General features: G+C 28.5%; 1 protein-coding gene across 1 annotated transcript; it reads right to left on the reverse strand.

Annotated features, from left to right (window-relative positions):
* Window positions 1–14,813: 14,813 nt before the first annotated feature.
* LOC111624955 (protein cramped-like) lies at window positions 14,814–49,067 on the reverse strand. The gene is made up of 9 exons (XM_023367951.1): window positions 47,878–49,067; window positions 47,184–47,488; window positions 42,480–42,580; window positions 41,162–41,216; window positions 40,600–40,648; window positions 18,040–18,125; window positions 16,090–16,286; window positions 15,166–16,017; window positions 14,814–15,042 (listed from the first exon to the last, which is right to left on the reverse strand). Exons 1-9 carry the CDS (start codon window positions 47,937–47,939, stop codon window positions 14,941–14,943), a joined length of 1,809 nt encoding a protein of 602 aa, XP_023223719.1. The 5' UTR covers window positions 47,940–49,067; the 3' UTR covers window positions 14,814–14,940.
* Between the last annotated feature and the right edge of the window lie 2,271 nt (window positions 49,068–51,338).

Below are 51,338 nucleotides of genomic sequence, written 5' to 3' on the forward strand. Positions count from 1 at the left end.
GGTAGTATTGTAAACAGTATTACAACAATTTTAGCCAATTATCGTGGATTTTAACACTTAAGCTTTTGTTGATGTTATTGTCTCGAGTTTTCATTATTTCATAACTTTCTTTGAATTTTCGTTTATACCAATTGGTTTCTGATTAAAACAGATTACGTTAACATAGACGTCAAGAGTATACGCTGGAAAATGCTAGATGTCGAACCACGAAACCTTCACTTGTAATAATAAATTAAAATCATAAATATATTTTAAACAGCAATGATATTTTAACGATTTTAACTCTAAATACATAATTTTAAGCAAAAAAATATATATGTAGAAACAAAATTTAAAGAAGATTCCAGATGTAATGGTATGTCACAACTTATTATGATAAAATACTTATAATGTAAGAAATTTATATGTTTTATTGTGTAGCCGACAGATGAGGGACCTTGCCCGAAACTCGTATCGACCAATAGAAGATCAATAAAGATGATGTAAAATGCCTTGTGTCTATTTATGCACCTAGTAGTGAAGAAACAAACAAAATAGCTTAATAGTGTCAATCAACATGAACTTCAAAGAGTAAGATTCAAAGCATGTAATGTTTTATGAATTTAAAAAAAAATAATATTGGAGTTACAACAAACAATATATGTAGTGTGTATCGCAGTGAAGCCTTAAATGTCAAAAAATGTCAGCATGGGAGATTTCCATCCTGAAGATGAGCCACACTCTGAATGACCTTCTGGCTTAGAAAATTCTGCAATTGCTAAAGTAGCAAAGGACTGACCAAAAATTACGTCGGCAAGAAATGGCAGATAAATTTGAGAAAGCCCCAATCAATAGGCATTAGGCAGTTGCACCAACTAGGAAATATAAACAAGCCATGTAGGGTCGACATGACTTTACTAATCAGAATCATCTGGATCAATTATCCACATAGTTTTGCTTTTTAATAAGCAACAGCAAATCTTGTTTCTGGACAGAATAGTAACTGGGGATGAGAAGTGGACACTATATGCTAATGTAATTCATAAAAGACGATGGTTAGATCAAAAGGCTACTCAAGCTCCAGAAACAAAGCATGATCTTAATTCAAGTTATTGCTAGGAAGGAAGTGGGATATGAGGAGAATTTAAATGAAACAGTAAATGCTGCATTATATTATCAGCAATTGAGAAAAACTTTGTGGAAAACTCCAAAAAAACCTTTCCATATTTGTCAGAAAAGAAGGGCATTATTTTGTTATACAATAAATAATGTTCAATTCAATGTTGAATATTTGCAAAAATATCCACATAAGAAAAATAGAGAAGTTTAATTGAAAGGTTCTCTCCAATGCACATAACCCAATCTGGCATCTACAGATTATCACGTCTTTCAATCCCTTCAAAACAGTTTTCATAGGAAAACTTTTCAACTAAGCTATCCAAAAGCATGTAAAAACTTTTTTTAATCAAAATCTAATAATTTTTATAAGACAGGCATCAAAAAACTTTGTAGATCTACAGAAAAATGTCAAATCTAATGACAGACATTGTATATTGGATTAAATATATATCTAGTTTTTTTTTTTGTAAATAAGGTATATTTAAACTTTAAAAAAATGACATTACTTATGACTCAACCCAATAATGAAAACAAATTATGTGAATAAATTGAAATAACACAATGCCAGAATGTTAATGAATATAAATAAATTATTGTAATAATAGTTATGTATTTCAGAGACCGTGTCTTCCTTTTTTTTTTGTTTGTTTCTTCACTACTAGGTGCATAAATAGACACAAGGCATTTTACATCATCTTTATTGATCTTCTATTGTTCGATACGAGTTTCGGGCAAGGACCCTCATCTGTCGGCTACACAATAAAACATATAAATTTTTTACATCATAAGTATTTTATCATAATAAGTTGTGACATACCATTACATCTGGAATCTTCTTTAAATTTNTGTTAATGAATATAAATAAATTATTGTAATTTATACTATAGTTAATTAGTTAAGAAAACTGTTAAACCTTGAAGAAAATCTAATTTCATTAATTAAAGTAACCCAAGTCAATGTCCATTCAATTCTCACTTATTACATAATATTTAAAATGAAAACTTGATAAATGCAAACACAGAGCTCAAAGATTATTTAATACTTTTCATAGATATTAAATAGAGTCTTTTATTCATTAATTTTGAGTTATTTCTTTCTCAACTGCTTAATAATTATTATTATTAACAAATTTTTATGATTAAGTAAATGAAAAAGTTAGTTTTATCCAAAAAAATAAAAGTTTAGGAATATAATACACTTGTTATTGAAATTTCTTGAACTTATATGGTCTTCCAAAAAGAATGCTACCATCTTAATTATTGTCTGAAAATGTTATAACATACTTAAAGCATTGGAAAACTATCCAAGTTTCACATTTGTCCATTACAGTTTCTCAATGTTTGCATATTGTATCACATGGCACAAATCCAACCAATACTGAAATTCTTCCAAAGCTTGCTATGGTATATCCGTTGTCATTCCTCCCACAGCAGCCGCAATTCTTTGGTTCCTGCAGATTGCTCATTATGCACATTGACATTGCAACATTCCGACTTCACAAACCACAGAAAACAAAAAGTCTTCTCTGTTGCAAAGTTGCCATTTTCATTTACAGTGCTTCCTACAGGCAGTAGACAGATGTTTGATTGTGAATGTGAGATTATTGACTGGTGTACATTGCATACTTCTCGGATAATTAACATAATTACAATAGTTTAAAATGGTAGCATTCATTTTGGAAGACCCTGTACATCCAATTCAAACTGCTTCTATTAGCATACAAGCTGTGTCAGAAAAGTGAGGGTTCTTGTAAGGTCAGACCATCGACTAACATGAGTGCTTTGAGTCAGACAAGACATTGCGGACACTTGGATGCTCTACTACTACTGTCACATGGCCATCTCCATCAACCAGATTTTGACAGAAAAAAAATTTTCTGTCGTTTTCCAGGACCCCTATTTGCCCGATCTCAGTCCGTGTAACTTTTTTGTTCCCCAAGATCGAAACCCATTTGAAAGGATGTCATCTTGGTACTGTTGATAATATCTAAAGGAGTGTAACCATGTTGTTGCAGGCGATTCCAGTTGAAGCCTTCCAGCACTGCTACGAAGACTGGCAACAATGTCTCTGCCAATGTATAGCTGCCCAAGGGAACTACTTTGAAGGAGATAACATTAATGTATAAAAATAAAATAAAATTGTTGCAAAAAAAAATTAGTCTCTTTACTTTTCTGCCACATCTTGTATGTTTCTTTTAACAAAGTTTTGGTAGTTTGAGGTCTCATCATCTAAACTTAATAAGAGAATATTAATATAATATCTCCTCTCAAATTTTAATAATCTGTTGTCTTCTATTGACTTCCACTTCTTTTCTAAACTTCTGATGATAGGTTTACAGATGAAAACCCTATAATTTTCTATAAACTTTTTAGACTTTATAGAGATTTCTAACATAAAAAACAATGTAAATTTAACTTAAAAATATAATTACAATAGATACTGTTAAGTCTACTAACTAGAATATATGTCATTATATAAATTCATAGCTTAGTCTAAATATGATTGTCAAAAAACATGTTAATATACAGATTTTCAAAATCACTGCATGTCATAGACTTATCTGAACATCTTTCTAAGAAGATAATTCATTAAGTGATTACTTATGAAAATATTTTAATACCAAGTCATAATGCAAATGAATTGTAAATGAAATTAGAATATAACTATGTTGATAAATCTATTTTTCTCGCTGGTAAGATGACCAAGACATCAGCCTACAACTCTGGGAGATATGGGATCATATCTGTGTGGGTCAAAAATCCCAAAATTTTATCACAGCGGAAGTCCGTCCCAGGTACACCAAAATCTGTCCTTCACTACCCATTATGGGCCTGGCCAAATCTACAATAAGTCTGAAAAAAAGACCCTCTAGTGATATATACTCCCAAGTCAAAATTTGTTGCCAGTGCAATGCTGTAGAATAAAAAAAACTACAAATTCATTTTACAATATTACTTATGATAATTTCATTTGACAATTTTTTAATTGAAAATTACAATGATGTAACTATTAATTTAAAAATTTGTTTTAACAATAACAAAAATTCAGATTACATATTATCAGAAAACATATTATTATTGACATGCAAAAGCCTCATACATGCTAAAAATCAAATTTTACAGCAACAATGAAAGACGATTAATATTGCATATATTAGCAGCTGAATTTCTCATGCGAACGTTCATTAAAGTCATAATCGTGTAATTACTTAGATTTACTATTAACTAAACTCAGCAATGGAAAAAATAGGATTTAGTTGTTTACTAGATTTCTTTGGCTGTGTGGACCATCCAATTATATACAAGCTTATTACAAGTAACAAGCAGCCAATTCTATTGGTCGAATATTTCAGAGATTTCTGCAGGATGTGTACTCCAACGGGTTGTGAAAGTCGTCCAAGTTTACAAAAGTCTTAGTTAGCACGAGTGATTGTTTATTGATGTGGAAATGAGATGATGAATGTAGAATAAGTATTTTGTTATTATCGATTCTATACAGAAGTTTATTAATCATTAATAGATTATACCGTTAAATTTATTATTACAGGAAATGAGCTCAAAAAATTTTAACACATTTCAGTATACAGCAATGTACAGTCTTTGATGACTCACCAACTATAGTAATGCAAGGTATTGCAACGACTTCTACTATCAAAAATACTTGTTAATTATAATTTCGTAATAATTATAGCTGCTCATTAATTATAATTTTTCTGTTATCAAGAAATTTTAAATTACTGTACAATTTTTTGAAAAATTTGACTGAGTTATGCAGTCTGAATTAGCAGGAGTTTACTACAATTAAATCTGTGTTGTTATTTTTTTTTTTTTAGAGTATTCTCTCTGTCTGCTATCAAATTTTGAATTATGTAATTTCAATCTTTCCAAAATGATACTAACAATGAAAGACAGGTTTTACTAAACTGACCAAACTTAAAATTCAACACCGAAACAAGCAACACATTACTAGAAATCAATGTTCTTGATACATTTGTAGATCACCATCAAAGTATACTCAAATTTGAGGTAGGTAAACATAGATTACGATGATCTATAAGCAGACTGAAAATATTGATTTTTACTAAGATGTCACCTGTTTTAGTGTTGAATTTTTTAATGTATAAAGTGATCATTTAAACATAAAACGAATAATTAAAAAGATGAATTTTAATTCATTTTTTAGCGGTATATCCAATTTCACAATAGTCAGATAGATTTTCAAAACATGAAAATACAAACCTGTGTGAATAATTATTTTACATAACAGTAGTACTTCTTACATGGACTTCTACAGAAAATTTGCCAAGAGGGCAAAGCTTGGAAACAAGTACTTACATCAATAAATTTGTATTTAATTACTTAATTTTTTTTTTCTTGATTTTTTCACAAGTAGATTATAAAATACAGCATTGCATCAAAGTGTCAAATGGTCGAGGGTGTAAGGTTATGTCAATCTTTTTTATAATGGATTTCACTAAGGGAGAGCAAGTTCCCTGTTTTCCCCACTATGTGAACACCAATGGTACAGTACATTAATTTACTTGAATAATCTATACACATTCTTCCGGAAATTTGCAAACAGTCAAAGTGTGCAGTTTATTCAAAACAAATTTGGTGATGCAATCCACAAAGTTTGAAGTGCTTCCAGTTACTAAATGTTTTGCTTACTTTGCTAGCGATATATTTTGCTTATCAACTGGATGACTTTGCTTAATATAATGATCATACACAGCCAATAGTTACGAGCAATATTATTCCAAATATCATCAAAGATTTTGATGACATTTGGAATCCAACAGAAATGAAGTTTTCTTTACAAACAGTAAATTGGTTTCTGGAATATAATAGATTTAATACGCCACATTTGGTACCCAGTTTGTATAGGTTATCTTCAATCGCAACAATGACACTTAAAATATTTTTTCCATCACTGCAGGCTCCATCTACATCTGGTACACAATCCTTACTGTGTCACCAACATTAGCTATTGGGTATTTGGAATTTGATGTACCAATCATTTTTTCTGCTTGCTTTTTAAGCAAGAACATATGGGAATAAAAAGCAATGGCATTAGATATGCCATTTCCCATGTTTTAGACACACTTCTTATTTTTTCTTCTATTTTTGAATCATCTGTTTTTTATTCATCACCAACTCTGTAAGTACTAATAACATTCTGGTTTTTGGAAATCAGCACAGTTAATCTTTTTCATGTGAAAGGAACATTCTGTTTTTTCTGTAAATTATGAACATCTCCCTTGCAATATTTTTATATTTTGTACTTCATTCTTTTTCCATGTGGTTTCTGCCACCATTGCCAATAAGAATATGAGCATCGTGCAATGTCTAACATATTTCTTCAGCGTGAATGTAACATTTAATTAGGCACAATTAATTTTCCTATTTCTCTAATAGATACAACATCATATCTACATAAACGCATATTCTTCCAATAAATTTGAAATCATTTTGATTTTTTACACTTTCACTTTTATCTTTGTCAAATATGCTAATTTTGTAAAAGTTTTGTAAGATGTCTAACTTCAATCATTATTTTATGTCTTGGATGTTACTTTTAGTTGTTATTTTCTTTTCAGGGACTCTTTTGTTTTAATTAAGGATAAAACTCCCAAGAAACCCCAAAATATACTTAATTCAATATTAAGACCAACAAATATTTATTTACATAAGTGACTAATCCCATAAGACTTAAATATGTAAATAGAGAAGTGCAGAATTACACTTGTAAGGCAAATAAAAGAAGACACACCCGTTCAACGGTGTGTGTAGCTCCCAAAAGCGAATTCTTTTGATAAAGCAATCAACTTATAAGAGATATATTCTTTACTTTTTATTTTTTATATTGGTGGAGATTTAATTAATTGTACATCCTGAACTGGAAAAATAAATTTCTTTTATTGATTGATTGTTTTTTGTTTGTACATAATTGATCTTGACTTGTTTTGAATATTTAAAATATATATTTATTACCAACTTCTTGTTTATAATCATTGTTGTTTATTTGTATATATTACTGTTCAACCTAATATTATTGTGGATTTTTGCTTATATAAATGTTATTTTAGATCATTGTATTTTGCTTTTCTGTTAAGTCCAGGCCTGGTACTTGATTAGAACCCTAATTATGTGTAATCGCACTTTTTTGTGTTGTGCAGTACATTACAATTTGACTGTTCTCACCTTTTGATACTATATCGTTTAGGCGGTTGTTGAAGCATTTATTCGTATCAGTTAATGATTGTTCCATAATCATTACTTTCTTCAAAGAAGTAAACAGTATTTTAAGAAGCAAAAGTAAAATTAAAATCTTGGACAAGATTTTAATTTTACTTTTGCTTCTTAACTTTTCACATGAATTTTTAAAATTTGATACTAAACACAGTTTGCATGCAGAAATCAGCTGTAAGTGTTGATTGGCTAGTGTCAGTTAAATAATCACTCCTCAAGGTATTATTACACTTTGCCTGACCAAGTGATAGCAGTATTCATAGTGACCGGTAAATCTGATAAATTATGATGAAAAAAACAATTTATGAAATTTATTACATAAATTTATTACAGTGCCCTGAATTTGTTTGTCATTATTCATAACTATTTTTGTTGTTGTTGTTGTTTGTTAAATTACAGAAATGCAACACTTGGATAATCTGCCTAGGAAGATGCCTTCCAGGAGATCTTTTTAAGGATAACTGGCCCCTATTCAGGTGTTACAGATGTGGAGAAAACCCAGAAAACTCCATGTGACCAGCCTGTCCTGGCAAGGCATGAACCCATGACCAAACTACCAGTATTCAGGGAATGGAACCGCTTGGCCACTGGTGGGCCTATTCATAAGTGATTGGGCATTATTCATAATGCCCATATTAATCACTTAGTCCATAGCATACATATTAAGTAAAGTTAATGTACAACTGAAATTAATATGCACAGGTTTAGTTAGTTTGAATAAATTTGCAACATATCGGCAACCAGGGCCAGCCCAAGAGATTTTGCCACCATCTTTTTTTTTACTACTAGACACTATGTGCATATGATAGATCTGGACATATACATAATATTTCTAATTAAAATAACTGATAAATATTTTCCTTTAACTGATGATGGCTATGGTGCCCCTAAATTTTTATGACTGCCTAGTGCACCTATAGCTCAAGATGGCCTGTCACATTCCATTCAACACGACTTGATTGAGCAGAAGAAAAATGAGATAATTCAATCTGTCTGATTTTTCATTCAGAACTGCATCATCAAACCAATTGACAATAAGATCAATGTCACACATGTTCAGTGTTTGAAAAATAATAGCAGATAATAGACATTAAAATTTGAGTCACAGATAATAGCCATTCTTCATAGTTCTAAATCAAATTTCTCAAGTAAACAAAATTTGAACAAAAATTTCAAAATTGTACTTTCTAACTTTGATACTTGCCAAGATATTTAAAGAAATTTCACAGTGAATGCATCAATGCATTATTCTTTCCTAGAAATTTATTGCATGATATCACTGACTCATTTTGAGACAAAACACGATCATGCTTAACTTCACTGCCTCGTCCATTTCCATCTTACCATAATTACTGAGATTACATATTTATAAAGTTAATTCAAAATTATTTACATAGATGTATATATCCAGAGACTTTTGAGGAAAATTGAAGAATAAATCTTAAAAATTCAGTCCTGAAAAACACTAACAAACTAAAAATCCAATGCAGTGCATTCTGATCAAATGTCATTTTACTTCAAAAAAAATTCTAAGGAGAGTTTGGCACACGTAAAAATAGGAATGGGTCATTTATTCAGTATTGCATGCATTTTGCTCAAATAATAGGCTGACTAAATTTCATTGACCAGCTTTCACTGATGTTCACTTTTGTCCATTCATGACAGCAATATTTCTACTGCATTTGAATTTTATGGTTCAGTTCACAACCACCTGCCTCTGGGCAAAAGTTCTTATTCATGTAAAAGACCTAATAAGAATCAGATATGAACTATTTACTCTTGAAAATGATGCCATAATCAAAGCTATCGCCTCTGAAATAGGCACAATTAGTATTGACCAAGTGCAATATCTCATCGCAATGACTATATGGTTTATTACCAGTTCACTATTCAGTAAAACTGCATTCGTCATAAACTATAAAAACAACCACTCATACCTTTAAATGAAGTGCAAATTTTAGTTTTTCTAACGTTTTTGGTCATTTTAAATACTGTTCCTCAGGATAAAAACCAATTGCAATTTAAAAATAAGAATGAAAGCTGCAATATCAGTAATGCAATATCCAGTCTGTGAAAGGCTCTAATAGATGTGAACGTAAAATGTTAAAGTATAAAAGTGTGAAATATATATTTCATACATGTTATCTGCTAAGGTCATGTTTTTTCATCATTCTTGTTTATTTTTTATATATTTACATTTAAATCTGACACATATGTGTTAATTTTTAATGTTCAAATACATCATCTTTGTTTACGTTTCTAATCTATGCAGAAGTCCGACACATGCAGTTAAACAACTGGGATTATAAAGCATTAAAATTTCAAAATGCAAACTGTTCCAGAGGACTTATAAACTGCATAACACCATATTGAATGCTACAAAACAAGAAGGAAGGAAGGTTACTATTGTGTTACAACCATAAATTAGTAAAATTTGTTAAATATGTAATAAATTAAATCAGTTTTCCATCCTTTTAACTAGTATCTTAAAAACTGAAGGTTGTACAGATTATTAAACAGGCATTTATTTTTCCTTACAATTTTTAAAACAGGGACATAATTAACTACTAATACTTTTACATAGATTTTGTGTTTGTACTTTAATTTTGGACACCTGTATATGTTTCAATAGTTGTATCTGTAGTGACAGTTTTTCTTATCATTATTTCCTAAACAACACAGTAACAAATATTTGGATAGCATTTACATTGTATTACGTATTGTAAATAATCTAGAGACAATTTAAAATATGTGAGAAATTGTGTATAAGTTATATACAAATACTAAAGCATTTTATACATGAAAACTGAGTAACATTTATCCACTACAAGCCTTATGCATTTCTCTGATTTATGGTGCATAAAGCCTGTAGTGGATAAATGTTGTTTGTCCACTAGTGCTCTAGAATGAGCACTCAACACCTTAATAAGAAAACTGAGCATCTGCAAATTCACGGGAGTCCCAAAATCAATCTTCAGAGATACTGAGGAATGAAAGTACACATTCAATTAATAATAATTCAGTTTTTAATTAGCAGCACTCCATTTTATTTTTATATTTCGAACAGATATGAAAATTTCAGACTAATACTTATGATCATGATTCGTCCTGAAGTGGAACCAAACCCATGATTGGCTACACATATGCATGTCAAGTGAATGTTGTGGGTACTAGTTTCACTTTGGGCCAGTTCTTCTCTTCCAGAACATTCTCAATTAATTATTATTTATGATAATGCTCACAAGAAATAAAATGCATTTGAACTACAATTTAACATTTTTAATACCAGAACAAATTATACAAAATAATCATATTTGTATTTTTTAGCTTTAACAAATATCTAACGATACAAAACATTAAGGTATGTATTAAGCACGTCAATAACTGGTATATATTATCTAAAAAAACACCAGTACACCAAACCAGATAAACAACATAAATATATAATATAATGAATGTTTTTGTCCTTATCAATTGGACATCTTCAGGTTACTTAAGCTTACTGAAGAGCAGAATACCAAATCAAATATATACAGAATATAAATTTTTAAATGGTCAAGTTTCAGGTGTGTACTATGAAGTAATTTATTACAGTTTGAACCATGATCTCCATGTCATTAACAGATTGTCTGATTGACAATAGTCCAATTTTTCATGGCTTTATAAATTTCTAAAGGTAACAATTATTTTAAACATGATGAATATGCTGTGTAGTGCAGATCTGGCATGTTTAGCATCTGGTATCATCATAAGTGATCAGAATGTCATCATCACTTGTGTGTGGCCAGAGCACAGTACATTGTTGTTGTTTGTTTAACTGGTTTGGTGTAGTGGTGTGTTTTTAGACATTAAGATACATTTTATAAACAAATATAAACATTGAATAACCCAATTCTCAATTAATACAAAACGATCTGCCATATTGTATCAGACTATACTGTAACCATAATACCACATTTAATATCTAGATATAGAATAATTTTACCTAGAGGTAGGCAATTAAATATTAATTTATTTATAATCATTAAATTTATTACAGGATGGCAACTTAATTGCCTATCTCTGGGCAAAACTACTCTAACTCTAATTATTAAATGTAGCCATAATATAGCCTGATACAGTTTAGTTAAAATTTATATCCGTCACAGTTTAGTTAAAATTTTATTTTTGAAATTAGAAATATAAACCAAAGGTAAGAAAAAATATTTTAATTTTTTTATTGTCATTTTAATACTTCAATAAAATTAATTTCATGTTTAGAAAAACAAGAGTTAACAAACAGATTTTAATTTTTGTTTTTATTATAAAAATACCTATTTTCATGTAATTAATAATAAAAGCAAAAAACATTTTTATTTTGTATAAACTTTTAAAAAATATAAGTACTTATTTACATAACATCAATTCTCAATAATTGTTAAATTTAATAAATATATTGATATTAATCAACGCTGTTTAAACAAGAATTTATGGCTTTAACACAGCTATTTTACGACCATTTTTATACACAAAATAATGTAGAAGATTAAACCGCCAAATTCAGAAACTAAATATTTACTTTTTTTTTATTCTGTAAGATTATTGGCCATCTTTCAGCTTATAAAAATGTTATGAACAAATGATACAGAACATACTTTGAAACTAGAACATAAAATTAGAACAAAATTATTTGAAAATTGTTTAATATTTAAAATTTAAATAAGAATACAGTGGCGTTCCATATAATGCAGGGGATATGTTATGTGTTATAGGCAATCGCATTATTGAGACATGCATTATCAGATGATTTTTGCAAGTTTAAACCAGGCTTAAAAGATGAAAAAGAAAAGTATACCTCTGGACAACAAAATTAGAATTTTTTATGAATACTAGTCACAATTTCTTCATTGTATTATACAAATTTGCATTATAAGAGAGTGTGTTATACATCAATACAGGAAGTCACTGTACTGTACTTCTTATGAAAAAAAAACAAAACTTAAGTAACCCAGAAGATATTTTAAGTAACCTTTTTAGTAACTGTCTTAAAACTCTTTGTAGAGTTTTAAGGCATAACCATTGAAATAAAAATAAGTTAACACCTAATTCAATTTTAAATTTTATTCTAATTTTATGTTTTACTGTAACTAGTATAATTCTCATCGACTTTAAGATATGTTTGAATAATTTATTTTAATTTTTTTCCAAACTGAAGATGGCTGAAAATATTACTTAATAATCGTACTGAAAACAGTTAAAATAGTCAGGTTTGTTTGTGATTAACTGTTTTTAGTATGTACAGAGATTTGTTTGTTTATCAATGAAGTCATTAGCATTAGAACCTAAAGTTATTACTTAAAAAAAACATATCTGTTTTTTATTAAGTACAGTAAAATATGTGTAAACCAAAATCATACAGTATTAAATTATTTTTTTCTTTTTTGACAGGTTCCAGTTTTTAACACATTTTAGTACTTGTTTTCTTTTTTCATCTTTACACTACACCAGAGAAATATTACATAATTATATTCATTTCTTGTAGTGAAATCACTTTAGCACACACAAAAAATTATTACTAGGTTTAATCCAAATTAATCCAATGTGATTTCTACTAAAGATTGGAGCATTCAAATGCAAGAATTGAGAACAATTGCAAAAAGTTGTTGTTTCCAAGAACTTGTGCAACATTTCTTGGATGTGATCTGTACAAATAGGAGTTCACATGATGATGGGCAAGCCAATTTGAGTGCCAAAACTAGTGTGTCTTGCTCTGAAGTCAGAAATTATATCAGGTTGTAAGGGTAAAATTTAGACATTTTGAAAAAAAATTTATTGACAATCAACTCAACAGTAATTACAGTTCAGTCTTGTAGGTAATCAGCATCAATATGAATCACATCTTGCTATCTTTGCTGCAACTTTCAATTCTGTCAGCAAAGAATGACTGAGATTTTTCTTTGAAGAAAATCTCATTGAACTATACATTGGCAATATGGTTCTGCAGAGTGCAAAATAAATGGTAATCAGTTCATGCCAAGACGGGGCTGTAAGGTGGACCAGGCATAAACCCCCTGCCTCAACTGGCCAGCTTCTGTAAGGTCATCTTTGTTCTATGTGATGATGCATTGTCACGGAAGTATCAGACTTTGTCAATTTTTAAACAAAGTTCTTTGATCTTGACAATCAAATAGTCTAGTTGTTCACAGTACAGTTCTTTCATGACAGTGATGTCAGTTGGAAGCAATTCCATCATAATAATGCCAATCAAACAAACAAAGCAGATCATTGCCACCCTCTGCAATATCAACTCTTTAATATTTTCAACAGCTGTTATCTTTGTTCATCCATAAACACTTTAACAAATACTTTGCAGATGAGAACCTTTGAGCCTTTGTTGCATTGTAGTGAGAGAGTAACAGCACGCAAATGTGTTCTTTCAAAACTTTCATATTGTCAGACATTGCTGATGCATCTTTTCCAATGAAATACATGATGAAACAACCTTTTGATACTCTACTTATATATCTATGTTGAATATTCTAAAAATTTTTTCCAATTGTTTCTAGAAAAACTGAAATGGCTAAATTTTACCTTTAAAACCTGATAATCACATTACAGCAATACAGAGACCAAGCTATTTTGTGATCAGGCTTCTCAAGGAATTTTAATATCTAATCAATCATTTACTACAATCTCTGTAATTATCAACTTCTTAATCATCTTGTTTTTGAATACTTGGTACTAGTTAGTTACTAATTACTCCATACAAGGCAAATTGGTAGCACTGTGTTATCTTATTCTTGTTGTTTCACATGTTACATTCACTGCTTGTTCTTGAAAACTTGATTCTTGAGAGTTCTCAATTCCTAATAGTATTAAATTCTATCCTTGGTTAATTCAAACAAAGGCCTCATGTCCTCTTGTCACTTGACCCTTGTTTCTAAGACATGGTTCAAAATGATTCTTGGAATAGTCTATGATGCCAGAGCATGATAATATCTGGAGATGATTTGTTTATTTGTCTATAAATTAAAAATTAAAATTTCATTTGTTATGTTGTGTTCTTTGTATCTAAAACCTCTTGTTTCCATGACAGAAAAGTTTCTGGCTTATAGCAGGATTTAAAGTACATAATCACTCCTTTCTGAAGATTTTTTTCTGTTTAGGCAGTTCCTGTTTTATTCGGGTTCTATTTTAGACAGGTTTACTGTAGTAAGTTCCTGATTCTTGAATTCAGCAGTTTTATCTTTAAAGTTACAATATAATGTCACATTCCACACATTTTCATATAATATAAAAACATATAAAACAGTTTGGAAGGAAGATATTAATATCTAATAATGTTCATTTTAACATTTTAGTGTTTATTAATATTGAAGATATATCCAATAAAAAAATAAATTTGACAAACTGGTCAATTCCATTTTAAATAAAAAAAAATGTTTAAATAAATTGTTTTAAACAAAGCCTCAAGGATATTAATTATTATTTAAAAAGTTTAGAATCAAGTAAACTTTTAAACTTAATGAACAAATGCAACCTGTAGATTATGTATAAGATTTAGTTTCCATTCAGAATAGTAACTGGAAAAAATCCATGGAATAATACAAATATTTCAATGAATTAGATGGAAATTTGGTTTAATGCTGTTTGATCCAGAAAATGTTGAATGTTGAATGTATACTGTCAACTCCAAAAATAAGGAATTTAAGCATCCCTATTTAAAAAGAAACAATAACATATTGCCTTATGTTTTAGGTAAAAAATATAACTTAATTTTTGAAGGAAATGTGAAGTAACATTTAATTAAATAATAAGAATTATTTCAAATATAACTTACCATTAAATATAATTCTCCTACAGTTAGCATCCCTATTGTTTGTTCAGTCCAACCTTTGCGAATCATGTCAATCTTTTCTTCAGTCAATATATTATTTGCATCACAATGGTTTTGATTCTTTGGTACATGATTGATGTTATTTACAGGTATGTCGCTTTCACTCGTAGCTGCCATTTTGTCTTCCTTTTCTTCTACACTCTCCTCTGTTTTATTGGATGAAGCCAAACTAAGTAATTGACCAAGAGTCAAATTGTTGGCATCTTTTTGAGCATTTAGATAAATTTGTTCAATACTTTTACAGTTTTTATCTATTGCTTCACTTATCTTAATATTATTGCCATCTTCATTATGAGATACCTGTTCATTACAGTTTTTCACAGAGGAATTCTCATTCATTGAATTTAACATTCCCTTCAACAAATTTAATGACCGTTGTGCCTCAAATGCAGGATTTTCTTCTTGTGCATTTTTCTCTGGAACATTATTATTTGTATTATAAATACCAGGTTTTTCTTCTTCATTTGATTTATCTAATTTTACAGTTTTATCTGAATTGTTCGTTTTAATGTGTTCTTTATTTACAGGCAAAGATGCTAATTTTAAATCTGACTTATTTTTTAATCTTCCTGGTGTTTTATTTTTCTTTAATGATTCTTTTTCTCCTACATTATCAACTGCAATATTCTTTTTATAATTTTCAAGACAAACATCACCACTTGTAGTCACATCTGATGGTGAAATTTTAACAAAAGAGATGTTGGCATTTTGCCTAGGCCTAATATGTAATAACGGCATCTGTTCTGTACTTGTCAATACTGACGAATTTGTAACGCCTGACAAAATTTGCTCTTTCTATAAGAAATTAAACTGAATTAGTCTATTTTATGTATTAGAATAAAAATTTCAAATAAATAATTCTAATACCTGTCTTAATCTATACGGTTTCCATCTCTTTTGTAAATATTCGAAAACAGTTTTCAGATGTCTCTGTAAACTGAGTTTTGCACGAACTCTTGGATTTTGAGCCAAACTTTGAACATGCAACCAAGCTGCATTATTGTGAGGCCTAAACTCTACAACAACTTCTTTTGGCATCTTCTGAATTTCTGGCTCTTTGGTATCTGAATAAAAAATGGTACATGATAAGAAAACTGTTATTTATTTTGTATAATTATTTTATTCTTAAATATAATAATTTAAATTTTATAGTCATTTACTATTAAAAACTATATTTATATTAATATAAATACACAATATTTTGTCGTCTATTAATACAAAATTCATTCTCTTACATTAAAGTAAGATATATATAATTCTTAGAAAAGTCGATAACTCCCTATAAACTTTTAAACCACCTATAATAGCACCACAGAAGTAATTAGCACCTACAGGAAAGTGACAATGTACAATCCATTAAATGTGATTTTAGTACACCTAGTGCAAAGTACAGAACTAAAGAAAACTAACTCAAAACAAAGAAAAGATAGGCAGAAAAGCAACAGAGATAGGTAAAAATGTCCAATTACAAAATGAAAGGAAGTTGTTTAATTAGTAAAAAGCAATACTTGGTTCATCAGAAACACTTATAGGAAAGAGCAGAAAAGACTAAGAAAATAATAATCATTTATGCACCAACACAGACATAATTCAAAGTTGATACAATGTAAATGCAACTAACATGCATGATGCACTTCTGGATTTGGAACATGTTGAACAGGTATTGTTTTGTTCTAATTAAACAATGCTGTTTCATTCTGTAATTAAAAGTTTGTTGTATATCTCTGTTGTTTTCTGAATTAGTTTTCTTTACTTCTGAATTTTGTCACCTAAAGTCATGCTGAATGGACTGCACAAGATCACTTTCATGTAGGTGCCAATTACTTCTGTAGTGCTATGATAGGTGATTTAAAGGTTATAGCAAGTATATGAATTTTCTTTACATATAGCATGTTAATTTTATAAATAAAATTAAGATGATATAAAAATAAATTCTACTAACATATCTACATTGTTATTTTGATATTTTCAGAATTTTCTAAGAAGTTTATAATATTTATGCTATAAATGATATTAAATACATTTATGATTTAGATATTATAAAATATCTCTTTTCAACAAATATTTTATAACGGGGAAAAAACATATTTTTATTCACATGTTTAGAAATGAATCTCACAACTGTTTAATTATATGAATTGTTAAATGAAACCAGAATATATGTAACAGATGTTTGATATTACATAACATATAAGTTATTTAATAAAAATAAAGCCAATAATGCAGTAAAATTAATTTATTCATAAAATGTTTTATTTTGTGCTAGTGTGCAAAACTTTTTTGGGAAATTTTATACGTAAAATTTATGTCAGGGAAAGAATTTTGGATCCTGAAAATATCCTGCACCCTCCAGTTACCTTACTTGTTCTTAATACATATTTAATAAGATCATTAAAAGGTATGCTTGCAACAAAGTAGTAAAGTAGCAATGCAACAAATAAGTTTGTTTTATATTCCTATTTATTATTGTATATAAACTGTATTTTCTTTGCTAAACAATAGACAACAATGAAAATATTATAGTAATTCTGTAAATTTTATATGTAGAAGGACATAAAACTGACAAACATTATCTATTCCATGGTTATTTGTATTGTTTCTCTACTCTGTTATTAAAACAATTTAATAAAACTGGCTATTTTAAAATTTTCTGTCCATAAAAAAATCTTAAAATTTAATTTCAAAATCGTCTTAGAATTGAGTGCCTTAAAATTGAAAAAATACAGTAAATTAATATAATGGAAAGAAATGGGAAATTAGAAGATAATTTAATCTAGAATTTTCTATTACTTCAATGAATGCAATTTTAATAATTACCTTCAACATTGTTTAACTTTTTTAATGCTCTGCAAACAGGTGTTTTGATTCTCAATTTTTTCCCTCTGTATTTGATAAAAGTAACTCTAAAAAATATATATATATATAAATAAATTCAAGATTATTTCATCATACACTATTTGTTTTAACAATTCATAAATACTATGTATATATATTCTTATCTTTAAATTATAGAAATATATAATTTAAAGATAAGAATTTTATATTATAGAAAAACCAATTAGTTAATTAATAACAAGTAATCATTTTATCATAAATTATCATTTTATACATTCAACTACATACATAATATACATATACATAAACAGCTAGATTTTTATCAGGCTACTTTAGGCTAATTAATGATAGCATAATTGCATTAAATTTAATAATCACACCGTGTTAAATCAGAAATAAATTAATTTAATTTACAATACACTGGAAAAAGATTATCTGGAGTGTGACTCAAACCCACAACTCCTGCTTACTGTTCATCTACAGTTATGCTACCCCGACCTCTGTCTAATCTTTGCTTTCGGACTAATTCCGTATCTGCACAGTAAGCAGGAGTTGCAAGTTAGAGTCCTGCTCTGAGACGATCTTTTCTTCCAGAATATTCTAAATTAAATTTATTTATTCCTAATTATTAAATTTAACAAAAGATGGCTGCTTAACCACCTGCCTTCAGCCATATTACTTAATAATTAATTAGAAATATGTAACTAGATAAAAAAAAAAGTCTGGCTGTTCGATTGATATTTAAATTAATAACAGTAGAACCTCATCATGTGTTCCAAAGGGGCCTTGGAACACATGTATGATAACTTGCATAAGCAGATATTCACATAAAATAACAAATCTCATGAATTATTAAGTATTCCTGTACTAGCATGCCTATCACATATTTCTTTAACACAAATATAGAATACATAAATTTGACACATATTTTCCATTTGTTTAATTGAAAGATAAATTCAATTCATTCAAGGAAAACAATTGAACTTTTTGAGTATGGGCATCCCCTGTTAACATCAGTAATCTGTTCCATAATATTATAAATAAAATATTAATCTATAATGTCATTGAAAATTATTTACTTCTTAATTTATAGACATATCTGTTAATCTTGATTTTAAAAAATGAAATGAATACCTGTATTACAATATTCTAATCATAGTATTGCAAGTATTTAGTTGAGATAAGCCTTCATACTAGCATAACTTATTTAAAAACAAACATTTTTGACTGCCTTTGTCAGTCATCTTCAGGTACTAAACATATAATAAGAACAAACATTTTCTCAGCACAATAAGGTGTTTGAGAATATAATAAAATTCTACATTTGAGAATATAAAATTTAAAATCAGTCACAAACAACATTCAAAATCTAATAATTAACAAATAAAATATTAAACATTTATGAATAATAACAATCTAAAATGTTTATAATATTAACATCCCAGAAAAAATTATATTATTATATATACAGGATCATTATACACTTGAGAACACTTGTGTAACTCCAATATGTTGTGTACATAAAATATTATGTCAATTATTATCAAAGAAAGTTGTAACTAACATTATACATTAAACACTGGAGAACTGTCCAGTGTTTAATTTCACATTTGCCCAATACAATTTCTCAGCATGTGCATCCATGTCACATGATACATATCCGACTGATACTCAAATTCTTCCTACTCTTGCAATGGCATATCTGTTGTCACTCTCCCACAGCAGCCACAATTCTACAGCTCACAAAGCTCCACAGCTGTATTCTGAGTTCCTACAAATTACTTATCTTGTACGATGACAAATGATTCCAACTTTGTAAACTGCAAAACACCTTCTCTGTTGCACAGTTGCCATTTTTATTTATGGTACTTCTTAAAAACAGTAGACGACAAAACATTTAAATGCAGATAGGAGATGAAACTCGGACAGTTACTCTCAATCAGTGTACACTGCATACTTCTCGGATAATAATTAACATAATTACAGTAATTTAAAATGGTAGATTTCATCTTGGAAGACTCAGTATTTAATTTATTATGCTTTATATGTTAATTATCGATGATCTATTCTAAAACATTTTCTACGAAAGTTTCTATTTTATTATCTCTAACTCAGCAGGTTTTGATTAAAAATAATATAGACTTCAATATAGTATAAAGTTTTATTTTTCATATCACATATAAATATAAAATATGCTCTTATATAATTTTAATCATAACTATATGGTGTTTAATTCAGACCATATAAAAAATATTTCATAATATATCTACACAGATTTTTTGGCAATTTTCAATCTAACATACAGTAAAAATACATCAAATAATTGCCATTTTTAACTAATAAAATTAACTTTAATTACAATAAATCATTTCAATTAAAAAAAAACTGTTAATTGTTTAAATGCAAACTTAAAATTAAAAGATAAAATAACAAATTTAAATAAGTTAAATATTCTGGCTTAAGTCAAATTTTTACATAGAATCAAATTTAGAATACAGAAAAAGGAGGTTATCTTCCAAACAATAAAAAGCAATTGTGAGATCCTGAGCTACAGATTGTTAAATTTAAATAGTAATAATTATAAATTTGTTAAAATAAAGCACAAAAATTTGTTAAAAAGCAATGAGAAAATAAGATTTGGCTGAAGATAACACTTCCCCTCAACTGACTTCTCTTCTGGGAAGTCAGTTGATTACAGCTCCACAAAACTACTCACCCAAGGAAGAGATGGATTGGACAAGGACATTTCATCTGATATTGCCTTATTTGGAGATACCTTGACACAGGAAACAGTCAAAAATGTATAAAAAGACCAACAAAAAAGGTCAGGAAGGTTGTCAACGTCCAGTTCGGCGGTCATCCCTCTGTCTAGTCCTGTCAGCCACCCAGTTCCTATCAATCCAGCCACTGCCCAAATTAAAGGATAATAAACTTGAACTGATCGTCACCATTAATATTATGGATTATTACAGAGTCATCAGTAGAAGTAAAAGACTTTCCTCCCTCTTTCTAGGATGCCCAAGTCAGCCAGTGATCACTAAACCTCAAAGGATCCAGAAATTTAATTTGACCCATGAGATTTACATTAAACTCTCTCCCCCACAGAAGTGAAACACGAATAGATTATAGACTAGTAACCCCTATAGATAAATCTTATGATGTCATATTTACGATGCATATATCTCTGGCTTAGTAAAATTAAATGTCATTTGTTTTATTATTAATTCAGTAGTTGAGTGTTGTATTTCTGGGCCTCCCCATCTCTCCCTTCATCCCTTAGAGTGTGACTATGCTGACTCAAATTTAGTAGTGAGTAAAAGGTTGCGAGCGATATAGTTCTTGCAAAGGAAAACATGCACAAGCGAGAAGCAAGATATCTCACTGACGTGAGCAAATTTCTGGTTCTCGCAAATATCTGACAGGGTTTGATATTTATTGCATCTCGCCTCTCCTCACCACATATTCTCGCTCACTTGGAAAATTCACTTGTTCACGTCTGCATAGTCACACCCTTACTTCATAAAAGTTCTACATACATGGCCACTCATGCAGTTTGAAGGTTCCTGTAAGCAAAAAGTCACAGGTGGTGTCAAACCTGATCTGAGGGGCACAGCCATCCTGTTAACATAATATTTCTAAAAATATCTTCACAAACTGAATTTCTCTGATAAACGGAACATAAATTAAAGAGACATAAAAAAATAAAATAAAATTTTCTTTTTTTTCTGAATGCAAAAGCATCCAGATCTATTTCTAGGAATGAGGTTAAAAACTGGTACTTTTTTAATGTAGATCTAGTAGTCCTTTAATAATACCAATGTCAAATGTCATTACACTCTTCTCTTCTAATGATGGATTTGACATAGAAAAGCAGATATTTCTGTTAAAGTAGAATGTAGTGGAAGTAGAACATGATAGTTTGGTGCATTGCCAATGCATACTTTGGCTCAGCACTTTGGCATGTCAAAATAAAATGAATAGATTTTATGGTGCCAATTAATACTATGAAATTATCAGTAAAAATATGTATTGTCCTTCTTAATATATTCATTTCTTACAAAATAAATACAGCAATTAAACTATCTTAAAATAATCAAAATGAATCAAAATAAAATACTTAATACTGTACAGAAACCAGTGACTTCTTTAGTGTTAAAGTATCTCATTTCTAATTAATCCAAGCATTAATAGGGCCATTAAAAGTTTATAATTAGTGAAGATATTACTGGTAATAAAGAACTAACAGATTTCTGCAAAAAATATTTTGAATTATTTAAAGCAGTATTTCTCAACTTCTGGTCCATTAAAAATTTCACCAGTTTAGAGAAAAATATTTGACCATATTGATGCTGACACAGTTGATTATGAGTGACATTTATATAATAACCTTAAGTAACTGTACATACTTGTTATGTACAGCAACTCTAGATAAACATATTTAAGCATAATTCATCGTCATATATAATTACTGGTCCACATACGATTGCCTATAATTTTACCAGTGTATGATGAGTAAAAGGTTGAGAAACACTGATTTAAAGAATGCAAAAAAAGAATCGAGCAAACTTCTAAGCTTTTTAATAAACATTATCTTAAGAAATTTGTATGTCATGTGTTATTATCCACATATTAAGACAAATACCATAAAGAGACAACTTTTTGCCTATTATCCTGAAAATAATACAATTATTTTCAGGATAATTTTCAGTAATGCAAATTATTTTCAGTCACAAACATTTGCAAAACTTACATGTTTAATTTATATATATACATAATATACGTATAAATTAAGGAGTTCTGTGAATTAACATAACTAAGTTAAATTTTGATGCCTTCAGGAATTCTCAAATAACTATTCTTTTTCCATGTGTTTGTTATGAAGTAAGCAAAATGTAAATGTTAAATATGCTTGAATAAAGTATTAATATATATTATAGAAAGAACATCCATGTCCGTAAATGCTATTTAGTATGCATAATAAAACATTTAACCGATAAAGGTATCTAAGTGCACTTAGGTAACTTTATTCCATAGAACTCCTCAATACAACTCAATTAATATACAACAGTAACTTAATTATCCAAAACAATTTTGAAAATAAAAATAGATGATGTAGCATTGTAGATACCCTAGAGTATATATAATACACAGAGACCAAACTCTCCACGTAACTGGAAATTACTGAATCATCTGTAGATTACAGCTCCACAAAACTACTATAGTTCTATATATGATTAAATTAATTTACCTTCAAATACAGTAACTGCATTACAGTATTTACAGTTCATGAAACTTCAAATGTACAGTGCTTGATGTACCCAAAACACAAAAGCAAATGAGTTTCTAGATTTTATGACACTTTGTTTTATCCAAAAGACTCCTGATCCTATCAAGTTTGGTTAATCAAATTTTCACTATATATAATACAAAACTTACATATAATTTCTGAATGCTGTTACTTGTATCAAATAGCTCAAGCAAAAGGTTAGTTATAAGCCCAAAATACTTTCCTAAAATAAATTTACAGATTATCAACGTGCCTTTTGACTGTGAATTGTGAATGATAAAAAAATCAAAGCAAGCAAAAAAACAAATCTCTTAATAAACAAATAGTATTATTTCAGGTTTAAACCTTACCTTAGTACATTCATGAATCTTGGCCAGGCAGTTGTGATGCACAGTACCAAGGACACATCTATATTAATATGTGAAGGATACAGGTTATATGAATTTGATAGAATCAAAAACAATCTCAGGTTGCCAGTCATATAATCTACTTATAAACTCTAGAGATATTCGAGTAACATGCAGCTCTTAGAAAAGACTAATGAAATGATCCGTATATAAATTGCATCTATCTATAGCAAAACTCCAAGATCCATAGAAAAAATTGTATTTAGATCCCTGATTCAAACTAAATTCACATTTTGCAATAACATACTGAAAAACTTAATTTTGCTTTTGAATTGGATTGGATTAATGGAAAAAAGCAACGCAACACATGAGTGATCTGCCAAGGAAACATCTCCCAAGAAGACCTTCTATGGAATTCTGGCCCCTATTCAGTTTTTACACATGTGAAAGTAAACTGAGAAAACTCTATGTGGCCAGCTCAGTGGTCAGGTGCAAATCCATGACCAACTACTAGATTTTGGTGGCTTTATCCACTCAGCCACTGGTGGGTACAATTTTGCTTTTGTCTCAATGTGTTCCTGAATAACACAATTCAGATACAGTAGAGTGTCATTTATCCGAAAGCCGATCAACTGAAACATCAGTTAACCGAAAGCATTCCTGTCAGCAAATTTAAATTTCTGCTAGTGCTGTGGCACTGCAATATTTGGTTATGTCTTGGGCTACTCCAATATTATTTTTGTTGGTGTGCGTGTTTTAGCTGGCATCACTGGCATGACCATATTGTATCATTAAAAATTATTTCTTTATTCTTCACAAAGAAAATAAACATGTTGAAAAATATAAAAACAAAAAAAAAATTATATTTCAGAAGTTAATCTAATATCAAAAACATTCCGATTCATATGCATCAAGAAGGTACTTATTAAGGACATGCCAGTATTTGAACGAGGCTTTTTTTCTCCATCATGAGCTATTGCAATATATTCTAGGAACTTGCATTGTGAGTGGTGTGTTTTGCTTCAGCTCGTCAGAAAATATAGCCCAAGCAGCTGACATCTCCAGATAAACCCAAGAAAAAGAAAGAATTTTGTTTATTTTATGAGGTGTTTTTCTGAGGACTGTGTGTTGGGACTTGTGTCATGCTGAATCAGAACGTTTTTGATACTAGATTCACTTCTGAAATATAATTCTTTTTTGTTTTTATATTTTTCAATATATTTATTTTGTTTGTGCAAAATAAAGAAATAATTTTTACCAGTACAATAGCCACGATTATTATTTTTAAAAATTTATGTTAGGCTTAGCATCAACGAAAATTCAACGCGAAGCAACACGCAACAGAGAAAAATTTCAATATAAATAGATTAATATATTTTTTCATACATAATCGATTATCTGAAAAATAAGTTATCCAAACAACCCCAGTCCCTAATTGATTCGGATAAACAACACTCTAATGTAGCAAAATTTACAGCTTATCTATATATATAATTGAGATGGGTTGATAATAATAATAATAAGTGCAGAGTCCAAACGGTTAGGAGTTGAAAGCTGAAATTTGGTACACAGTTAGGGTACATCACGAAAACGCACACTAAGAAAGGATTTTTCAAAATTCCCCCCCGGGGAGAGGGACAGGATTAAGCTTAACACTTCCATCAACAACAGAAGTGTTAAGTAATAATGGGAGTGTCAACAATGGACGTGTCAACAATGGAAGTGTTACATAACAATGGAAGTGTTAAGAGAAAGTGACGTTTTGAGAGAAAGTGCAGTTTTTTTCATTTTTGCAGGAAATCGAAGATATTTTTAGACCCATCTAAAAATTCTCTAATTAGTCTGGAAATGGGGAACCCAATTCTTGCATTCTGTGAAAATGGGTAAGGTTGACTGTAACGTAATGATCTTAATCTCTGCTATTGTTACCTTTGCCCGAGCAACGCCGGGCCTACCTGCTAGTTTATTAATAAATCAGTCAATTAATTACTTTACAATCACAACCTTTAAATCTTTAACAAATCCATTTATTTTAAGATTAATATATAAATTTAAGAGCTTCATTAAATTCATAATAAATGCTTCACTAATAAAGAATCGATATCTATTTGTTTAATCAACTTAGACATTACAAAAGAATATAAACTTAGTTTTAATTATAATTAATTAAAACTAAGTCTCTTATGTCTAGGTCTAACATAATGCTTTTTAACCCAAACAAAAATTTCATATCAAATACATCATTACCATTTTACTTTTCAAATATAAATAATGGACCCATACTAATATAATAAAGCAATACTCCTGTTAATTCCTGTATGTGTGACAATCATATCATAGAATAGTGTAATTAAATATAAGTTTGAAATTTTATAATTATTAATTATAGAAATAAATCTTTTTGTTTATAAACAAAAATATGCTTTGTACTTTCATTTATATCTCAGTTATTATTTATTACTAGAGAAATTCCCTTGACAAGCATGACAGACTACTTTCTATGAGAAAGCAGAATGTCAATAACAGAATGTCACATGGTCAGTATGGAAAGTTTAAAAAAAAAATTATATATGTAGATGCAATAAATATTACAATGCTTGTTTCACAATAATATGGGTAGTATATCATCATGAAAGCAGTTAAAATATAATGGCTTGTTGCATTATACAATCATTGCAACTTCATTCACAGTTTTCATATTTTGTTTTAACAACAAAAGGTGAAAGATAAACTTCATTAATATTTTTGAAAATATTTTGTTGTGTTATTTATTCGTGTGCTGTCTCAAATAGCACACGAAAAAATATCTTCAAAAATTGTGAATTAGCATGTCATGAAAAACTGGTATGCTCAACTAGTTGTGAATTAGAGATTGTATTCATCTATAAACTACAATCCTCTATGAACAAATTCAAGTCTAGGGTTTCTCATTTCCCGGGAAATTTGCCTCCAGCAGGATTACGGGAAAAATCATTTCTTTTTCCGGGATGCCGGGAAATTCCGGGATGAGATAGTAAAATAGAATTTTATATGAATAAAAAAGATCATACAGGAATATCATAAATTTGAATAATTTAATTTATTTTCTAGTAAGTAACTAAATTTTTGGGCCAATCTCACCCATACGGACACGTTAGGCTCAATTAATTTATGTTCTTCTACATTATAAGATGAAAGTAAAATAAAGCGTTTCATTGGGAGTTTTAATGATTACGAAAAAAAAATACTATTTTACTTCTAAAGATGAAATAAAAAATAAACTAAAGTGCAATGAGTGATATTTACTTTCAGCAAGTCTCCGCTGTTCAATGATGCGCAAACACAATACATAGATATTACATGAACTAACAAGTAAAGACTTGTAAAAGATAGGTAATAATATGCAGCAAAAAACCTCAAAATTTCTCTCTTAGGTGAGTCTTCAAGATGCAACTTTTCATATAATAAATAATAGAAAGAAAACCCGACATGGTAAATTATTATTGAAATGCGAGATTTCCCGGGATTTTTCTCAAAGGGAATAAACGGCGAGAATCCCGGGAAAACGGGATCCCGGGAAAGAAACCCTATTCAAGTCGTCTTCATACTGATCAACTCCACCACCGCTTTTAGTGTGTGTTACCATAAACTGCCAGTATACTTTCTGAAAGTGTACATCAATTCGTGCTGTTGAAAATTACTTTAACAAAATTTATATTGCTAAATATGGATTTTTATAACATTATCAGGTAGAATTGTGGACTCAAAATATCTTTTCCAGAATTCCTCAAATTTATTCATGTTTTCATTCTAGGTGAAAAAGTGAATTATCTTTTGTTAAAGAGAAAACAAACATCAGAATAAAGTATTATTATTTTATCTTTATAACAAAACTTCAATTTGTTTAATCTAATTTATAGTAAGATTGATGTTAAAGTCAACCCTCCTATAACACTGTTGATTATTTCGTTTTATATGAATTCCATGTTGTACGAGTCACTTAGATTTTAAAATACGTGAGCTGTTCACAGCCCAGCACACATATTTGTAAAATCTAAGTGACTCGTACAACATGGAATTCATATAAAATGGAATAATCAACAGTGTTATAGGGGGGGTTGACTGTATTTTAGAAAGAAGATTGTAATGGAAAAAAATCCACATTTTGTAAGCTAAAAGAAAACTAGAGATATAAAAACATCCTGAAACCAATATTTCAGTAATAAGCCAATGACTGCCAGATTAAGTATTATTAAATATTAATTTAATTATAATTTTTAAATTTAAAAGAGATGCTATTCATAAATAGCATCATAATTAGAGATGCTATTCATAAATAGCATCTCTAATTAATATAAATGCTATAAATTTAGGCCTTTTGTAGAAAATTTAATGTATATTTTTTATTTTTAAATTTATGATCCTATCCAGTTATTAATATAATAGCCTAAGAATATGTTCTATGTGGCAGCATCCAGTAACCATGGGCATTAACATGCTACTAAGTGGAGTAGATAGATAAACATAATTCATAGTCACACAATTATTCATAATTTTACTGATTTGCAATGAGAAAATGGTTGAAATGCTACTATAAATTATTATTATAGAAGTTTTTTATTAAATTCATAATTACAAACAAAATGTTATTTCATGCATTAGTAAAAAAAAAACTTTTTTTAATTTTGCTACTTTTTTTGTTAATGTTTGATTATAATTTGAAAGTGTCAAAATAAAATTTAAAAAAAAATAATTCTGATTTGTAATTAACATAAATACAAGTCTATAAAAAATAATAGAATAATATCTAACTAAAAAACAGAATTTCTGCTTTATTATAATGTCTAATAAACAAATAAATATATGCTTTGTAACCCTAGCACACTGGAATTTCACAACTCATCTTCACAGATAAAAACATTAAATTTTAGTTCAAATTTAAATCTTTATTTTTACTAAAAAAGTTTAAAGTTTCTATTCCTAAAGATCATAGTAAATATTAAAGGTTATGTAATGCATGTTTATTTATTAAGATGGCTCCGCATACTTGGTATTCGCCAAGCATTTTCCATAGTTTCGCCAAGTGTTTGTCATGTGGTGAGCACATACATGATTATTTTCCAAGTATCAGTTCATTGTGGGAATTACAAATGTTTGTCTGAGATTTGCTCCCTTCAATTTGGCACTATATACCAACAAGAAGTGAAAACAGAAAACACCAAATATTTGTCAAGCTAAGTCATGAGTAAATCATCCACACTACTTGATATTGGCCAAATGTTTGCTTGACATTTGGCAAATACCGAATGTATGGAGCCATCTTTAAATGTTGTGATAAAACAAGTTTCATTCATTATTTCTTAATACAGTATAATACATACAGAGATTATTATTAAAATATGATTATTATTTCTATATAAAAAAAATTGCATTATTAAAATAAAATTAATATTAGGATATATTACTAATTTTTCATTTTAATGCCTTCAATCATTGTATAATTTATTTATTTAATTATTAAATTTTTTGTTGTTTTATTCAAAGATCTATGATGATAAATCTGAAAGTGAAACAAAGTAAATTTTATAATAAATAAATGTTTCTAAGATTGCTAATGTCAAATATATATTCAGCATCATTAAGAAGTAAAAGCAGCTTATTCAGGCATGCAATATATGAAAAACAGTTAAACTCTGCTATAATAAACCTAAATTATCAGATTTTTTCATTGGTTAATCTTTTACTAGCATTTTAATAAGCAAAATTTGCTCTAAAAAATAAATAAGTCATTTTTTTTACCAGAATTTTATTAATTAAAATTCAAAAATATAATTTTTAATTTTAAAAATATCCAGAAAAAACTGTTGTGAGATTGCTTGTGAAGAAGCATAGATATTAAAATTAAGCCACACTAAAGACAATCAAATTTCTACCATACTATGAAGCACAATTAAAACTTCTATTACAGGATATCTGAAAAGTTTTTTTAACATCTCTGGGCAGTGAGAGAAATATATAATGATTAAAGTTGTAAGTACAATATTGCGTAGGATCCTGTAAATTGCCCATCTGACCAGTTATATGTACAGTATTGCTTATATGCAAAACTGTATGCATAATCTTAATGGCCTTACAAATTTCTCACTGCATAGTAACTTTCTGGACACACTGTAGTTAATATACATACATAGTAAATATGTACATTTAGTAATTGGAAGTACTACAGAAGAATTTATATGTAAAACTGGTAAATAAAATAAATAAATCACAGATTACAGAACACAAATCAATCATCTAACTTTTAGATATTCAGCATAACTAAGTATAATATGTTATAATACAAATGAAAACAATATTAAAAGCTTCCACTAAACTTTCATCCTTCAAGGACCTGTAACATTTACAAGCCAACTACAATTATTTACTATAAATAAGTATTAAGCACCATCTTTTATTAAATTTGATAATTATAATTTATTAATAAATTATTAATATTAATTTAATTATAATAATTTAATATGATATGGTGCCTAATGTTAGGCTAAATTACTTAGCATTTAATTGTAACAGTAGCAGTAATATAGCCCAATCTAATCCAGCAATTGTCTAGCTTTAATATTTTTCATATAAAAGATAATTCACTTTTCATCTTATTCTAAAATGTGATGAAATTTAAAAACTTAGGAAGAAATATTTTGGATTCCAGATCCCTTCTATATAGTGGCAGCTATATAAATTATCATGATGTTTAATGTGCAAACAACATGATAATTGACTGTGTACTTAATTTATGATTCCTTCAAAGGGGGAGAAATGAGAAATATCAATTGCTTTCTTCTGCAGAAAGCAATTGGTACTTCAAGAGAGATTAGTGCCACATGAATGGCACTAATCTCTCTCTAAGTGACTGGGACAACAATGGACTTGAGAGTCCTCTGATTTCAAAGCTAGCAATAGTTGGCTCAGAAACTTCAAGTCACAATTCAGATATGAAAACATTAACATCTGAAGGCAAGTTGTTATACTGTGATAATACTGCTGTCTACAAATTTGAGGAAAGGTTCATGAAACTTGAAGAAAGTAAGAGATAAGTTATATTCCAATGGTAATGTTTACAATGCAGATGAAATGATGATAAACTGGAAAGTACAGTCATTTATCCTCATTTTCCTGCAAAATCCCAAGATAGAAATCTGCAGCTCTTGGCTTTACAGTTAGCAAAGAGTTAATCACATTAGCATGTGCTTGAATACTACTGGCGTTTACCAGCTGAACTCACACATTGCCACTGATAGTAATTAGAACGTCTAAAAAGTCTCATTGTTTTAAAAATGTAACCTGCAAACCTACTACTTACAAGACAAAAGATGCATGTTTAAACTTTGATCTTTTTTGTAAATATTACTCTAAAGATATAGCAGCTTTACCAGATGACTTTCTTTAAAACTAAGAAGACTAGGTTCTAAATCTTATCAGAATCTATACTTTAATCAGCATTACGCATTAAGTCATTAAAGCCTTTAAATGCACTATGTTACATTGCAATTATGACATTTGTTTACAAAAGCCATTTACTCAATTAATTATTGCTACATAGCAGTAAACAACAACAATATACAAAATGTCAGTAACTTATAACTACTGTATTGTTAAAAATTGTCTATTTTATCTTTAGCAATAGTCAAAAGAGATAAGAGTGAATCATATATTTTGACAACATCAAATAGAGAGCATTTTGGCACACATGATATGAAATGAGATTTATAATGGAATGTTGCAACTTGACAGACAAAGGATTGTATCACACACCATGTGCAAAACATCACTGGAGAGCAGTTGTAGTCAGCTGTTCATTGCCTTCAAATTTTACACTTGAACAATATGGAACACATTGAGCAACATTCCTTACATCAGTAAGAGACTGTCCATAAATGACGTCCACACTGGAATGGAGGGAGGGGTTACGACAAGTCAGACAAGGGGGAATTGAACTTCAATGGATGTCTGTTTTATTTCATTAAATTTTATATAGTTTATCACTTTATGAATAATAAAATGCATAAAGGTTTTCAGGAGATTGAGTTTTGTTGGACGTCCAAAGTAGGAAGAAGTTATAGAAACTTGAACAAGCTGGAACAATGGGGGGGAGTAACAATTCCAAGAAAAATGAGGATGTAATTAATGGAGAGCCTCTAAACAGCCTCCACAGAAAGCACATCCCCTGTAAAATGAATAAATGCATTTTCATTGTGTTTTCATTGTTTTGTTTTGAATATTTTCCTGTAAATTTTTTTTGAAAAATCCTTTTCTGTATCCTCTGCATAATGTGTATACAAATTTTGGTGTCAATCCACTTATTAGTTACAGCTAGAGTGTGCTCTAATTAGGGAAACTTTAATTATGACTGCCCCATGTAACAGCCAAGTTATAAATTAGATAAAATACTTTTATTTTATTTATCTGTTTTTAATAATATGTTAATAAAAAAAATATAACATAAAACTAGTTTAGAGCTTAGCATAATTTAGCATTCATCACTTTTAATTTATCATGTTACTGCCAGAATATACATACACAGGTACTCATTAACATAACAATACACATGTGTACATATTATAAAAACTATATATATAGTTCTTTCAATTAGATATTACATATTTAATGGAATCTACTAAGAAAAGTACTCTACTATTATAACTAGTATTACTGTAACAACAAAACATGATTAGTATGATGATCATAATGACAGCAATATAAACACAAATGTTTTCACATAAATAATGAAAAGACAAGTCATTACTATTGCATTATCACAATTTTTTCTTATTAAATTAAGTATGAAATAAAGCTAAAACAACTTTGTTTTAGATATTGCATTTTAAACATAAAAAATAAATTAAACTTAAAATTTCAAGTTACAAAAGTAAATGAATGAATATCTAGAATAAAGGACCAGTCACATCTAATTAATAAGTTTTTGTAGTTGGGGCTCCAAAGATTGGAGCCCCAACTACAAAAACTTATTAATTAGATTGGAGCCCCAACTACAAAATTTGGAATCATCGTATTTGTTACATAAGAAAATTATTACTTAAAACTTTTCATTTTGCAAAATGTTTAAATCATTTTAAATTTTGATCACTAATTTACTCCTAAACTTTCAAATAATAAAGTAATAAATTTAATTAATATATTTAAACTACTCTGATGAATTATTTTTTAACATATTTAATAAATTTAATTTTACTGTTTCACTGTATATAACTACTTACAGTAGAATCTCATTTTAATAGATCAATCGGACCACCAAAAAATCATCTGTTGTTCTGAGAATCTGTTATATTGAGAACAACAGATTTCCTGCACACCCAAGAAAATTGTCATTAACAATAATCCCTACACATAAGAAATACCTGTACTTGAAATTATTCAGTCTCTTGACATCTCTATCCTTTACTCTATAGAAACACATATGTTACAAGTGAATATATTATGCTATACGTGTGTACAACAAAGTCAATGGAAACTGTGTAGCCTAAAAAAAAGGAAAAGTACAGTACATATGCTCATTAGCATTTCACTTGAGTTCGTGATTTCTTAAAAAAAAAAAACTCATCCATTATGGTTTATTTTGACATTGCTTTTCTGCCCATTGAGTACAACCAGAAATAGCTTCCCAACACTACTCAGTTTGCTATAGGAGGATGCTGACATGTGGCTGCAAAGTTAGCAGTGTGAATTATGATGATTATGCACATATTTTGCACATAATCATTTGTTTTGCATGCAATGTATTTTTTAATTCAATACCTGAAACATTCAAATATTAATTAAACATTGAAAAAATGTAATGTTTACAATAATTTGGCTAGAAAAAAATCCAATATTCCAAGTTACAGTTCCACCAAAAAGAGGGAAAATTTTGATCCAGGACCTTGAAAAAATCCATTATTCCAAAATTTTTGTTGTTTTGCCATCTGTTAAAATGAGATTCTACTGTATTAAACAACACAACTTCCTATAATATGTTAATTTAAAAATCTAATACAATTGACATTTTTATAAATGTAACTAATGTTATCAATATACAAATTTTATTAATAATTTTTTTTATAAAATATTCAAATTGTCATCAATTGAAAAAAGTGTTTAATGATATCCATAATTTCTTCCGCTTATGTAGATTAAAATATAGGATGTTTCCCTCAAACATTCCTGATTTTAAAATGTGTTGGTGAATACTCCACGTTTTATGTACTGTACATACATTTTAAAGGGTCAATGTTACTGCAAACTGGTAATCTGGACCTCCACTGTTTAGTTCATTACATACAGTTTAGTTCATTGGGGCTCCATTTCTTGGTCTGCCCAATCACCTGACATCATCTCTCAATTTTTTCTTTGTGGGCAGATCAAGGATTGGGTGTATGCTACAAAACTTCCAGATATTACAGCCTTATATATATATATATATATTGCAGATGCCACTAACAGTGTTATTTCTAACAAGCTGACTAAATCAAGAAAATATGTGGAAATGTACTAATTATTTAAACTACTGTACTTACATTTATTTTCCCAAAATTAATCCACAAAGCTAGAGAAATTTGAGGGAAATATCCTGTATTTTTGTACTGTTTGAACAGAATATGATAAAATCTGAAATAAAAATACATCTCCAAAACATCACAAATAATAATTTACAAAAATATTCTTGATGAACATTTTGACATTACTGAAAATATTTAAATACAGCAAATCCTCACTTAATGTTATTTTGTTATAACATTATTGAGTAAAGATATATGTATATTTGTAATCATTTACAATTACTGTTATCTATTTTTTTTATAAATAGTAAAATTGATTGAGATGAAAAATAAATGCTGGAGGTTGCAAACACAATCCAATTAGAATAATATTATCTGAATAATATTTTGTTTGCATCATTCAATTTATGGTAAAATTGATTTTGTTATACATCTTAACATCACAGTTTCTAAGAGCCTATTGACAATGTTAAGTGAGAACTTGCGGTACTTTTCCATCAACCAGTTTAGATGGGTAAATTTCAAAATAAATTTCTGAAGATTAAGTGAATGAATCATTTTCTTTAAGTATTAAATATGAATAAAAATATTATTTCAAAATTAAAACTGTTCTTTAATATTTTATCATTCTATCAGATATTTAAAAAATGTTTGTAATATTTTCTATTTAAATTCCAATCTCTGAGTATGAGTATGAATAGAGTATGAACAGAAAATAAGTGACTATTCATTGTGATGTTGTATGCCAAGCTGCAATTTTTTGTCCAAATGCTCAACTTTAGTAGTGCCTTGCCCCTGTAAATGATACTTTTCCTGTTAAAAATGAAGTCATGCTGGTTATGTATCTAACTCCGTTCAGGAGAAAATATTTTAACTGAAATAATGTGACTTCCAGCCCAAAGTGAAAGTTCATATACAGTTAATCGAGGCCTCTTGCCTCTAAGTTTTCCATATCTGCTCTTGACTTTCATCTATCTAACACTGTTCTTGAGATTAAGAAAGGACAGACAACCAAACAGACAAATGACAGTGGAAATTTATTTATATGTCTACAATTTTTTTCAAATTGCAGCCTAATAATTAAGCCCTTAATTAATAATTAACATTTTTAATATTGGTAAGTATTAATATTTAATGCAACTTCTGTAATAGATTTTATTTGAAATTAATTTCAAGATAAAATGTGATCCAAAATAATGATGTAAGTTAGTAACAAAAAATAAAATAATTATAAGTTTCAATTTTTCCATTTAGATTAAATAAACAATTCTGTATTTATACTTTTTGTAATACCTTGCATAATAAATGGCCTGTGAAAGAATAGAAATTTAATAATAATCATTCTATAATAAAATTTTTCTCCTCAAAAAAAATCATATCCATTAGATGCTAATTCAGAAAATCTATAATGCTTTCAATGTTACTAACAATCTGATTAGATGCTTGCATTCTTGATATGGAGTGACAAACATCTAATCTAATACACTCCATATCTATGCAATTCATAATAATTCTTTGTATATACAATATTAGTTATAAATATATCCATTACATAAAATTTTCTGTGTTGTAATATCAACATTTAAATAAATGTTCGAGCAGAATAAAATACCAAGACATAACAATTACCACATTACACTATTATTTAATGAAATTACAAAATAAAATTAGATAACTTTGTTTAGGGTAATTATATTTAAATTCAGTAATATAGAAATGCTTAAAAATCAAAAATTAATAAAAATCTTATTAAACCTCAAGTAAAATATCACAAAAATTTTAACCAAAGGAGCAAATTTATGACATTAATTCAAGAACGAAGTCTTGACTTTAAGATGAAACTATTAAACTAATTATATTTCATAGAAAATGTTTTTAATGCTCAAATGAAATTATTTCTTCAATGATAATGTACAATTAACTTTCAAATTAAATATTAAAGAGAAAAAAAATTTTGAATCCAATAAAAACTGTTTCATTAATTTTTATTCAATTATTGGATTGAAAATAAAAATAGTCAGTGACATGGCCAGAAAATATATATAAGAATATGTCTATATATTCTTAAAATACATATATTTTAATAATAATAATAACTATTTTCTATATTAAAGATAAAATTTTCAGAATAGTTACAATTCCTAAAGCCCTCTTTCTTATTGAATTCAATATATAAATGGATATTCTAAATATAAATATTTATCAAAATACTGTCCTGAATAACTTAATTATAAAAAGATTATATGATATGATTCATGAATAATTTAAAGGTTTACTCGTTTATATTACATAATTATAAACTTTGCATATAATACTTTTGTCTATTTACAATTATATATTAATATATACATTTTTTGCCTATATAATATACTTTTAAAAATGATTTTCAAACTTTTCTAATTATTAAACAAGTGGATACAATATTTATTATGTTAATTTGCAAAATAATAAAAATAAATGTTAATTAAATATTATTAATTATTACTCACAAATAATAAATATTTTAATAAATAAATAAATTTTCATAGGTTAATATAATCCATATCATGATTTAATTACAAAATTATTAGTAAACACTATTAATTCAGGATATTTTGGTTTTCAATTAAACTTTTTACTGAAATTTGTTGTTCCTTAATATACCAAGTAAATCATATGTGAAGTACCCTATTCAACACTTTCTGGAATAATATTTAGCAGCTCAAGTGCAACTGAATCTGATTTGGTAGCATTTCAGAACATGGAAAAGACATTTCTGTAAAATGAATTTGTATCAAAACACACCTTTATGGCAGTTTTGGCACTACAAATAATAAAAAATCAGTTTATTTTGCATAAGCACATATGTTGCAGCCAAGTTCTGGGTATAAAAATGGCCACAAATATTGAATGTTATTCTTATCATCTTGCTGGAATATGCATTTCTTGTAAGGCTGTTCTAAATGATACTGGTTCAGCTGCACTTCGAGAATTTCACCACTGTAAGAATTTATGCCAAGAACCACAGACAACACAAATTTTGTTGAATCAAATGATCATTTGATTCAACAAAATTGACTGTCTGGAAAATTTCTGGAAAATTCAGCTAGTTGAGAATGAAAACTTATCATTTCATATGAAGTAAAGATGTTGAAGATATTACCACAACAGTTGATTGTTGAACAGTTATTGATTGTTAAACAATCAATAAATAATGTTGCAGATCGTAGTGCCTCTAGCAGTGTAGAAAGTACAGAGAAAGTTAGTACAATGCTATTCATAAGATTAGACACAAGTTTCTTGCTGATAACTTTACATTAGCAAATGGACATGGATGTATTGTGGAAGATCTTGTGGAATGACAAAGCACATTTTCACCTCAATGGAACAGTGTACATCCATAACTGTTCCATTTGGCCACAAAAAATAATAATGGCCACTGCACTTGCTGAAAATTATAATCTGGTGTGGATTCACAAAAATATTTATTCTTGACCATTCTCTTTAAAGAAGCTAGTTCCAATGGGTAGTGAAATGTTTTGTGATGGTCCAAAGATACTGAGAGATGTTGAACACTTTTGTCATATGCTCATACTCCAATTGCAACAGCGACAACCACTTTCATGTTAGATGTAGCACTTCCACATATTGCATGCTCCATGCAGCAATTTCTGCAACAATTTACTGATAACATAATGATTGGATGTGCATTTTCTACTGTCTGGCCACCTCATTCTCTGGATATTAATCAATGTAACTTTTTGGTTGTGTTGATATTTAAAATGTAGTTTATCATGAACATGTTTCAAATTAGAAGACACCATCACACTGTATGTGAGAAGCATAACAGAAGATCAGTTACAGTCAGCCATTGAAAACACTACACGGTTCGTTGCTTTCAGATTTCACACCTTCAGAATGAACACCACATTGAGCAATATCCACTTGTATAATGTCTTATACAAATAAAATGTTTGCAGTAACAAAAGTACTATAGTGGCGAATATTTTTTACAGACATGTCCTAAAATATCATTATATCAGATGTGGTTGCATTTAGATGCTAAGAATCTTTCTAGACAACATTGAATAGGATATTTTAATTACAATCACCTGGTATGTTAGAGTAAATTTAATTTTAAGAATAATTCAATACTGAAGCATTCTACTGATTTCTGTAAACAAAACACACAAAAAAATTAATCTTTCACATGACAAAAAACATTAAAGAGAATAGAAAATTTTCTTAGGTCTATATTAAATCATTTTTTATCAAAAACTGGTACTGAAATATTATAAAAAAAACTCTTATATACATTCTGAATTCCTGTTATATTATTTTTATAAAAACAAAGTTCAGAAAAGATTCCTTATATATTACAGAAACTAACTCACTTCCATTTAACTCATGTTATATCAGTTTTTTTTAAAACAGTCAAATGCAGCAAAATTTATATCTCTCTTCTTTCATATTATTATTATAAATTATATTAATATGAATAATATTCTAAGTTGCTACATGTTTTTTTCAATTTACAAATTTTTAAACACAACTCAGAAAGCTAAGCTTAAGTTTTCAAATTAAATATGATTGAAGTCTTATATAAAATTACAATACACACTCATATTAAAACAATCCCACAGAAATTAATAATTAATTAATACTCTGATAATCAACTAATAAATGTTTTAATTCTATAATCTCCAAATTCTTAAATAACAAAATAATAGAGAAAATATAAAATCATTCTGATTTAAAAGAAAATATTTAATATTTTCTTATATATATAAGATATACAATCAGCATTTTGATTTTTTTTACAACAAAACTTATTTTTCTATTAAAATTTTGTAATGAAAGTTTACAAAACTTGGCACCATTAACCAAAACAAAACCAATAAAATAAATCTCAGCACATAATAAAGCTAAACAATAAACATATACTTTTTGTTTAACCAAAATTTAATTAAACAAAAAATATTTAATCAAAAACATATATTTAGTCATTTTTACATTAAAAAAACTTCATAAAAAAAAAAAGTATTACATAAACTAAGATGTATGCTTTTGAAGTAGGGCTTTTATATTCGATACATCCAACACACCTTATTGCTGAGAAACATATATTTATTACATAAAACTAACGTTTTCGGCTCAATTTATGGGCCATCTTCAGGTTTACTGTTGTTCGATTCTAATACACAACCGAACACGTTCAAAATTAAACCAAATTAGAACATGCGTTTAAATTTAACCAATAGAATAAGCATAACCAAACTAAAACAATAAATAAAATACCAAACTAACAGAAAAATGAAAAATGAAAAATAAAAAATAAAATACGGTGTTAAGCCGCAAACAATAAGGAACAATTCCTAATACATTAACCCAGATATCTATTGAGTCACTGTAGACGCATTATTACTCGTGTTACTTCTTACTATATATTTCCAGGATGACGGTAATACCGTCGCATCTTTATAATTTAAACATCTGTCAGCCAAACTCGCTCTGTAAATTTCACATTTCTCAGTTATGGATGACAACGTTGGCGAGCGTACTTTTGTAAGAATTTTGGCATCCTCCCATTTAACAATCGAACCATCCGCTTGCGCCATTTTGGATAATGCTGTTGTACNAGGGTGAGGATTAAGGAGCACCGATACGATGTCGCAAAAAACAAGTGTACAACAGCATTATCCAAAATGGCGCAAGCGGATGGTTCGATTGTTAAATGGGAGGATGCCAAAATTCTTACAAAAGTACGCTCGCCAACGTTGTCATCCATAACTGAGAAATGTGAAATTTACAGAGCGAGTTTGGCTGACAGATGTTTAAATTATAAAGATGCGACGGTATTACCGTCATCCTGGAAATATATAGTAAGAAGTAACACGAGTAATAATGCGTCTACAGTGACTCAATAGATATCTGGGTTAATGTATTAGGAATTGTTCCTTATTGTTTGCGGCTTAACACCGTATTTTATTTTTTATTTTTCATTTTTCATTTTTCTGTTAGTTTGGTATTTTATTTATTGTTTTAGTTTGGTTATGCTTATTCTATTGGTTAAATTTAAACGCATGTTCTAATTTGGTTTAATTTTGAACGTGTTCGGTTGTGTATTAGAATCGAACAACAGTAAACCTGAAGATGGCCCATAAATTGAGCCGAAAACGTTAGTTTTATGTAATAAATATATGTTTCTCAGCAATAAGGTGTGTTGGATGTATCTAATATTTTGCATAAGAGGCTGAGTCGGATTAAGTGGCTTTTATATTCATTATCATTTTAATATTAAAATTTAATAAACCAATTAATAAATTTTGTTTTACTAATAATGCATATATATTTGAAATGAATTATTCTTAAAAATCAAATTGGAAAAAATATAACTTACCCATTAAAAACAAGCTCATTTAATTGCTGTCTATTTTTTTCACTCAGACCTAAATTTCAAAAAGATATATTATCAATTTAATGCAATAGCTTTACTTTACTATGAAAGAAAGTCTAAGAATTGTTTTATATAATAATATTGGGTACTGAATTTAAATGAAAATAATTTAAAAGCTGTACCATAGTATACAAATTACTTGTTTGTAGTTCAAATTTTGCTAACATGGCAAAGTAAGATAGATATTTCATTGTATAGTTTTGTCATGCAACAAAATGAAAATAGTAATGACCATAGAGCAACACATTAAGTATGTCCTTGGTATGCAGAGTTTGAATATGATGGCTGTACAAATTTTGTGTTTACAGTTACAAAAAGATACCTAAGTACAATTGCAATGCATTGGTATTGCACATTTGAAGAAATGTTGTCTATCATGAAGCCATATTCCAGTGGTTATAAACACAGTCCAGAGAAAAAAGCCTACATTTCCACTGCATTGGTGCTTACTTATCCCAAGGAAAAATCTATGAAGGTTGTTTTTGGAGTTAACTCTGCCATATACATGTCAATACGGTATGCAACATTATCTGAAAATGTATCTGTAGTGCTTGTACAAGCTGTAAGCAATACAAGTACATTTTTTTCAGTAATGTCAAACATGCATTGACATGTTGTGTGTAACAGAGTCAATTCAAAGGACAGTGCCATTTTCACTTTTGCCAGGTGACAAACCTATTAAATGAAAATCCTGCTTCACATTGCAGTTATGGCAGAATTTGAACTTCTTTTGTAAGAAGTTCAAATTCTGGTAAACATAACAAATGTAATTTTGGTAAACTACCTTTATTATGACACTGCTTTCACATTATCTCCACACATTACATATTTATTATATACNAATGCTCAGACTGCCTGGGTAAAAATTAAAAATATAGTAATAAAAATTATTTACACTTATTATAAGAACATTTTCAGTTCTATACAGTTTTTATATAACAATGCTTTGTAAATATAAAACCTTTAAAATTCATATTGTAATAGACACATTCAATTGATTTAATACATATCAATTGAACAATTTTTATTAAAAAAATCACTATACCGAGTCTTCTGAAAAAGAATTCTATCATTTTAAAATATTTTAATTATATTAATTATTGTCCAAGAATAATGCAATGTACATTAATTGAAAAATCAAAAAACTGTCCAAGTTTCACATTTTCCTATTATAATTTTTCAATGAATGCATCTCATGTCACACACATCCGACTGACAATCAAATTTTTCCTACACTCACTACAGCATATGTTATTACTCCCCCAAGCAGTCACAAATCTACAGCTCCTACGGTTTACTCACACTGCACAGTGACAAGCAATTCCAACTTTACGAACCGTAGAACGCAAAATGTCTTCCCCATTGCAAAATTACCATTTTCATTTATTGCACTTCCTAGAGATAGTAGACAAGACTTTTGAATGCAGATTACTTTATCAGTTGGTATACATCGCATTCTTCTCAGATAATAATTAACATAATTATTATCTGAGAAGAATAATAATTTAAAATGATATAGCATTCATTTTAGAAGATCCTGTATAAAGAATAAATAATACAGATATAACTGAAAATATTTCTAAAATGTGTATTGTCTTCTTAACTAACCATTTAAATGGTTTTTATATAAAATTTAAAAATCGTTTTAGTTATAAATCAAAGTGACATAGCAATTCGAGGAAAATGCACCTGCATTACATAACAGATTTCTGATAGTTACATAATTGAAATTAACAATAACTATACACACTGATAAATTTAAAGTCGAAAGAATTTCTATTACATTCTTAAACAATAATAATGTAAATTATAACACAACTTACTTCACAGAGAGCTTCAAAAAATGCATTTTTATCTTCAACACTCCACAATTCCCATGTTCTTCTTGTTTTAAGCTGATCTTGTTGAATTGTTTGTTTTGAAACTATGAATAAAGTATTATTTTTATATACATTTCAATATCGTATATATAATTATATATAATAAAAATATAATGATATACAAGATAGTGTTAAATATTATAAATCACCATATCTAATTATCTAATATAAAATACATTTGTAATATATTAAAATTTTAATTACTTAATGATACAGTCTTTAATTCAAATTTTCTTTTACTTAATTAGATGTAAAAATGTTAATATAATATTAATATATACATTCACTGCTTTGAAAACTGGTTGTAGGGAATGAAAATACACACAAATACACCCAAAACCAGTAAAAGGATTAGAAACATTTACTGGTACGAACATTTTCTTTCATTTCTAATGATTGTCACACAGACAGAAATGTTTGTAACAGTAAATATTTTTAATCCTTTTATTAGTTTACGCAATAAAATTGAAAAATAAAAGTATATATAAATTTGAAAAATGCAGAGGTTTATAAATTTTTAACAGTCTTTGGGCCTTCAATAGCCACCTCTACTTCACAGATATGGATTTATAAATTTTTATATCCGTGGAGTCGAGGAGGTGAGTTATAAAAGTAAAGAGATTTATAAATTTTTTAAAAAATCTATAAATCTCTTTACCTTTATTATATAATATATTATAACATTATAATGATTATTTCTAAATTTTAAATACATTATTATTATTAACAAGCAAGACCTTTTACTGGTTAATAAATAAAAGAAAGATTGCGAAGTTATTTGAGTTAAATACTTTTATTTATTTATAAATTCTAATTATTTAATGAATGTACAGATAGGAACACAACTGTTAAATTTAAAAATTAATATTTTAAAATTAATTTTCAATCTAATTGAGAAAATAAACAATTTGAAATGAGAATTTACAATAAATAGATCCCATCAATTATAGTTTTCATACATTTAAACTTGAAATAATTGTAATATAATTATAATGATCTATTGATTAAAGAGATTCTACATTAGAATACAGGTAAACATTTGAGATATGCATCAAGTTCAAATCCCTTTCGAGTGAAAGAAATTTAAATATCAAAACAATTAATATCTAGATAATTTTCTACTTTCAAATGTATTCAATTCAAAAGAGAAAGATTCTAAGCCGAGAAAATTTCAAAACTGCTCTCATTTGTGACCTAACATCTTTAGCGAAAGGCTTGTTTCATTTTTAAGTTAATAAGAAGGAATAAAACATAATGATTCAACTATGTGTACACTTATAATTAAATCTTCTTGTATCTTCTAAATGAATCAATAAAATATTTATGTAAAATCATGTAATGTAAGCTTTGAAAGATTTCTTTTTATTAGACTAGTGTTGCTGTCTATTGGCAGGCCAAATTGTGCATGAAATGTAAGATGAGCCCAAATATTTTGTACATTCCACATATACTAAAAGTCGGTTTATATCTTATCATTTATAAGCAACGTATCAAATATGTTTCCAAGCCAGATTTGGCACAAGGGCCATACTTTTGGTACCACTAGATAATAAATAGTATAAATTAAAATCACATCAACTGTAAATCAACTATAATTTTGAATAATTTTACACAATCTGTGATCTGAATCTCATTTATTTTTGTCTTCGCCGATACACGAATCTTTGAAACGTCCAATTAAAAATTAAATGCAGAACAATTTCACATCATTAAAATTAATTTTTTCTTTATTGAATAATAATAATGTATCATTTAGTTGCTATAGCAATAAGACTTTTTCAATAATTAAAACAATGATTCAATTATATAAAGATTTCTATTATTATTATTATGATTTTTTAAATGAATTAATTAAAGCTAACGTAATTTTAACGTAATAACATAATAACGTAAAAACGTAAGTTAGAGAGCAGAGACGTAACTAATTAAATGAACTTTTTACAAAATTTCAATTAAAATTATAATTATTACAATATATAATTAATAATTATGTAAATAATCATTGAAAGATTACAAATTTTCTTTTAACTGTTTCAGTAATATTTTCATGATTAAATTATTATTTTTAATGAAATCTTTAAAACTAAACATGACAATTGAAGACTGGAGATTCTTTGTAAAATTCTTTTAAAAATTTAATAATTTAATTTATAATAATTATATTTCTGATAATTGAAACTATAAATATCATATTAACATAAAAATTAGTAAATTAATAAATAATGTTTTTTAATAGAGAAGAAATTTATTGATAGAATATGTAAATAATAGTGAGATATATTATGCTCTAACTATAAATTATTAAATTTAATTATTTAATTGTTCAAAAGCATTTTTTTTTTGTAACTTAGTGTACATATTTTGGAAAACAAAGCAGCGGTGTCAACTCAAAATAAAATGGCCACCGTACTATTACTTAAAGCAGGGCCGAGCAAACCTTGTCACAACAGGAGCCATATATTACCCGTAAGAAATATGAGAGCCACATTCTCTATTGAAACTATTATTACTGTATATATAATTAATATGTATATCTAATTATAATAATTAAATATACGGAAGCAGCAGTAAGGGTCTAGAACAGCGATATCGCAAGTTGCAGTTCGGCCACCGTGGACTTAATGGTGAGAGTCGGTATTCCTAGAAAACTACACATTGTCTCACTCTGGATGTATATTTTTTTCTAATTAAATTAACTTTTGAAAACAAATATATAATTAATAAAGTGTGCAACAGTCATATTATATAGCTGTTTGATAATGATTTTTATTGTGTATCCTATTTGTTTTGATGCATTGTCATTTATGTAAATTAAGTTTTTTAATTAATTAATATCAGATATATTAATTGACTATACAATGATTTTCAGTATAGTGATTTATTACCGACTTCTTACAGTTGATTATACACTTTAATCAATGTAGATGCATCAAAAAGATAGATTATTCAGAAACACAAAGAAGCTATAGAGCAAGGATGGATTTAAGTATTGTATGTAACTCATACAAAACTAGGTGAGAGGAAAGGTCAGCTACCTCAAGTAAGCTTCTGATCTTAATGAATTTGTGTAGGAATCAAACAGCGTAATAAATAAATTTAAAAAATTTTTTAATTATATATTAACAACAAACTCAATTAAGTAGATTCTTAATTAAGAATCTGTTGAAATTAATTAAATTCTCCTTATACATATCTGTGGATAATTTTAAGAAAAATACATCAGAAACAAGATCAAAAACTTACATGATTAGTATTGATTTTTTCTATTTTTAAAGCTTTGTTCATATGCTAAATTATATGTTCAATCAATCTTCTAAATTCATCTTAGAATTGGGTGATATAAAAGTTTAAGTATATGTATAGTATATATAGTTTAGCTTAACCATCCTTACAAAGAAAGTGCTTAAAAAAAAAAAAAAAAGAGAGAAAATAAAAATTTGGGGTTTCTATTAATATCCCCGTCCTCGTTAATTTAAGCTTCATAATGAAAAGTTTAAATTAATTTGAAAAAATTTGATTAGAACCCTTTACACATGTGTTTAAAGAGCTAACTGCTTTTCGGATCTATCGATATCATTTAGAGCAAAGTATTTATCTAATACAACGGTTCATTAATAATTTATCATTGTTATAAATAATTTATCGACGATATAAGATAAGTCAAAATCCAAAATTTGACAAGGTACATTTAACATTCGGCCATCCACATAAAAAGTTAAACAAAATTAATTATCGTTACCTCCGATCGTATTAAAACATGTAAAATCCAGTAAAATTTTTGACCGACTTCATAAAAAATGCAAAACTGTTTACGATCGTCTCAGATTTCATCACCTTGGCAACCGGACGGGACAAAACAAAGAAAGAAAGGTAATTGCGTTCAACAGATTAATGTGACTTATATACACAAACCAATAACTTGCATTTAGAATGGCTTTCTACGAAGAGAGACATTCACCCAACTTAAATCCTTCATAAACATAAAGTAATCACTTAGTTAGACTGATTCAAAAGCAAATATCGATTCTATAGTTAAATTACGACAGTGGTCCGAATGCAAAACACAGACAACAATTCTAACATCATTACAGGAGCCCACACGCCACAAACACCGGCAACTTCAGCATTAGACCGATGAGATGAGCCCAAATATTTTGTACATTCCACATATACTAAAAGTCGGTTTATATCTTATCATTTATAAGCAACGTATCAAATATGTTTCCAAGCCAGATTTGGCACAAGGGCCATACTTTTGGTACCACTAGACAATAAATAGTATAAATTAAAATCACATCAACTGTAAATCAACTATAATTTTGAATAATTTTACACAATCTTTGATCTGAATCTCATTTATTTTTGTCTTCGCCGATACACGAATCTTTGAAACGTCCAATTAAAAATTAAATGCAGAACAATTTCACATCATTAAAATTAATTTTTTCTTTATTGAATAATAATAATGTATCATTTAGTTGCTATAGCAATAAGNATCATTACAGGAGCCCACACGCCACAAACACCGGCAACTTCAGCATTAGACCGATGGGACATGGGATTAAGACGGAGACAGAAAGTTAGAGAGCAGAGACGTAACTAATTAAATTCATACTTTAGTAAGGGAATAAACGAGTAAAAACTTACCATTCTTTTTAGCTGCTAGCTGTGTTTGCGTAGCAGGAGGGCTAGAATCTCTTTTCGGTCTCTTTGATATTCTGTTGCTAGTCCTCTGGCCCAGGGTGCAGCTTCTACTGATCTTGTCGGGCGAAATACCACTCTCCTCTTTACTGTTATCGGTATTCTGTACGATATTCGTAACTCTAGTACTGTTCTGAGTTCTACTACGAGTGTTACTCACACACTGACTGCTAGACAGTTCTTGTCCGGCCTGATTGGGTTCGCTATTGACCTTAACATCATCATTACCACGAATATCGGATGTCATGATGCTAGAAAGAAAATTGTTCGATCAAAACGCGGAAAGATTAAACTTAGCCACACACGTCTACAAAACAGTATATAAAGGCGATTTAAACGTAATAAAAAACCGAAACGATCGCCGACCAATTGCAAAACTAACAAAGATGGCTGCCACGAGAACGTTAAAAAGGAAGCACGATTTAATAAAAGTTCGAATAGAGATTTTAACAGTCCCGTGCGATAATTTAAACGGGGGAGGACGATTATAAAACGAAATTTTTACAGTTTAAGCGCTAGAGGATAAGAGCAACGAGAAAAATGTATTAAAGACGCGAGTGCTATCTCGGCGAATATGGCGGTTGACGAAGAGAGTGCGACGACCAACAAAACCACGATCGGAAAAACTACAGATTCTTACCCATCTTCCGAACGATTTTCATCATGTCCGGAGCACGAACCAGCTCTTTTACGCTTTACCATTTGAACAGCCTACGTTTAAAAACGTTACTCGTCCATTGATAAGTCCTATGTCAATAGCCAGCACATACACAGGCTGTGTGTGTGTGTGTGTGTGTGCGTGTGTAACTATGCCCGCAACTCTAACTTTGCTACTCCAACTCAACCTGTACCATTTCCCATGCAACCTCAAGCCCGTTACTAAACTATCATCATCGTCATTTATCGTACATTAAACTTATACGCGTCACCAGTTTCTTATTATTCGCCTAGAAACTATATAAAACGCTCCCAAAGTACGTTGTAAAATAAATAAATAAAGCAATAGGTAGAAAAAAAAACATTTCGTTCTAGTTGACCAATAGGAAAAACTTTGACTTATTTTGCTTCTCTGCCATGGCCCAATGTCAGTTTATGCTTGGTAAAGTATTAATTTGTTTGTTTATCGTGTTTTTCACTCTTCTAAACTTTCTCCCCTGTGTTTATCTTTCACTACACTGAGGTGAATTGTTTGCAAAAATGAAAAATTAAATACACTTATTTTTATTTATTTTTTATTTTTTGCTTACTGCATAAATTAGGTTGTATAATTTATTAACTTGTATAAAGTTTTATAATTAATTTATTATATTGCTTAATATAAATAAAAGACTTTTGTATGGATGTTTCTTGGTCTTCTTTCGTTAAGCTTGCCCTACTTTCTGTTTTGTGTTTTTTAGGGATGCTCTAGGTTATGTGAGAGTTATTGCATGTTAAAGTTTATATATTTATTAAAATTCTGGCTTTTTTCCATATACTCATTTGGCATTAGTTTTGTAAATTTGGGGATTTTCTCCAAAGAACAAAATGGTGACAACGTAAGCTTAGTTTACGGCATATAAGTGTATGGTACAGAATTCAAAAATTCTTAATATTCTCTTCCTTAAAAATTCTAGTTTAATGGGGTAGATTAAAAGTCAACTGAAATATATCTAAGTATAATCTTTTGTATAATGTGACAAACTGCTATAAACGACACTCTTGGACTTTAAGATGCCAAAAATTCATCGTTTTTGATTAATTAATGAAAATTTTAAACGTTAAAACCAGGTAAATTCGAAATTCTTATTGAATATAAAACAGAAACTATTATAAAATATCAAGCAGGAACTGATACAATATCGCTTGCATAATTCCTTCGAAATGTTCTATTTTCCCTCGAAAATTAATAGAATATACCAGAAGTATGAGTAATTATCACACAGAACAAAGAACAGAGAATTCCAATTACTCATCTGTGATATATTAGAACAGATTCATAGTAGAGCACAGTTAATTTTGTTTAAATAGTGAATACATTTTCTCTAATAGTACTTATCCAATTGTGTATAAAACATGTTTTCCTACTGATGTGTGTGTGACTGATTAACTCTCAAATGAATGCAGTTAACATTTATGCGAATGTAAACCTATGCAGTTATCGCATAACTGAATATATATGTGTTATTATACATAGTTAACATATGAATGTGTAGTAGAGCCTGCATCCAACTTGCGGCGTGTAGTCGGTGTGTATCAACACTGTGTAGTTGGCATGTAGAGCATCAACCGCATGAAGTACTAACACTGTGTAGACAGCATGTAGTGTTAACAGCGCATTGAAAGTTGTATGCTGGTTAATCCCATAAACACCAGAGCATATAATTTATGTCTTATTTGTGCCTTTCAGCTTATGTTCTTGTTGATGTCTTTGAATGTGTACATGTGAGTTTACCATTGAAAAATACTTCAGGCTTTTTAAATAGGGGATCTGTCAAATCATTAAATGTCCACTTAAAAAGACACATTTTTCATACATTTACCTTTCGTTGAACTCACAAATGATGCACAGTTAGGCCTAAAAGGTATCCAACAAGAAACATAACAACGATCACAGATTATATAAAGCACGAATTATATTAAACATGGCGTAGTTATTTAATTAAATTAAAGAAAAACGCGTTATAAAACCGTAAAAACTTGTATAATTTGTAATTTTGTTACATTTCTCCATTCCCTCGTCTGTTTACTAACAAACCGGAATACGTCATTTCCCCCTTTACCCTATTGGCTGATTTGCGATGACGTGTTACGTTTTCCGTTGTCGTATACTCTTCCGGCTGACGTAGGTGAATCGTATTTGATTTCGGTCCTCAAGCGGTGAAGATAGGTAATACAATTTTTTAAATTAATACAATATATATTTTTTAAATTTTTATATATTTTATTTAAAATTTTTGATGTCACTTAAAATAATAATTATAATTTACGTAAATTTATAATTTTTTTTAAGAAGTGTGTTTTATTATCTGTAATAATTTTGCGATTCAAATATTATCTATATTTTTATATAGTATTAAAAAATGGTTATTATATATAGCGTTATGAATGAAATAAAAATGTGTTTTAATAATAATTATGCATATACACTAACTTTATTCAGAAAAAATTAGTACTCCCACGTGCGGTCTACTTGTAGTCTAGTTTAACGAAATAATAATATTCTGGTAATGATTTTAAATTTTGAAATCAAAATCGATAATTCGTTAGCAGATAATGTGCTAAATATACCCTTAATCGTTTTAGAAGTCACCTATTATAATTCGCAAGTTATAACGTTTTGAATACCGCCGGTATCGATATTTTTATTAATTACCATATTTTTATGAAACAATACAAAAAACTCCAAAGGAAAATAATAAATTTATGAGTTACGAAGACTATTATTAACAAAATTTTTAAGAATAAAATAAATCAAAATTAATTTTGTGAAGTCCCGCTGCGGCCGTAAACATATGTTTCTATACCGGTTATATAGCAATGGAAAACAATAGTTATATTCCCGAATTGTAGCATTAATTATTACTTATACTTAAAATAATAAGAGTTTATTATGATTCGTGATACAGCTAATTCTATCTTGAAGCAGATTCTTGATAAGAATCTACTCCGAATTTTAGTCACGTGTATTTTCTTGAACCATGATTCATCGTTGAAAGGTCATTCTGCTCTACCTTCGCATTAAAAAAACCGCTTTTCTTCCTTCAATGGATAGAGCTTTTTTTTAAATATTTTTTACAGCTTCTCTAAGGATTAATAACTTGTTAAATATTTAAATTCCTTTCCGCGTATTTATTTCACATTGGAAATTATAATTATAAACATTTTATTAAATCTTTTAAAATAAACATTGAATTTAGGAGAGGGCGCTAATAATGAAGTTTTAACGCCCTCTTTTGACTTTAATTTTGATTTTCAACCAAACGAGTGATTTTTTTTTAATCTAATTAATAATTCGAAATATTTCTCCGAGATGGCGCGTCATGTATTATTTCTATTACTGTATTTTGTATATTATTAAATAATTAATAATAAATATTTTATTATAAAATTCTAAATAAGATA

The sequence above is a fragment of the Centruroides sculpturatus genome, unplaced genomic scaffold (genome assembly GCF_000671375.1).
Source record: "Centruroides sculpturatus isolate CEXI.00-Female unplaced genomic scaffold, Cexi_2.0 scaffold390, whole genome shotgun sequence".
Taxonomy (NCBI): domain Eukaryota; kingdom Metazoa; phylum Arthropoda; class Arachnida; order Scorpiones; family Buthidae; genus Centruroides; species Centruroides sculpturatus.

What these genes read in the sequence shown, in the direction of transcription:
- LOC111624955 (XM_023367951.1), bottom strand. Translation starts at nt 47,939, where the DNA reads ATGGTAAAGCGTAAAAGAGCTGGTTCGTGCTCCGGACATGATGAAAAT. An exon ending in GAAAATCGTTCGGAAGATGG is followed by an intron (nt 47,489 to 47,877) that starts GTAAGAATCTGT and finishes TTTTCTTTCTAG; the next exon opens with CATCATGACATCCGATATTC. An exon ending in TTTTTGAAGCTCTCTGTGAA is followed by an intron (nt 41,217 to 42,479) that starts GTAAGTTGTGTT and finishes TATTGCTTACAG; the next exon opens with CTTGTACAAGCACTACAGAT.